General features: G+C 44.8%; 1 protein-coding gene across 1 annotated transcript; it reads left to right on the top strand.

Annotated features, from left to right (window-relative positions):
• Nucleotides 1-1,882: 1,882 nt before the first annotated feature.
• Nucleotides 1,883-52,646, top strand: LOC308435156 (uncharacterized protein C12orf56 homolog; the record flags this gene model as incomplete). The annotated part of the gene is made up of 13 exons (XM_080935779.1): nucleotides 1,883-2,134; nucleotides 11,152-11,311; nucleotides 16,684-16,759; nucleotides 27,250-27,649; nucleotides 31,542-31,615; nucleotides 33,223-33,367; nucleotides 36,687-36,793; nucleotides 37,739-37,828; nucleotides 44,985-45,108; nucleotides 46,584-46,658; nucleotides 46,874-46,948; nucleotides 50,213-50,391; nucleotides 52,520-52,646. The coding sequence occupies 13 exons, from the start codon at nucleotides 1,883-1,885 to the stop codon at nucleotides 52,644-52,646; spliced, it is 1,884 nt and encodes a 627-aa protein (XP_080791905.1).
• Between the last annotated feature and the right edge of the window lie 8,302 nt (nucleotides 52,647-60,948).

The following is a 60,948-nucleotide window of genomic DNA, read 5'->3' as shown; positions in this document are numbered from 1 at the left end:
GCCTTAGGCTCAGAAAGGTTAAGCACTTTTTCCCCCCTAAAAAATCTCACAGATAGTGAATAATGGCATCAGCACTAATCCAATCCTCCTGCCTCCAAATCCAGTATTTTTCCTTTACAGTTAATCCCGTCCCTGCCAAGTGAACTTTGATGTTTCCTTGGCAACGGAGTGGAACTTGGAGTACCTGGAAACCATAATACTGCCTTCTCAGTGAGTCCTCAGGCTTAAATGAGGTCATCAGTACCTTTGTCTTGTGCTTCATCTTAAGGTTTATTTAAGGTTGATGTTTTGGTTACCAAAAGCTGATTGTTTCTTAATGGGTGATTTAAGCATTTCCATTTCTGGACATGCTTTGGACTTTCTGCTTGTCTTGGTTCCAGGAAGTGGGTATAAAACCAGAAACCCAGAGACAGAACAGTGGTCTGAAACTGAGGCTTCGCCCTTGGTCTTCACTTTCTACCTTTGATGTGACAGTTACTTTGTCACTGAGCTGCTGTGATAGTAACTAGCAGGCAGAGTTGAGGGTCCTTGGTATCCAAGGCCCTTTATCAATGAAGTTTGTCACCTATGGCGAGAACCATTTTATCCATTGTCTGAGGAATCAGAGCAAAAACTCTGGGGACACTGAGTGCTAGGCCATTTGAGATTCTGCCAGCAGGTGGCACTTCTTCCCCACCCCTAGCAACTATAGACTAAAAAAGAAACAATGTGTTTTATTTACCTATTACCGCTTTCTGTTTAACTAGGCCTAAGCACTTTTTCCCTACTGTAGTGAGTGGGTTGTTCACAATATCTGGTTATATACGGAAATACATTTATACTCTTCCCCCACAATGAATTTGGAATTGTTTACAATAGTAAACTATGAAAAGGGAGAATATAAACCACAGTAAGGAACATCAGATTTTATTGAGGTCTGTTAGTAAATAGAGGAATAATATAGTTTCATTGTATCTCTTCCATGAATTTACTTTTGAGACAGTTTTGCTGTGCAGCCCAGACCTCTCTAGATCAATAAAGATAGACCTCCTGCTTATGGTTCGTCCTCAGGCCTGTCTCTGAAATGCTGGGTCTGTAAATGTGGGCCAGCTTCATCCTCAGGTCTTTAGATGATGAGTGGGAAGTGGGGGAAAGATGGCTTTTCCGGGATTGGAAATAAAAACGAAGTGCGCACCTAAGGCAAGTTTCCGTCCTGTTTCTCATCTCGCTAACCTAACATACCGTGTTACCCCTGTCCAGCTCGCAAACACCTCTACGCCTCTGTTGCTCAGCATCTCTAAGGCTACATAATCCACATCCTTCAACCCCTCAGCTTCCGTTTCCAGAGGGACCTTCAGCCTGCCATTTATTTTCTGCTTTGTTCTAGGCATCGGGAACACAGGCGCATGGCTTGAATGGCCCGAGTTATGGAAACAATTCATAAGGGTCCTTGGAGACTCCTCCATCTAAGACAAAGCTGAAAAATCGCAGCAGACAGTGTTATGGTAATTATAGAATTCTCAACTCAGTAAAATCCCATGTTTCAAATTCCTCTTGAACAGGAAGTCAGATTAAAACTGGCCTCCGTTATTAATGGAGTTTGTATGGGACCATGTGGCTCAGTAGCTGAAAAGGGACCCTAACTATTTCTTCCAGACCCTTGAGTATTTCTCGGTGTTAATTAGTTTTGCTCCGCCCCTCGCTGTGTGGGTGAGGGCAAAGATTAGGGGCGGGACCGGGCGGGGCAGGGGGCTCGGGAAACCTGACTCCAGAACCCGCTCCCCGAGCCCGCAGGCAGTGGTGGCGGAGGCAGCAGGCGTGCGGCTTTGTGTCGCGCGCGGGTTCCACTGGGTGTCGCGGAGTCGCAGCCAACCAGGGTACTCTGCCTGGTCGGGGGTGTCGCATGGCCAGCCCCGCGCGATCCGGCTTCCCGGCGCGCACCAACAGCCGTCTGGACGCGTTCCTGCGGCGGCACCTGCCTCCCGAGGTGTACGACGCGGTGCGCGCCTACGAGCCGTGCATCGTGGTGTCGGACGCGGAGAAGCACACGTTCAAGTACGTGGTGCTCAGCGACCGGCTCATCTACCTGACCGAGAACCCGCCCAAGTCCATCCGGCGGGTCGTGGCTCTGCGGGACGTCGTGGCCATTGACTTGGTGAGGATCGCAAGCGGTTAGGCTCCTTCCTAAGCTCTCGCTTCCCCCTCCGGCGCCGGGAAAAGGAGGAACACCTTCCCCATCCCGCCCCAGGCTTCCCCATCGCTTATGTCAGTGAAAGCAGCTGCGCGGAAAAGCTGGCGCTTGATGTAGAATTTCAAATAAACGCGTTCTCACGGTCTCCTCCTGTTTACCTTCTGCTCCCAGTATTGGGCAGCATAGTCAGCCTCTTGTTCATTAAGCACCTACTCTGTGCAGGTACCGCGCTGCACCTCTTGTGCAGCTTGAACGGGAGACCACACTTGTGCGAGCAAACGCTGCTACGCTTTGTTTACTTTCTTGCAGCTCAGGTTTAGCCAACATGTGGCTGGTCCAGAATAAGTGAGTGAACGAATGAATTTACGTGATGTGCACGGGATATGCGCATCTTTCAGGCTGACCTCTAAATCCAAACTGAGTGCGGGCGCTTCCTGAAAGGAGTGTCATCAGGTCTGAGTGTCAAGAGATACAGTCTTGCTCCGGGTTTTAGAGTGTAGCCTTTGTACCCACCCCCTCCTCTGGGAATAGATTGACTTTAAGCAGCAGCTGCTTCTGCCTCCTCTCCTGTTTCTCCTCTCCTTGACTGCCTCCAGGTCTCTTTGTGTGAGCTGCTTTCCAGGTGTTCCTTGCTCCTTTGGGACTTGCGTCTAGCCTTTACTCTCGCTTGCTTAAGTCTGTGTCCCCATGGGAGAAGTTGGCTAAGCTGTTGATGAAGCTGTTTTGCCCACAGACTGTACCTTGGTTTTAGCACATTTAGTAGAAAATAATAAAATTAAATGAAGTTTCTTCTCTTTCTTTCGTTTTTTCCCCTCTGTCTTTACCTTCCTTCCTCTTTCCTTCCCTCCTTCCTTCCTTCCTTTCTTCCTTCCTTTTTTTCTTTTCTTTCTTTCTCTTTTTCTTCCTTTCTAAATTCTACTCAGATTTCCCTCGTCAGCTGTGGCCTTCAACACTTTTACTACACTTTTTATGTTGTGTGCACATGCATATATTTGTGAGTGTGCCCGTGTCGTGGTGAGAATGTGGAGGTCTGAGGGCAGCTTGTGTAAGTCCGTTCTCTCAGCTTGGCCGTCGTGTTAAGGCTTGGCATTAAGTAAGCAGAACCCTTAGCTGCTGAGCCATCTGGCCAGCTCTCTTTACCTTTTCCTTTCCTCCCTTTTCTTTTCCCTTTGAGTAAAAGAAGTAAATGCTTACCATTATTTCCACTCATTTGAACTAATTAAAAATAAATAAATTGCCATCTTTGTGTGTGTGTGTGTGTGTGTGTGTGTGTGTATCCAAGATTCTTGTGCTAGACCAAATGTGTTAGAAAACTTTTTGCACCCAGCATTTTTAGCATCTTCAGTGTAAATATTTGCTGTTTTGATAAAAATGTGATGATTTTTCTTATATTGCTATTCTTCCCCAGAGACACAGTCTCTTTGGTAGTGGTTGTAGATTCTACTTTGGAGTGTCAGAAACAGAGCAGCATAGTGACATTCCTTAGGGTCCAGAAACCCAGAATCAACCTAAAAGAAATGCTATACCTGATAATGCTTTACGGACAGCTTCACCTTCCAGGAATTCAGGAGAGTTTTGTTGTTGAAGGTACTCTGGTCAGTCTGAGTGTGGTGGGCATGACTCTGGCAGGCTTTGCTCTTCTCCCCATTCCCCCTGCCTTACTAAAACACTGTTAGATCATATTCCTAAAGTTAGCCCCCAAGGTCTATTTTCGTATTTGGCCAATTTCTCCTTCTGAGTTTGACCACCACGGTCCAGCACATACTATCTGCTGAAGGCAAAATCACGCCCCTGCTAGAGCTCGAGACAAATCACAGTCAGCTGCTCTGAAGAATCTGAAGCAGCCCCATACCCCACTCCTGTGATTAAATCGAAAACACGTTCTTAATATTTCCATGTTTTAAAAAGAAAATAAAGTTCCAAAATTGTCACTACAGGGTCTCATTAATTAGTGCTGGAACTTGCTGTGTAGGATTTGCTAATGTAGACTGGCCTTCAATTCCAGAGACCTGCCTGCCTCGGTCTCCTAAGCACACACAGGTGTGCACCACCACACCAGGTTGGAGTTTTCTAATTTGTAAGGATTTAATATTATTATCAATTTTTGAGAATTTCATGCTCCCCAGTTCCTTGTTTTATGTGTAGTCACCCTCTGACTTATGTCATGGTTGTCCCTGACATTATCTCACCTCGGGGCAGCTTGGAACCAGCCTTCCCTTTCATGAAGGCTAAACGAATCCCCTTTCCTACCAGAGTTCTGTCCTCCTTCTGGGGTTATTTGTTTACTATCTTTTACACTGTCTACAGACTTCTCTTCCTACGAGCTTGTCTTCTGGTTAGGGAACTTTCACTTGTCTCCGGTTCCCTTTCTGCCTTTGTTCTTGTTCACTGGACTTCTGTAAGCCGCAGAGCAAACTAGTCTCAGTGCTTCTGGGTGGCAGCTCTCCATGTTCATTGTGTGGGTAGGCTTATGTTAATCTAAGACAACAGTTACCAACCTGTGAGTCTGTTCACCTGTCATTCTCGACCCCTTGGGGGTTAAACAACCCTTTCCCAGGGGTTCCATATCAGATATCCTGTGTATCAAATGTTTACATTATGATTTATGACAGTAGCAATACAGCTATGAAATAGCAATGAAATAATTTTATATTTGGATATCACTATATTCCTCAGGAAGCCTGAGAAACCATAGTAAAGGGTTGCAGCATTAGGAAGGTTGAGAACCACTGATCAAGGCATGGTTACACTTCAGGAAAACAGCCAACACCCCCTGCCCCCCCAAATCCCAACAAAACAAGAGAAAACAAGACAGCAGAAACAAGCCTGTAAGCAAGTTGATGAAATCTAATTTTCTCTTCTAAAGGAAAAAAGGGTGGTCAGGGGGTCAAGTGGCAGCCATGAAAAAACTAGATCAGAAATCTGCGTGCTTTGCAAAAGGTATAAATTTGCAAAGGGTGACATTTCCCTTTTAGAAAAAAAAACAAAAAACATTGAAGTGCAACTGAGCTCTTTACAGGTGTTTGATAAGGTCCATCTCAAAGTTTCCTGGAAAGCTTGGGCCTCTCCAAAGTGCTGATGCTTCAGCAAAAGCTACTTTGGAGGCATTTTCTGGAGTTCTGTTCTTATATACACAACACTACAATTCATTAGAGTCTCACTAAGGCGAGACACAGTTTTTCTTTACATTTGTTTTTTATTTTATTTGTATGGGACCCTGGAAGGCCAGTAGGAGGGTGTCAGAGTCTCTGGAGCTGGAGTTACAGGCCAGCTTCCTATTTGGGTGCAGGGGGCCAAACTTTGGTCTTCTGTTAAGAGCCTTAGATACTCTTAAGCCATCTCCATAGCCCCTAGATACAAAAAATAAAACAGAAACAAACAAACCCGACCAAAACAAAAACCCTGATACAAAAAAGTATTACTTAAATACAAATAAGTGTGTGTGTGTGCATGTGTGTGTGCATTTGTCTGTATCTGTGCTAGTGTGTATGCACGTGTATAGAGTGCATGGACCTGCATGTGCACAGGGAAGCCAGAAGGAAGCATTGGGGTCCTTCCTCTATCACTTTCTGTCGCCCCTCTGAGATAAGGTCTCTTCTGGAATGTGGAGCTCACAGTCTGCAGCTCTGGAGACGCTGCTGTGCTAGGCACAGTTTCATTCTTTTTCACAGCTATTAGAAAGGACTCCTGACCCCATCACCCTTTGCCTCTCCTGTCTTTTCACTCTCCCTGTGTCTCTATGCCTTCCAGAGGTCCTAGACTCCAGGAATAAGAGTCGAGGGGAAATGCCTTGTACATGTGAAGTTGCCATAATGAAGCACATTATTTTATATGCTAGCTTAAAAATAAGAAGACTAAAATACTTTTTAGTTCAAAAATAAGGGGATAAACGAGGGGCCAGAGGGAGGGCTCAGTGGGCAAGAGGGGCTGGAGAAGTGGCTCAGTGACTAGAGGGGCTGGAAGGGTGGCTTAGTGGCTAGGATCACTTGCTGCTCTTGCAGAGAACCCAAGTTTGGTTCTCAGCACCCATGTTGGGTGTTCACACCTACTTGTAACTGCAGCTTCAGGGGATCCAGTGCTTCTTTCTGACCTCTGCTGGCACCTGTAGTCACGTGCTCATACACAACCACCCCAACACAAGTACACATACTTAAAACAAATCTTTTGTAAGTTAAAAGTTTGTTTTGTTTGGAGAAATAAAAAGTACTTAGTTTGCAGTAACTTATCAGGAAGGTAGTTTTCTTAGAGCAAAGTTTATGCATTCCACTCAGGACATGCTGGCTCCTATGAGTTCCCAAAACTCGGGAGACTTAGTGCTATAATCTGTGATATTGGGCTGGGGTGGTATGAATGAAAATGCCCAATAGGTGTTCAGGAAGTGGCACTATTAAGAGGCATGGCCCTGTTGGAGGAAGTGTGTCACTGGGAATGGGCTTTGAGGTTTCATATGCTCAAGCCAGGCCCAGTGTTTCCCTTTCTTCCTGCTGCCTGCCAATCCAGATGTGGAACTCTCTGCTACCTCTCCAGCACTACCTTCATGCCACCACGCTTCCTGCTGCTGCTGATTATAAACTAAACTTATGAACTGTAAGCCAGCTCCAATTAAATAGTTTCCTTTAGGGTTGGAGAGATGGCTCAGTGGTTAAGAGCACTGACTGCTCTTCCAGAGGTCCTGAGTTCAAATCCTAGCAACCACACGGTGGCTCACAACCATCTGTAATGACATCTGATGCCCTCTTCTGGTGTGTCTGAAGACAGCTACAGTGTACTTATATATAATAGATAACTAAGCCTAAAAAAATATTTTTCTTTATAAGAGTTGCAGTGGTCATGGTATCTCTTCATAGCAATAGGAACCTTTACTAAGTTAGGGGGACTGCATGCACACTTTTTCATGAACAATAAGTAAATAAATAAGATTTTAAATTGGGTCAAACTCAGGCAAGGTAGCACATGTCTATAATCCCAGTACTTGGGAATGAAGTCAGGAAGGCTGACATGACCTCAAGGCCCGTGTAAGTACAGGGCCAGCCTGGGCTAGACAGCAAGACACTGTTTCAAACACAAAACAACAAACATGTAAAATAAGTATGTGGCTTAAGGTTATATTTAATAGTAGCAGGAGAATGGTGGGAAGGACAGACACTAAGAGTGGTTGTTGTCTCAGGGCAGAGAATGTGAGGCCTCGGCAAAAGGAGTAAAAAGCGAAAGGAAACTGTAGCAATCTGGGCTGCTCATTCACCTCCTGGTAACTTTCTTTCTCTTTCTTTTGTTTACTTATTTACCATGGCCTACTCATTTCTGGACAGCCTGTGTCTCTTGGTAACCATTCCCCTCACTTTCTTTGGCTTCCTTCACTCTCTTGGGTAGAAGTTCAGCATATTTTATTTTATGCCCTCTCCTTGTTGTCTCTTCAGAGTGTTATATTGGTGTTTGTGCTGCAGGATGTGGGGTGAATCTTCTTTAGAGAGACTGAAAAAATTGGATTCTGCTAGTTCTCTCGGACTCTGACCTCCAAGACATAGTGGTATCTGTCTCAGGAATCATTCAGTCTCTCTCTCTCTTCTTCTTAGTTAAATTAATATTTAATATATGTGATTTTATATAATTATACATAATGAATAGATAGAATTATTATAATTTATTTTGTTGTTTCAGGACAGGGTTTCCCTGTGTAGTTCTGGCTGTTTGAGAACTCATTCTGTAGACTAGACTGGCCTTGAACTCACAGAGATCTGCCTGCCTCTGCTTGGATTATGGCTCATGGGTTAAGAACACTGACTGCTCTTCCAGATGTCTTGTGTTCAATTCCCAGCAACCACATGGTGGCTCACAACCATCTGTAATGGGATCTGATGCTCTCTTCTGGTGTGTCTGAAGATAGCAACAGTGTGCTCATATACATAAAAATAAATAAATCTTTAAAAAACTAAGACAAAGTTATGAAGCCATTATGAAGGAATCAGGTCATTATGGGTTGACTTGTTCATAATAGGAATATGTTCTCCTTTCATTTTGAAGGCAGCACCTTAATACTAATAAGACAAATCAACAGCAGTTGTCAATATAAATAAGATAAAATGATATAAATGCATAGATTCTTAATAGTTTAGTCAGTGAACCGAGCAGTACTGTAAGATAAATACTATTTCTTCATACTATATCATATTAACTTGAAACAGAAACAAATGGGTACCCTGTTCTCTTCCAAGTGTCCCTTGCTGCCATCATCAGAGACAAATGTGCTGGGTAAAGCAGGATATGGCTCAGAATTTTATTGTAATGGTTTTCGTGAGTAGTCAGTGGTCATCAAGGATGACAAGTGTCAGTTGGGCAAGGTAGTATACGAAAGGCAGTGTCATATGTCTCTTCAGATGAGAGGGAGGGTGAGAGGGGTCATATGTATGGGTCATGCATATACACAACTGAGTTGGAATTTGTTAGCACGAATCTGCTGACCTCTGCACCAGCCTCTAACCACTGAGGATTCAGCCGAGACAATCTCTCTACAAGTGTGTGTGGTGTCTTTAGAAGGCTTGGGGGCTTGCAATAGGAAAGACATAATTACCTAGATAAGCAAATTATGTGGTTTCTGGACATGGGTTGCCAAAGTGGGAGGGGGTGAAGTTGGTGGCTGAGTCCCAAGGCTGGGTTCCTTTGAAAATAGAATCCCACTTTACATTTTATCTGTCTCTACTGGGGATTCGTGTGTGTGTGTGTGTGTGTGTGTGGTGTGCATGTGTGTTGTGGTGTGCGTTTGATGAATTATATGAATTGGAAAATTGCTATTAGTCCTGTTGGCTGCATAACAAGGTGCAGTATCTCATTAAAAAACCCAAACTGCCAAGAAGCAATAAAAGCTCCTTTTAAAGGCTTTGGTCTTCAGAGCCCGAGACAGGCCTCTTGCCGTTGATGACGGCCAAGGACATGCTTAGTCTGAAGACTCTGGGTGAGAAGCTGCATCCTTTACACAGGACCAAGACTTGATCCCCCCCTCACTTTTTCTTAGCTGTGGTTCTTGGCTGTGTGGCAATGATTTGAAATAGTCCGAGGGGGTCATCCCTATTTCAATGGGTACAGCCCCATTCACAAAACTAGACATTCTTTTTGGAGGATGTGAGTGGATCAGTTCCTGCTAGTGATTTTCAGAGATTTCAAAAATAGCTTCCCTAGGGACTGCTACTCTGAAGGCCAAGTCGAGTATAATGAGAGAAAAACACATGGTAGGATACAGTGAGCTTATTAATTACACTCTGAACAGATTTTTAACTTAACAAGTTCTAAACTTAAAAATAGCTTCTACTTTGGGCTGAGCTCTGGATGGCACGTGATGTACATAATGGCTGCCATAAGCCATTTTGGAGGAAATCTACTTAGAATGTCTCCACAGTGTGGACATTTTATCAATGTCTCCCATTCTTTGGTATTGTGGTTTTCTCCATCTTTTATGTTCCCTCAGAAATACTTTTGAGTAGCCGTTTAATTAAGCTGTAATGAACTGATTGCTTTCTTTCCTTGTTGCAGGCGGGTTAAAGTTTACCGTGCACAGAGGATGTTAAATCCTGAAAGGAAGTTTACATATGTTGAATGTCTTCAGTCTTTCTGAGCCTTACTTCTACTACCTAATGTCACAGTAGATAGATGGATCCTCTAATGTGGCCCTGTTCATCTACAATCCTCTACCACATAGACTTCTATTAATTGGGTGGTACATTTTGTATGGGTTTTCCACTAATATTTTGACATTTCAGGAAGTCAAATGAGACCTGTTTTTTTTAATTATCTCATTAATTTCAAAGTAGAAACAAGCAGTTAAGAAAAAGTTAAAACCAAATATTTGAAATGAAATGTGAAAAACTACTGAACAGAATTTATTCTACAAATATTAAATGAAAATGATATAAAAAACCCGAAAATTTTAGGAGCTCTGAGACTTTTTCCAAAACATCTTATTCTTAGAATGTGAGACCCTAAAGACACAGAAATGGTTAGTCACACTCAGAGACTTTCCAGTCATCCCAAGGCTATGAGATCCCGCCTGTGCCTGACAAATAAAAACAGTGGCCCAGAGTGATTCTCAGAAAAAACACAGAATATACTGACTGATAGCTACCTGGCCTCTAGAAAGCCCTAGACAGGATCCTGACATGTCATAAATTAGCTCATGCTCTAATCACCCAACTTTGAGAAACAAAACAAGGACAAAACCCCTCAAAGTTTTGAAATACATAAACAAGGGTCTGAAAATGTAAAAACAAAGTTTTAGTGGACAGGTCAAGCTATACTGACCAAACTGAGTCAGGACTGAATCCCAAGGAGAATGCAAATTGTCAACAACCTTACTGCCAAAGTTTCTCCCCCCTTTCCTCCCTCTTTCCCTCCTCTTTCTGAAAATTATACTGCTGACCAATGGTAAAATAGTAGTTTACCCCCTTCACAAAAAAGTATAAAAGATGTATGCCTTTTGAGTTCAGGGTTGACTCTCCCTGTAAGAATGAGCAACCCCATGTATATGGAATAAAAACCTCTGTTATTACAGCGGTCTATCATCTAATTGTGTTCTGTGGGTCACATTCCTGAGCTAAGACTCCTCGGGTCTTACAAAATCTAAATAGAATGTTATAGGAGCCCAGGAGAGGGAGTGGAATTCTGTCTAATAATGATGATGATGATGATGATGATGATGATGATGATGATGATAATAATAATAATAATAATAATAATAATAATAATAATAATGATAATGCCATGGGTACCTCCACTGAGGAAGTGAAAAGTTAGTCTGAGAGAATGAAGTGACTTTTTAAAAGCATAATAAAAGGGGGCGTGTATTCCAAAGGAGAGACTGGGAAACAAGAAGAGGAAAGGTATCCCTCGGAGAAAAGGTATAAACCACTCAGGGCAAGCTTGTCCTTAGTTGTGTGGGAATTATCTCAAAATGAGTGATTGTTGTATCCAACAAGATCAGTTTTCTTTTTCAGATTGACGATTACCCAGAATTTCTGAGTTCTCCAGACAGAGAGATCAACCAGCACATCCGGATTGTCTATTCTTCAACCGTCTTGAAAAAGGAGCGCGGAAAATCCAAAGGTGTCGGGAAATCCCTATTCCCAGTTCAGCACAGCGGTGCTTACAAGAAAGGTATGTAGTACATACACTGCATACATCTTATTTTTAGTTTTTGAGACAAGGTTTCTCTTCCCTTTGAGACCTGTAGCTTTAAAAAACAACAATTCTGGTGAAGAAGTACTAAAGCTAAATAGAAGGTTGATGAACCTGGGTCTGGACTACCCACTGGCCAACCTTTGAGCCTGGGGCGTCCCACTAAGAAAAGGTGGTCATTTAACAGCGTTTGTTCATCAGGAATACATTTTGAACAGCGTGCTGGCACACACCTGTAACCTCAGCACCTGGACTGACTGCTGAGGCAGGAGAATTGCCAGTTCAAGACAAGCACCCGTCTTAAAGAAGAAATAGAAAAACAAAGTAGCAGTACTGCTGATGGCCTGTCCCTGGCAGGATCTTTGAAACAGGCTCCACAGAATCTAGAACTGGGGTTAATTCTGGCGGTAGCAGGCAGGTAGGATCGGCAGCCAAGGAGCAGGATTGGTTCACTGGACAGAAGACTACTCGGAGGGAAGAATGAAGTCATGGGCGTTCAGGCTAATTTTGACCAAACAGGATTCTTGCTGAAGGCAGGCCAGGGAAGTCAGATGTTACCTGGGGACGTGAGGAAGGTGAGGAATCAAATCAGACACATGAAGTAACCACATAGAGAACACGGAGCATCCTGGGCTTCTTCGTCTGCTTTGAGATAGTGTTTGCTACACAGCTCAGGTTTGTGGTTGAAAATACTGCTGGGCTTTCAGACGACCTGGGTTCAGTTCTCAGCCCCCATAGGTGGCCCATAGCCACCTGTCACTCCAGACCCAGCACCCTCTTCTGATCTCCGTGGGCACCAGGCACAGAGGACATGTGGTGCACACACATACATGTAGGCAGAAACACTCATACACATCAAATAGAGGCTCGCATCCTTAGTGTTGCAGGGAAGGTGAGAAATAAAGGCCCATGGAGAAGCCCTTCTTCAGACACCCAAGGAGAGGAGTCACTCACTGTCCACTGGTCTTCACTCCCAGCCACAGTGAGAGCCTTCCAGAGTGTCAGAAAGCTACACAGAAGAAGGAAGGTGTGTGATGTTTTTCCCTTCAATGGACCAGCTGCCCTGCTCAGTACGGAAACTGTTTGTACCAGGCATCATTAGCAGGGTTATGCAATCCCTGGCTGCTCACTGCTCTCTTGTGACACTAATTAGGATCTCTAACTGGTACTGGTTGCCCTCAAATGCATTCTCAACCCACCCGCACGCATCGTTTTCCTGGCTCTTTTTTTTTTTTTTCAACAGGGACAGGCACGTGAAAACAGATAGAAAGAATACAGAGCAAAGCATTTGAATCTAATGGACTCGGGATTTCTAGAAACTTTGCAAACGATACTGAACGGTGGAGAATTTATGCTGTGTGCCTCTGTGTGGCTCGTCACAGAACCTCTTCTGTCATCCGTTCTTTGCTTTCAGATAATTCACAGCTATCGTGGGAGATGTGTTTCTGCAAGCTGGCCTTGAACTCACCGAGATTCTCCTGCCTCTGCCTCCAGAGTGCTGGAGTTAGAGATGTGCACCTCCATGCCTGCCCACCACATCTGACATCCTCGTGCAGTGGTCCTTTGAAGTAGAATCTTTCTCTTAACACAGGAAGAGATAGTGCACATTACGAGATAAAAGCTGTTTACCCTTCATATCATGATAACAGTGACACACTCTGTGTTTCTGTGGAGGTAAACGATTTGGGTCGGGCTTTCCTTTATACATTGAACACTGTGGTTTACCTCTTAGATGCTCTGTACTGTGGTCTTAAAGTAAGGGTTCATACCTGTCCGACCAGCTGCTTCAAAAGAGTCAGTAGCAAAATCTTTAATGTTAATGATAATGTCACGTCTAGAGACGAAACAGACATGAACTACTGAGACCTTAAATAAAGGTAATTATTAGGACTGACTTCAAACCTCTCGGGAGAAAGCCCAGGGAATATTTTTATTATGTGGCAAAGTTGTCCACTCTCTAGTCAACGTGATCGTCCTAATGAGGGAAACTCAACATGCAGATAATTTGTGGTTAAAAACACTTGCTTTAAATCGTCACACACGAGTATTAGACCCAGCAGCTTTTCCAGAGATACAGAGAAAAAGTAGTTTTTCCCTGTGGACATATATGCGTCCTTCTGTGGGCCCCAGTCAGCATTTTGGATTTTAGATGCAGTGGGGTTATTCAGTGTGGTGTCAGCTTTGCTTCATGCACAGTGCCTGAGATCGATGAATGCAGAGGGTTAGCTCGGCTCACACAGCTGTCCAAGGCTGCTTGATCTCGTGGTTTTGGGCCTTGGCACAGCAGCATGGGATGGAAGGGAGCGTGACAGAGCAATGTTCTGGGTTCCCCAATGAAAGACACATACGTAGCCTTTATAGTTTGATATGCCTTAAACAGCTCAATGGTTGGGCCACTTCCTAATGTCCACATGGCTAATCCACCTCCCTCCGATGCTCCCAAGTTATTTACTAAACCCTATCTTCCATCTTGGCTGCCCTGGACCTAGACATGCAGCCCTCTTCGGCTGCTATCCCCCGTTCCTACATGACCGCTATTCCTGCACCTCATTAGGTTAGAGCCTTTCCTCTCCTCCTTCTCCCAGCAAGGCGGATCTCCTTGTCCTTCTTCCTTGATCCCTCCTTGAGAATCCTAAAAGTCCAACCTCTCTCTGCTCTGTCCAGCCATTAGCTGCCGACAACTTGTTTTGTTTTTTTTTTTAACCAATCAGAACCAACTGGGGCGGGGTCCCTCAGTGTCTTAGGTGCAGACTTTAACTAAATAACTAAATACGAACAGTCACTGCAAGGTGTTTTGCCCTAGGCCAGTTCAGAAGTGAAGAGAAAGATAGGAAGGGCTTCTGATCCAGATATCCACTCCACGGCATGCTTTCGTTTACTTCTTCCTGACCCCTATCCTGTGGGAGTTGTACCACCTTTCAGGAGCAATGCGGGATTGGGAGTAAGCCCCTGGGAGACATCGAAGCACAAACTATAGCAAGCTACAAGAACAAGACCAGTGCCAACAGTGGCTACGAGAAACTTCCGAAGCTCTGGACGAGATTGGACCAAGAATTACTTAGTTTTAGGTTCATTCTAGATAGAACATTGTCCGTATGAAAACTTACTTCAGTCTCAGATGTATTTTATAACTGATTGGATTATGGCCAACACTGACACATTTAGCCGCTGGGTAACTGAATTTCAGTTTGGCTTAAACAGCTTCATGGGGCTAGTGGATACTGTCATGTCCTAGTGCCAGAACCACAGAGATGTAAAGAAAAACAGACTAGTCCCCAAAGCAGAATGATATATAATGTACTAACATGGAATGGAAGCAGGTGTGGTGGTGCATGCTTGCCATCCCACCACCCGGGAGGTAGAGGCAGGGGGAGCAGGAATTAAAGATTATCATCCTCTACATGGTGAGTTTGAGGTAGACTTAGCTACAGGAAACCCTCAAAAAACAAAAGCAGACAAAACAATACAAAAACAAAACCGGAAGTCCACACAGTCCCAGCATGTAGGAGGCAGAGACGGGGTGATCAGTACAAGTTCAAGGTCAGCCTGCTCTACATAGCGGGTTCCAGGCCAGCAAGGCTGTGCAGGGAAACAACAGAAGAAATAGTAACGGAACCAGAATTTTGTATGTGTCTGTGTCTTATGGTTTTATTGCCATGAAGAGACACCATGACCAAGGCAACTCTTATAGAGGATCATATTTAATTGGGGCTGGCTTATAGGTTCAGATGTTCAGTCCTTTATCATCATGGTGTGAAGCATGGCACTGTGCAGGCAGACTTGGTGCTGGAGAAGCCAAGAGTTTTACATCTTGATCCGAAGGCAGCCAGAACATTCTATCTGCAATGGATGGAGCTTAAGCCTCAAAGCCCACCCCCACAGTGACACGGTTCCTCCAATAAGGTCACACCTATTCCAACATTGCCACACCTCCTAATAATGCCGCTCCCCGAGCCAAGCATATTCAAACCACCACAATCAGTATTTGTACACAGATGCACACACACACTTACCATATATGTGTATGTAAGCTAAAATCTAGAACATTTCCTAAAGCTAATGATGAGGAAATCTAAAAGTAAAGGCATCAGGAGCCTCTCGGGTTTAATGGGAAGTGTTTATGTAATTCAACTTGAACATCTTCACAGGAAGAGAATTTTTTTTTCAGTATAAAATCTCTTGCAATAGCAAATTTGTTCTGCAGTCTGGTTTCATTTCTGTTTCTGTGATAATATGCAATGACAGAAAAACAGCTTAGGGGGAAAAGGGCTTATTGTCTTAGTTTCAGGTTACAAGCCCATCATGGTGGGAAAGTGAAGGCAGAAACTTGCTTATAGTCATATCGGTGGACAAAGGCAGAGAGAAGATAAATGCACGAGTGCCTACACCTGGATTACTTTTCCCCCCTTTTAAGTTCAGGACCTAAATTTAGGGAACAACCTGCCAACAATGGGAGCATTTTCCTACTTCAACTGACCTATCAAGACAGTTTCCCACAGACATTGTCACAGGCTAGCTTGGTCTAGAAAGCCCCTCATTCAGACTTTTTTCCAGATGACCTAATACTGTGTTGACAGTCAAATCTAGTCATCACATTGTGTCTTCTAAAAAAAGTGTTCCCCCCCCCCCACCCCGCTGTGTGTGTGAGACATTTTTGTACAAGTCTGTATATGTGTTATATGTACATGTTTCTGTGGGTGTATGCATGTGTACTTGTACATGTTGAAGCCAGAGATCTATTTATATGTCTTCCTTGGCTGCTCTCACATGACATTTTGAGACATGATCTCTCTCGGAACCTGGAGCCCATGGTGATCGTCCTCCTAGCTCCTTCCCCAGTGCTAGGGTCATAAACACATGCATAAACACATGCCACTACCCCCAGCTCTTACATGGATGCTGGGGGTCCGCTCCTAGGTTCTTGTGTGTTGGGCACTGGACCGCCTAAGCCATCTCCCAGCCTGCTGACGTGTCTTCAGCTAGGTAGCATTATAAACATCCCATCTGAAACCCACTGGGCTAGCTGACCAAAGACTTCATGTCTAAGCCATTTGCCCTAGAGAATGGAGTCCCTTCCAGCTTTATCCACGTTCTTGTCTTTACCCACAGACTCCAGTACTGGCTGCCTAGGAGATCAGGTATTCTCCCAACTATAGAAGCAGGCTGAGCCCTACTGATGCCTGGGGAAGAGGTACAGATTTTCCTTGTCCCCTTATAAATGAAGACTTTGGGCCAACATAGAGTGACATTGGCACTAGGGTTTTTGTGTCACTATCCCTTATGAACATTAGGTCCTCATAGACTCAAATTACATAAAATGAATGACCACAAGATTTTTGTTTGTTTTGAAGTCAAGCAAGAGAAGAACAGTGGCCCTCCCTTTTGGAGAAGAAAAGTCTCTAGGAGTCTGAATGAATCTTCTCTCAGGTAAGATAATTTTGACTTGCTGATCAAACTCATTTTATGTTGCAGTTTTTAAAACTATATTTATATACATTGTGTGGGTGGTGTGTGCAACAGTGTAACACTGTGTACATGGAGGTTAGAGATCCTTTGCAAGAGTAGGTTCTCACCTACCTCGTGGGTTCTGGGGATCAAAGTTAGGTCATCAGCCTTGGTGGTCAGTACCTTTACCTGCTAAGCCGTCTCTCTAGCCCTCATTCTTTTTTCGATAAACTTTTCTACTATTTGCTTTAGATTTGTTATGTGCATCTCTTATATACAACGAAAAAAAGTATTTTGAAAAAAATTTTCCCAAATTAAAATCCAGTTAGCTAAAGTAACACAATGTGATTTATTTTTTTTTATGAAATTTTAATTTTTTATGGAATAATTCAATGATACAATGTAAATGAATAATTGGTTAAAATTGAACCAAAATTAATTACTGGCTGGGTGATGGTAGCACATGCCTTTAATTGTAGTACTCAGGAGGCAGAGGCAATCGGATCTCTGTGAGTTTGGGGCCAGCCTCGTCTACAAAAAGAGTTCCAGGACAGGCAGGGCTACACAAACTCACAGACTGTGAACTTTGTGTAGAGCAAAATGTTGGGACTTTTAACATTTTTTATTTGGTTGGTTTTTCTTTTTGGAATGTGGATAGACCTCTAACTCACTGTGTAGCTAAGAATGGCCTTGAACTCCCGATTCCCCCATCTTCACTCACTAGTGTGTAACTTACAGCTCCAAGCCACCGCATACTTTTTAAAAATGCCAAGGTACTTATAATCAAACTCAAGGCTTTGAGCATTTGAGGCAAGGCCTCTTCTAAATGGACTAGTCCTGAGTCTCATCATGATACAGAGGTGAATGAGGCATCATTCTTGTCCTTGAGGAGCCTAACAAGGCTACATGATATTTGCCTGGACTTATATAATGATAAATATGCTAGGTGCCTGACATGAGTTGAAGCAATTTGTTTAAGAGGTATTTTGGGTTTTCTTTTGTTGTTGTTGTTTTTTGTTTTGTTTGCTTTTGTTTTTTTGAGACAGGATTTCCTTGTGTAGCCCTGACTGTCTGGAACTCCCTCTGTAGACCAGGCTGACTTCGAACTCACAGAGATCTTTCTGCCTCTGCCTCTCAGTACTAGGACTAAAGGTGTATGCTACCTCTGCCCAGCTCTGAGAGATTTAAAGTGTATGTGTGTGATAGGTGGTGGTGGGGAATTAAATTCACTTGTGGGAGAGATCAAGATTCCAGGTGGCAGTTGGTAAGAGCCAGTTCCCAAGGAGATGGGGCCATCAAGGAGACCGGAATGTGAAAACTGAGGTAGGTGACATATGGAACATATATGAGGGCTGTGTGTGGCTCACCTGACATACCTGGAGTCTTAGTTAGGGTTTTACTGCTGTGAACAGACACCATGACCAAGGCAACTCTCATAAGGACCACATTTCATTGGGGCTGGTTTACAGGTTAGAGGGTCATTCCATCATCATCAAGCTGGGAAGCATGGCAGTGCCTAGGCAGGCATGGAGAAGGTGTTGAGAGTTCCACATCTTGATTGTAAGGAATCCAGGAGAAGACTGTTTCCAGGTAGCTAGGAGGAGGGTCTCCAAACCCACACTCACAATGACACACTTCCTCCAACAAGGCCACACCCACTCCAACAAGGCCACACCCACTCCAACAAGTCCACACCTACTTGAACAAGGCCTCATCTACTCCAACAAGGCCATACTTCCTAGTAGTGCCACTCCCTTGATCAAGCATATTGAAACCACCACACCATGGAAGAAAACTTCAACTCAAGAATTGCCTCCATTTAACTAGCCTGTTGGTATGTCTGTAAAGGCAGTTTCTTGTTTGCTAGTCCATGTGGGAGACCCCGTACCACTGTGAATAGTACTCTCCCTAGGCATGTAGGCAGGCCTGGGCTGTGTAGAAAAACCAGCTGAACAAGTCAGGTGAAGATATTCAGTACGAAGCAATTCCTCCATGGTTTCTGTTTTAGGTTTCTGCCTAAGTTCCTGCTCACACTTTACAGTTATGGGCTTTGTTGTAATTAGAATTTCATTGCTGTGAAGAGATACCATGACCAAGACAGCTCTCATAAAAGAAAACATTCAGTTAGGCCTGGTTTACGGTTTCATCATGGTGGGAAGCATGGAAGAATGCAGGCAGACATAGTCCTGGAGAAGGGGCCAAGAGTTCTACCTCTAGATCTACAGCCAGCAGATAGAGACTGTGTGTCACAGGAGGCATATCGTGAGCATAAGAGACCTCAAAGCCCACCCCCACAGTGACACACTTCCTGCAGCAGGGCCACACCTCCTCCAACAAAGCCACACCCCCTCCAGCAGGGCCACACCTTCTAATAGCACTACTCACCACGGACTAAGCATTCAAACACATGAGTCTGTGGGAGCCATTCTTACTCACACCACTACAGGCTTGTGACCTTGAATATGAGCCAAATAAGTCCTTTTCTTCTCCTTAATCGCTGTGGTCATAATATTTATCACAGCAACAGAGAAGAAAACTACTATAGGATATAAGCAGTTCTGTGTGGCCTCAAAATAGAACATGAAAGTAAAGTTGGGCTCATTCTTTGAAAAGCTTTTTAAAAAGTTTTATTATTATTTACTTTGTGTGTGTGTGTGTGTTCATGGAGGCCAGAAGAGGACATCAGCTCTCTTGGAGTGGGAGTGACAGTCCTGGTTGTGAACTGCCTTGTGGGTATTAGGAACTTTATTCTGGTCCTCAGCAAGCACAGCAAGTGCTCTTAACTCCAGGACCACTTTGGAGGCTCTTAAAAGACTAAATGAAGATTGGACGTTTAATTTCATAGGATTTGAGAAAAATATTCAAAGCTTGGGTCAGGACAATGATACCAAAGACATTATTATTACAAAAATGTGACAATAGGCAGCCATCTGTGCCTAGAAGGGAAGCAAACTGAAGAAAGAACAAGTCTAATGAGCTGCAGTGAGACTCTGACTCGAGGGAAAGCGAATGGAAATAAAGGAAGGAGGTGGATGGAAAATAGACGAGACAGACTCCAAAGGCAGGACCTACAACCCTGACAAAGAGTTAGGAATGGGAAGCCGCTGGGGTATGGTGGAGCACACCTTCAATCTGAGCCTGTATGAAGGAGGAGCAGGTGGATCTCTACAAGCCAGCTGCTCTATACAGTGGCTCTCAACACCCAGGACACCATATTGAGAGTCTCTAAAACAGGCATGCACATAGGCACGAAGTCACGCAGGCATGCTCAAACGCACGCTGAAGAATAATATCCCAGATTCAATAAGAATGTAAACCCAAAGAGTGTTTTATTCTGCAGAATGTCCAGCATGCTGGCATTACCCCGTTACCAGAATACAGAGACACCCAAGTGAGCTTGAAGGCCTGATTTAAAGCACACTAGGGAATTCTGAAGTAGGTGACCTCTATGTTAACCGGTTGGGTCAGTCTCTATAAACATTCCATTACCAGGCAGTGGGGGCTGGAAACTGTTGCTGAGGAAGTAGCTGAGGAAATCTGGAAACTGCTGCTGACCCATTGTCCTTGCTTTAGGCCAGGTGGCAGGGCAGCTCCTGAGGCCTGGACTTATCTAGAATTGTCCAGTTCTTGGAAACAGAGATTTAGGCCTCCTCCTCCTCCTCCTTCTTCTAAAAGACTTATCTATTATATATATATATATTATATAAATATATATATATTATATATATAAAAAGTGCACTCTCAGAAGCTGCAGGTCAGAAGGAGGAGGCTGCTGTCTTGGGACATCAGATGCATAAGTGAGATTACTTTTCAGGATAATGATAAACAACAGGCGTGAGCACCCGAGGGACAGAAAACAGACTCGCGGTCTCTCATGATGATGAGAGTAGGACTCAGGTTTCTCTAGGGTGACTTCATTAGTGGACAGGTCCGTGTATTCATAGAGCTTACCGGAGAAAACACAGGAAGGCATGTCACTGTCCACACCTCACTGGCATGTACGAGTGAGCATGTCTTTATGGGGAGGGGTATGCCCTGGATTCATGGAGCCAGAGGATGCTGTCAGATATGCTGTCCTTTTCTATCTCACTCCTCTGAGGCAGGGTCTCTCACTTAACCGGGAGCTTGGCTGGTGACCAGCAAGCTTCGGGGATGCTCCTGTGTCTGTCCTCTGTCTCCTAAGGTCTGGGGAGCCTCCTGTCTTTGCCCTCAACCTTCTGACCCTCTGGAGATCCTCACGTCTCTGCCCCCCACCTCCTGACCCTCTGGGAGTCCTCCTGTCTTTACTCTCCACCTTGTTAGCATTTTGTCTAAGCTCCTCCCTGCAGTTGCCTGGCAACAGCCAGGTGTGCCCCACTCACTATAAAAGGGGCTGCTTGCCCCCTCTGCTCTTTCTTGCTTTTGCCTTCTTGCTCCTGCTCTGTCCTCTTGCCCCTCCCCTTCTCTCTCTCTCTCCATCCTCATGGTGGCTTCTCTACTCTCTCTCTCTCTCTCTCTCTCTCTCTCTCTCTCTCTCTCTCTCTCTGCCTTTCTCTGCCTCTACTACCCTCTCAACTCCTCTCCTGATGCCCTGAATAAACTCTATTCTCTACTATACTATGCTGTCATGTGTCTGGTCCCTCAGGGGAAGGGATGCCAGAGTATGGGCCCCCAGAGGTATCCCCTTCCCCGACACCTGACTGCACATCCACCAAAACGTTCCTTCTCTCCTTCTCTTTATTATAAACACAAAACACCTCCTGACATCCTGAGAGGTTAAACTCGGGTCCCATGCTTGTGCGTCAGGCATTCTTGCTTCTGAGCCACCTCCTCAGACTTAGGAAAAGTATCTTCTGATCTAGTTAAGAGTCAGGGGGTTGGAAACCAAACTCTCCTATCATTCGTTAATGGAATCTGGGCTGGTTTAGGACAGTGGCATCTCACTTTAGAGCCACCGCCCTCCTAGATGCTGTTTCTAGGGCTACCACTTGAACAAGTGTGTATGTCTGCAAGCTGAAGTCATGGGAGTTGCATCATAGGCTTCACATGTTTAAAGGCAAGACCGCCCCATATACTCTAAATCTGGAAAGTATGAAGTGTGACACATGACGTCATGATGTCACAAATGATGTCATGATGTGACACATGACGTCATGTGTCACAGAAGCACTGATGGAGACTGTGGTGTCTTACAGACTCAGTGCATCTTGCCGTCACAACCCCACAGAGGAACTTGAACTTCCAGAGCACAAACCCCAGAAGCTTGGAGTTTTGCCTTCTTTTTAAAAAAGATTTATTTATTTTATGTATACAAGCACACCGTCGCTGTCTTCAGACACCAGAAGAGAGCATCAGATCCCATTACAGATGGTTGTGAGCCACCATGTGGTTGCTGGGAATTGAACTCAGGACCTCTGGAAGAGCAGTCAGTGCTCTTAACCACTGAGCCATCTCTCCAGCCCCAATATTCAACCTTCTTGTTACTATAACCATACTTGCTTCTTTTCCAAGGCTCCATGAAGAGCAAATTCTCTTTTAATAAGACAAACATTCCTGCAAGAAAGGAGGAAAACGTACAGAAATCACTGAAATAAGTAATGATAGAGGGGCTGGAGAAGTGGCTTGGTGGGTGTACTGGCTGGTTTTGTGTCAACTTGATACAAGCTGGAGTTACCACAGAGAAAGGAGCCTCAGCTGAGGAAATGCCTCCATGAGATCCAGCTGTAAGGCATTTTCTCAACTAGTGATCAAGGGGGAGGGCCCAGCCCATTGTGGGTGGAGCCATCCTTGGGCTGGTAGACCTGGGTTCTATAAGAAAGCAGGCTGAGCAAGCCAGGGGAAGCAAGCCAGTAAGTGACATCCCTCCATGGCCTCTGCATCAGCTCCTGCTTCCTGACCTGCTTCAAGTTTCAGGCCTGACTTCCTTTGGTGATGAACAGCAATGTGGAAGTGTAAGCTGAATAAACCCTTTCCTCCCCAACTGGCTTCTTGGTCATGACATTTTGTGCAGGAATAGAAACCTTGACTAAGACAGTGGGTAAGGAGGTTTGCTGCTCTCGCAGAGAAGCAGAATTCAGCTCCCAGCATCAGTGTTGGGTGACCCCCAACTGCCTGTGGCTCCAGCTCCTTTGGTTCTTGTACCACCTTAGGGCATACATACATAGGTACTCACACATATGCACATATACATGCATTAATAAAAATAGACCTTTTGGGGCTGGGCAGGCCAGAAGGAGGAGCTGGGCAGGCTGGTGGGTGGCCGGGCAGTGGCATGGTGGAGCCGAGTGGGGCTGAGACAAGGCCCCAGATTCTGGTCACTGTCAAGACCCCAAGGACAAGGAGGAGAACGTGATCTGCGTTCAAGCCTTGGTCAAGAGTTCAAGGAGGAAATCTCCCAGAGGTTTAAGGCTCAGCAGGATCAGCTGGTCCTGATCGTCACAGGCAAGATCCTCAAAGATGGAGACACACTGAACCAGCACGGGATCAAGGATGGGCTCACAGTTCATCTACTCATCAAAACCGCTCAGAAGACTCAAGATCCAGTGGCCGCTACTGCCCCCCCCAACTCCTGACTGCCTCTGTACCCTCCTCCACACCTGCCTCACCCACCTCCCCTGTTTAGCCCTGCAGCTCTGGCAGTACCTCGGTTATGGCAGTGGAGGGGCCTCAAGTGCCACCGCTTTGGTTCTTTCTGGCTTTGGGGGCAGCCAGGGTCTGGGCTCCACCAACTTTATGGAGCTACAGCAACAGATGCAGAGACAGCTCCTGTCCAGTCCTGAGAGGCTGTAGCAGATCATAGAGAACCAGGATATGATATCAAACCCTGACCTGATCCACCACACGATCATGGCTAACCCCCAGATGCAACAGCTGATGAAGAGGAACCCCGAGATCAGCCACATGCTCAACAACCTGGAGCTCATGAGGCAGACAATGGAGCTGACTTGTAACCCAGCCATGATGCAAAAAATGCTACAGAACCAGGACCTGGCCCTCAGCAACCTAGAAAGTGTCCCGAAGGGCATAATGCCCTCCGCCGCATATACACGGACATCCAGGAACCCATATTTATTGCTGCCCAGGGAACAGTTTGGCAACAATCCTTTCTCTTCTCTGTCTGGAAATGGAAACTCATGGGTGCGGATGCTAGAAGTGAGATTTTAACAGCAGCTGGAACAACTCAACTCCACAGGCTTTGTCAACTACGAGGCCAACCTACAGGCCCTGAGTGCCACAGGAGGGACATCAATATGGCTATTGAGAGACTCCTGGGCTCCCAGCTCTCCTGACCCCTTGGCCTGCGCCTCCTGCCTTCCCCACCTCTCAGCGCCAGCCTTTGGCTCCTCTGTCAAGCTCTACCTTCTATAGCCTGTCTTCTTTGACCCCTACGAACAGCAGGGTGACTTCCGAGGTGTGTGCCCAACCCATAGCTCTGTCCATGGATTTTGATTTGTTTGCTGTCTCATGAAATCTCTCCTGGTTCTCTTGGAGCACATCTATCTAGTGTGCACAGTGTCAGTTGGCCACACCTCCTTTCCCACAAGTACTTTGGCAGCAGGACTGAGAGAAGGACCTTGTCTGGCTAACCGGAAGTCTTCCACCGGAAGTCTTCCATCGGTACAACTAGAGTTTAGCTTGCCTTACATTTACTCCTACTCTCCTCTCCCGCCCTCACCTGTGTTTGAACTTAACCCTTTGGCTAGAAGCTGGTGAAACTGTTCTTCTTTCTCTACCCCTACACTGGTTTGTCCAGCACTTTTTCATGGGCTCTTTTGGGACTCTGAGGCAGGGAAAAAAGACACCACCTCTCCTTCTGTCCAAGGGGAGCAGTGAGTCGGCACTCTGGGTAGGATTATCAAGATCAAACAAGATCAGTGGGGACTGGTGCTCAAGAGCAACAGCTGAACTGGGGAGACAGCCAGAGCAGGAGGCTTGGAAGCTGGAGTGGACAAAGTCTAGAGACACCAGTAGATTTCATAGTGGAGAAGCCAGGCTCGGGTCTGACAGAAGAAGAGAGACTAATACACTTTGACTTGAAGAAAGGAGCTCAACAAAGCTGAACAGTGTGACCCATGAGGAATCAGACTGGCTCCATTGTTTCCAGATATACATGCACTCACATACACATTTCCATGAACCCAGGCTTTAGGCTGGGCTCCGTTCTCCATATCTGATGGGGTTTCTTGGCATTGTAGATTATCTGTATATGTGCATACATGCAAGCTGGGGAGGTGTGTGTTCTTTGTTGATTTCTGGTTCACAGCTTTGTCAATGGAGATGATTAGGTACAAGGGCCAATCTAGTAGAAGAATATAGCATTGAGGAGCTGGGTCCATGGGTACTGGGTAACCAGGAGGCATATTGAGTAACTCTCCTAGCAAAGATGGCTCTGACTGGTACCCTGGCCATCATTGCTTCCTTAGTGGAAGAATAGTGAGGTATCTCGTCCAGAGCTCCTGCCTTTCCATTCACTCCTGGTTCCCTCTAGGCCAGAAAGTTCTATCTGAGGAGAGGTGGGAAGGCAGAGCCTTTGGTATGGAATTGGGCTTTGCCCAACTGGAGTACCGAGGAAGCTCTCGCCACATTCTCTCCGCTGTGTGGTCCAGGTACTTGGAGGACCCTTGCTGAAAGATGGAGGTAAGAAAAGGCATCCTGTTCCAGGTGGGGAAGAGTCCCAAGCAATTCAGACATGCCTTCCCCTCTCCTCTTCCTCCCAACACTCCCCCCCACCCCCGGCCTTTGTAAATAAATGATGCGATTTTTGTTGTGAGATTAAAAAATAGATCATTTAAAACAGAAATTGTGCCATGAAAAGCATTAATACCACTTTCTTCTTGATGATCATAACTCCTTTTTCTTTATTCTGAGTCTTCCCAGTAAGGGCAAGCATCTTGGAGAAGGATAGGTTTAGTTTTTTTCCTTCCCTTTGATTTATACTGAGTTTCCATAGAATCGTGGTAGTCTGTATGCTGAGTGCCTAAAATCAGAAGGCAAAGACTCAGCAATCATTGGAACCCAGTCACTATGTGAATGCCAAGCATTTGGGGACAAAGGCAGTGTTTGCTCTTCTCAGAGTGTGTTCTCTGCAGCCGCTTAAACTCTGAAACCCAATGCCTTGTACACAGCCGTGAGTGTTTACAGTGGCCTGGAGACTGCAGTGGTGCAGGAGGAAGTGTTTTGTGACCGGTCCATAACTTTCATAAGGATGTTCCTATCAAGTTAACATGGTCGCCGCCTCGATTTTAAACAAGTAGCATTTTAGTTGTAGCCATTGACTTTAAGGTGGGGGCAAGGAGCTGGTGATTGGAATTGAGAACAGTCAATAGTACTATACTGATAAGAATGTGTTTTGTTTGTTTACAGTTAACTTCAGAAATGGACTAGAGACATGGCTCAGCAGTTGAGAACAGTGACTGTTCTTGCGGAGGACCAAGGTTCCATTCCCAGCACCTACTGGTGGCTCAGAACTGCCTGGAACTCCAGTTCTAAAATATCTGATGCCCCCTTCTGTCTTACACTAGGCACATATGTGTTGCACAGATGGGCAGGCAAAACACTTATGCACATATATATTAAAATAAAATATTAAAAAAACCAAACTAGCCAGGCTAGCACTAGGTGAAATACACCTTTAACCCCAGGATTAAACTCAGGAGGCAGAGGCAGGTAAATCTCCGAGTTTGAGGCCAGCCTGATCTAAAGAGTGAGTTTCAGGATAGCCAGGCCTGCACAGAGAAACTCCATCTTGAAAACCAAAACCAAACAAGCCAAGTCCTTTCAATGGAAGTATTGGTACTCCAAGAAGGCTCAAAGTGTCCATCATAAACAAACGCAGAGACTTGTGGATCTCTCTTGAGTTCAAGGCCAGCCTGGTCTACATAGTGAGACCCTGTCACAAAATCCAAAACAATGACAAAAACCCAAATCTAAAACAGTGATTCTCTGTATGGCATTAGTAGGGTTTTATCTTTGAAAGAAGGACATGTCCTTGCTGAGAGATAGTCACACCCATAATAGTAAGTGTATTAGTTACCTTTTATACTGCCAAGACAACACACTTGGCAGACACGACCCGAGGAAGGGAGCATTTTATTGTGGCTCAGAGTTTCAGAAGTTTTGGCTAACCACAGAGGGAAAGGCACGGCAAAATGGCTCAGGCTTTGGTGGTGGTGATACATTTTGGTGGCTGTCCACACTGTGGTAGACCAGGAAACATAAAGGAAGCCAGACTGGGGCCAGGTATGGCTTTCAAAGACCTACCTCTGTTACCTATGTCTATCATCCAGGCCCCATGGCCCAAAGGCTCTATAACCTTCAAAATAGTACATAGCATTTACCAGAACAGAACGTGAGATCTGGTCACCCCGTTCTCAGGATTAGCCTTCTATTTACATGCAGTTGGTTGCTTTCACAAGTTTCTGAAACTGGTGGCTAGATTCTCTTGGCACCTCACTGTTAAATTCTCAACAGCATATACTCATTTCTACCCACAGGTCCCACCAGGAGAGCAGCACTCCGTTCAAGGAGCCAACTCTCCAGTCGTCAGACCTCAAGCAACTGTCACTTGCAGGCCACCGTACCTCTCGGCCTTTGCCTATCCTCTCTAGGAGCTGCCAGTCTACTGCAGCCGCTGGCATGCCTGCCTGCCCCCCATCTCTTGCAGCAAACTCAAAAGAACCCCAGGAGCTTCCAGATCCCAGAGACTCCCCAAGAGAAGGTTCTTTCAGGTTTGACGGGAACAAAAGTGAGTTTGCCTTAGGAAATTCTGTCCCAACTTCTCCTTTGTACAAGCACTCCAGCCCAGAGAAGGAGTCGGAACTTCATCTGTATATTATTTCCACAACCTCGTCGATATTCCTGCACCTAAAGAGTTCCTGGAACAACTACATTATTGTAAGTGACGGAGGGCGCTAGCCTTGACTTCATCGAGTTTGCTTGAGGTTTATTGTTTTGTTTTGTTTTTTAGGGCAAATGTGCTTTCCTGTTCTCTCTCCATTTCGAGGACTGAGCCTTGGAATTTAGTGATTGTTGTGAGAGACAGGGATGCACCAGGCAATTAAAGCTATATTTTATTCAGGTGCTTGCAAGGAGGAGCAATGCCTTTGAGTGAAGTGTGGGGGGCTGGAGAGTCAGCTGGGCAGTCTAGACCACTGCTGTTGTTGCAGAGGGCCTGGGTTTGGTTCCCAGCACTCACGAGGCATCTTATAACCATCTTAGTTCCAGGGCATCTAATGTCCTTTTCTGGTCTCCTTGGAAACCAGGCATGTATGTGGTACACGTACATACATACAGGCAAGACACTCACATCTATAAGCGAAAGAAAAAAGAAAGAAGAAAAGTGTTAGGGAAAAGAAGCAAGGAAGCAAGGACGATCGTGATGAAGTCTGTCCAGGGCCATCTGCAGTTACCTGGGGAACACAGAACTCAGAATTCCACAGCACCACTGAGGCTTTGTATTCCCTTTTAAGAACGTTTTATTGTGGTGTGCTTACGTGCGTGTGCCACAGTGTGCACGTGGGCAGCGAATCGTTGAGCAGATGGCGCTCATGTTGGTGCCGGTGTTGACTCAGTGTGCACATCTGTGACTTTGTGACAATGTCAGGCTCCGAGGTCCGCTTGGCTGGCTTGGGCTAGTGTTGGTGTTGCCTTTCCTCAGCTTTTAGAAATGGAAAAAAAAAAATCCTCTGAATAACTCAGGCTTGTTCCAAGCAGCTGGTGGACGCAAGGACGTCCTATGTGGTTTACCGTGCGGCTACAGGGAAAGTTTCTAAGCAGGTGAATCGTATATGTTAATTCTCTCTAGACTTCCCTATAATGGATGTGAGCCATCAGATAAGATTTAAAAAAGAGATTCATCCTAATTCTAAGGGTTTCCATAGGGTTGAGCTCCTTCGGTTGCTCCCTGTATCTGTAACTTTCACTGATAACGCTGACTTCTGTGTTGTTGGTCATCTCAGATTCTCCAAAGAAGACGGATGCTGATGCTCCGTCTCTTATATCCCCGTCAAGATCACAAAATTGCAGAAGCATATCCCAAATCAAAATTCTAGACTCTGGGGGCTGCAGAGGTGGCTCCATGGGCTGTTCTTGACGATCTGGATTTGACCCCTGCCATCCAATTGTGGCTCAGAACTGTTTCTAACTCCTGTTCTGGGAGGTCCAGTGCCCTCTGCTGGCCTCTGCAGACCCCAGTTATGCATGCGGTATGCAGACACGCATGTAGGGAAAACACTCATGCAAATGAAGTAATTTTTTTAATTCTAGATTTTGCTTAAGGATGTCACTCAGTTGGTGGAGTGTTTATGCAGTATGCACCGAGCCCCAGAACCACATAAACCAGGGAGGTAGTGCTTACCTGTAATCCCCGCACTCAGGAGGTGGAGTCAGAAAGATCAGAAGTTCAAGGCCATCCTTAGCTCTATGGAGTTGGAGGCTAGCCTGGGGTATGGGAGAGCTTGTCTTAACAAAGCAAAAGAACAATGAAGATATCTAGATTTAAGACAGATGTTTGAAGAGTAGGGACTTAAAAACAACACAGAAGGGATGAGATACTAAGAAAAAGCACCGAGTTTTTCTTAGTTTTTCTTGTACTATACAATAGCTGCCTTGCCAAAAGAATAGGGTAACTCGGGACAGGAGACCAGTCAATAACAACTCAGAAATTCCTTCTGTTTATGAAGATGTAAAACAATTAAAGAGGGGGCAGGAGAGATGGCTCAGCAACTCAGAGGACTAGCTGTTCCTTCGGAAGACCTCAGTCTGACATCTAGCACCTACGTGGTGCTCACAACTGTGACTCCACTTCCAGGGGACCTGACACTCTCTTCTGGTCTCAGTATCCACCAGGCAGGCATGAAGTGCAAACACATATATACAAGCAAAATATCCATCGTTAACAAAACAAACAAACATTAAAAACACAAAGAAAAAACCCACATGAGTAAATGATTATCCAGGGAACTTTCTGCGTATTGTTTACTTGTTTCTTAAAGTTTAAAAATGTTTCATGCACTCAAGCATTTTTGTGTGTATGTATGCATGTATGTGTATTATGCATGCACATGTATGTATATGTATCATGTACATGCACGATACACATGTGTATCATGCATGTATGTGTGTATCATGTAGGTGCATGCATGCACGTGTATCATATGTGCATGTATGTATGTGTATCATGTATGTGCATGTATGTATTATATCATGTGTGTATATGTGTGTATCATGTGTGCATTGCTTTTGAAGGCCAAAATAGGGTGTTGGGTCTCCTGGAACTAGAGTTACAAATGGCTGTGAATTGCTGTGTGGGCGGGAAGTAAACGCTGGATGTCTGGAGGAGCACTGAGCCATCTCTCCTGATCCCAGTACTATCTGTCTTAAGGACGATGTGGGAGGAGCTGAAGGATGGCTCAGTGGATAAGACCATTGGTTGTTCTTCCAGAGCACCTAGGTTCAATTCCTAGCACACACATGGTGGCTCACAATTTCCTGTTACTCCAGTTTTAGGGGATCTACCACCCTCTGCTGGCCTCACCTGGCACCAGGCATGCACACTAGAAACAGATGTATGTAATAGACAAAACATCCAGACATGTTGAACAGCAGCAGAATAAGTGGAAAATGTTTACACTAAAGATTAAAAGAAAAATTAACCCCATTAATAAGGGAATAGTTAACAAAGGATTGTAGGAGGTTGGAGAGATGGCTCAATGGTTAAGAGCACTGACTGCTCTTCCAGAGGTCCTGAGTTCAGTTCTTAGCAACCACATGGTGGCTCACAACCATCTGTAATGGGATCTGATGCCCTGTTCTGGTGTGTCTGAAGACAACTAAAGTGTACTTATATACATAAAATAAATAAATCTTTAAAAAATTATAAGAGGCACTGGGACTATAAAAATTAGCTTAAAACAAAACCAGAATAATGTGCATATGTGCTATGAATACTAAATTATCCTTGAAAAAAATTATAGTAAGACTATATACACAAAATTAACCCAGTATATTGTAAATTAAAATGTCAACTTTTAGATTAATATATGTTGTATGATTTAAATAGTATTAAATCTATATTATAATAAACATCCCAATATGCAAACCCTGTAAGTATATGTGTTATATAATTAATGATTATATTGTCTAGAAGGAAAAATCCAAAATGCTAATGGCTGCTATGACTGTTGTGTAGACAGGGAAGGGGAACAGGCTGTCTGTGCTTCACTTTATGCATCCAAATACTCTCCAAACTTAATAAACCATTCTAAAAATACAGGATTTAGCTAGGCTTTGTAGCATGTGCCTTTAATCCCAGCATTTGGGAGGCCTAGGCAGGTCGATCTTTGGGAGATTTAAGTCCAGCCTGGTCTACATTGGGAGGCCTAGGCAGGTCGATCTTTGGAAGGTTTGGGCCCAGCCTGGTCTACATAGCCAGTTCTGAGCCAGAGCTACAAAGTAAAACCTTGTCTCAGAACAACAATAATGACAAAAACCAGAATTTCCACATCCTCCTGGAACAAAGGCCATGACAGTTGGTATATTGTTCCAATCTGAGTGTGTGTGCAGGAAAATCAAACACAAATACATTTTTTTTTACAGTGAAAGACCATTGTATTTAAAACTTATGAAGACAAAATTGTGAAAAAAATTCCCTATGAAGTTATCAAATTCTAGTTTGACTTATGAAAGTAAAGTGCAAGGGAGAGACCATGGGGTTCAAGCGTGGACATGTGACATTGAGCAGAAACAGAGACAAACATGCTGATAGCGTCCCCCTCTCCTCTTTCAGAGAGCCACTCTTTCACAAGGTCCCCTCTGCGCCAGTGAGCAAAGTCATGTCATCGGGACTCCAAAGCCATACAGGTCAGGCTTGATGTGTGAGGTGCTCACTAGAGATTCTCTCTGCACTTCTAGGTCCGGGTAGTGTGTGTGGTGGGTGCTTTACTCATACGGCTACCTCAGCGTCTGCCGTCAGTCTTAGATCTGCAAACACAAGTGTTCACGGAGACACGTTGAGAGCCAGAGGAAATAAGGATTGAGTCACCTAAGCACGGTGAATAGATGTATGAGGGTGCCCGGTAGAGGGCACTCCTCACCCCTCCCCCACTGAAATCATCACAGTGAACTTCAGAAGGACTTCGGCACTAGCCCTGTCTTAGTTAGGGTTTCATTGTTGTGAAGAGACACCATGACCAAGGCAACTTTTACTAAGGACATTTAATTGGGGGTGGCCTACAGTTTTAGAGGGTCAGTCCATTAGCATCTAGGTGGGAAGCATGACAGCATCCAGGCAGGTAGACATGATGCTACGTCTTGATAGGAAGTCAACCAGGAAGAGACGGCCTTCAAGGCAGCTAGGAGGAGAGTCACAAAGCCCCTTCACACTTCCTTCAACAAGGCCATACTTCCTAATAGTGCCACTCCCTGGGCCAAGTATATTCAAACCACCACAGTAAGTAACAAGTCTCTGAAAAGCCCCCAGTCTGGAGCTTGCCATAGCCAGCAAGCGCCCTTTCTAGTGCAAATTTCAGTTTCTGAGCACAGTGCCAGGTGAAGATTTCATTTGGTGTGTGTGTGTGTGTGTGTGTGTGTGTGTGTGTGTGTGTGTGTAAAAACTGTAGTGGGAGGGGGTCCTGGAGAGATAGATTAGGGTTCAGAGTGTGTATGTACTGTTCTTACAGAAGATTCTAGCTTGGATTTGAACTCAGGGGATCTGGTTGATGCCTCTGGCCTCCAAGTGCTCTATCACTCAGGTACACACACACACACACACACACACACACACACACACACACGATAGAAGAGCAGTTCTTTCTGGGAAGTATGCTTGCAACAGGAAGCACATGTTAGCTTGGTGCTCTGCCCTTTGTACTGAGCACTCGCCCCCCCAAAAAAGCATGGACAGTCTGTCAGAACATGTTTAGCCTTCACAAGGCATTTGCAGCTGTCAGCCACTTGTGAAGCTGCTTTTCCTGTCGAGTAATACACAGGAATTTCTGTGTAATACACTTATTTCAGCAAAGGAGTTAATAGAAAAAAACCAGTAAACAGATATTACCTGGGGCTTCTGGACTGTGTTAATGGGACAAAGGAGCCCATGAACAAGTTTACTGGGGACAGCAAGAGCAGGAGAGCTGGTCAACGGCAGGGTGAACAGTGAGTCAGAGAGTGATTGACAGGTCATTTTTTTGGGGTGCAGAGCCTTACTGCTTGTCAATGCCTGGTCTACAGAGTGAGTTTCAGGACACCCAGAGCTACACAGGGAAACCATGTCTCAAACAACCAAACCCAATCCAACCCAAACACAAACCCAAACCCCAAATAAAACCCCAAACAAAAGCAAAATCCAAACCACCAAGGAGAGAAAAAGATTCCACCAGTCATAAAATTTTATAGACTTGTCAATAATTACGATATTTGTAAACTGCAGCTTCTTATACTTTACCTACTTTTTGTGTGTGTTTCTGTAGATCTGAGGAGAAAATTAAGCACTTCTGTCAGCTGAAGTCTGAACTTTTTCTTAAAGACAATACTCTGAGGAAGATACTGTGTTTAATTACGGAACTGAGAGTGGCAGCCCAGAGAAACTTCATCCTGAAAAGACTTTTCTGGAAAGTAAGCATTTTGTGCTTAATCTTTAAGACGTGTTTTGTCTGGTTGTCAAATTTAACCATAAATTAAATAGAAATAGAAGGTTGTATTTTGATACTGTATCTTTAAATGGTGATTATGTTTAATGTAGTCTTGTTTTTGTAAAAGTAACTTTTATTGGCCAGATGTAATTGTCATCGTGAAGCTTACTGATGAATAAGCTCACCCTTTCTAGCTCTTTCTGAACTCTGGCTGGCTGGTTCAACTCAGATGTTCTGGCTCAAACTCCTCTCCAAACTGACTGATTCAAATTCACGTCTTACCTTCTGGTTCCTCTGGCTTGTTCAGTCTTTACATGTAACCTGTCTCTGTAAAACTGTTCCTGTAAAATTACCCCCTCCCCTATCTCTCAGTGGTATTCTCTTAAGTAGCCTCTCTTTCCTTTTTGTTCCCATGTGAGTTGTCATATCCTGTCTCTGACTCATTCTGTTGAATCTTTCTCTGACTCATCATTTTGTTTGCCCCTCAATTAGACGTCACTTTCAAACATGGCTGCTTCCTTCAACAAACTTCACTTTCATTGTCTGGGATTAAAGGTGTATACCAGGGTGTGTCTGTATTCCAGCCAGAGGGGTTAAAGGTGTGTCATTCCAGCTGGATCACACACACACCTAGGTCTTTGGATGTGATCACTGGCCAGAGGAGCCATATTGCTAGATGAAAATTCCCCTACATGTTTTAGTATTTGAAATTTCATAAGATAATCAATAGTACATATGTGTATACCGGAAAGAGAAAGAAATGGGAGCCATGGTACAAAGTAACTGTAACAAGTTGAGTTGATGTTGTACAAGGATTGATGTTAGAGGAACTATTCTTGGCCTATGAGGTGGGGGATTTTAAACAAGTTTTTCTTTTCTTTTCTTTTCTTTTTTCTTTTTCTTTTAAAGATTTTATTTATTTATTTCATGTATATGAGTACCCTGTTGCTGTCTTCAGACACACCAGAAAAGGGCATCAGATCCTATTACAGATGGTTGTGAGCCACCACGTGGTTGCTGGGAATTGAACTCAGGACCTCTGGAAGAGCAGTCAGTGCTCTTAACTGCTGAGCCATCTCTCCAGCCCCCAAGGTAGAGGAATTTTAACTTTAATCAGTTTAAACAGCCCCTGTGGCCAGTGACTGCCGTTCCGGGCAATGTTTTTCAACATTACCCATATCATTTTGACCACTTGGCAAACGCTTACTACATTCCTAATCATTTTGAGGCATGTTCACAGGTATTAGGCATGGAAGTGTGATTAAGACAGTTTCCACCCTCAAGTATCAGCAGGTTACTCTAACCGTTGGCTCAGGCCCCATACAATGCATGCGCAGGTCCTGGAAACAATATTTGTTTGATTGAAATCTTATTCTCTTGTGAAGAATCAAGCTATTCTGAAGTGTAGGCTTCATACTTAAAACTACCAGGCATTTCAGCCTCATGTCATTATCTGGACTAAACGGGGTCTTTGGACTCAGTTTGTGGCACAGGAAAGGAAGAGGCCACAGGGTTATGTGTCTACGTTAAGTATTTCCATGCCTTCATTGGCTCCCTGTGTTCCTGACCAAATCACGGAGACCTGGGGTTTGCCTTCACTCTGTCTTTGCTACAGTCCGACCTGTTCGCTGTGACTGAGGAAGACAACAGTCTCAAATTCTTTTGGGATATTTATTTATCTATTTTTATTTAAAAGATTATCTCATGGCCAGTCCTGGTGTTTGAGTGATTCCCAGGGCCCAGCAAAAAGGGACCAAGTTTCCAGAGCCCTGAAGACAAGAGGTTACACACCAAAATATGGCCTCCTTTGTCATCCCACCTTCATTGGCCGAGCAGTTGCAAAGAACAAAGGCCGTATCTCCGACACCTAGCAAACAAATGCAGTAATGCCTCAAGAATTGACTGCTTCTGCGACACGGCTCAGTGGTTAAGGATACTAACTAATCTTCAAGAGTTCATCTTCCTGAGTTCAATCCCCAGCAATCACATGGTGACTTGCAACCATGTGTGATGGGATCTGATGGCCTCTTCTGGTGTGTAGGAACATAGCTACAGTGTACGCATATAAATGAAACCAAAGGATTTAAAAAATAAATAATGGTTACAGCCTAAAACCCAGGCCCTCCAAGGGAGCTTGCTTGAGCTCTGGCAGAGGACTGAAGTTCATATCTCCGAGTTCACACGGGGCAGCCTGCATCTTCAGCTTCAGGGGGATCTGCTGCCCTTTTCTGAGCTTCCCCGGAACCCCCATACCACATACGTCTACTTACTAAAAGCACCAGTTGCCACTAGTCTTCGGAGGTCCAGGGAAATCGCAGCAGAAGGCCGGAAAGGAGAAGCATTGCAAACTTGTATTGACTTCCCTGACTGTGTGGGTGGTGCTTACACGCTTAGCTTGTCAGCTTGAATGGGAACACAGAAATGTTAGTTGCTCAAACGGAGTGTCTGTAGATAGAAATGACAATCTTTATTTCAAATCTACCTTAAGGCAAGTTTGTGTGTACGTTGCTTTTGGTTACACATAGCTTTTGCTACCCCACCAAACCTCTAGACACACTGAGCTACCAGCCCCCCGCCCAGAGGATATTGGATCCAGGAATGAAAAACACAGACATACATCTTCTCAAACTTAACTCACTTTATTGGCTCGACTGCTGGGCACCTCCAATCTACCTCGGCTAGCATGCCCTTCCCAGAACTCCCAGCTCAGCATCCCAAATCTGCACCCAATTTCAGTTGCTCTGCCACCTTCAGTCCCAGCTCAACCTTCTGCCTGTGGTCACTCTGTCCAAGATCTCACACGGCTATGTGGTTGTTTCCCCTCTGAAGCATGGTAAACATTCCTTTTCCTCTCTCTTGTGTCTGCCAGCTTCCTGCAGGGACCAGAAGTCCCGCCTATTCCACCCATCAATCAGCCCATGGTCTCCTTACTGATAGATCAAGAACTAATTGGGGAACAGGACCTTAGAACCACCCTTACAGATTTTTATTGCTATTATTACATGACTACCACACTGTACATTTGGCTTACTGTCAGTCAATACTTTTCAGGTCTTTACAATGGCCTTACATGTTCTTCTGAATGGTCTTCATCAGTGCCTGACCTTTATGACATCCCTTGGCTCTTGACATCTCACCCGGATGGCAGGGGGTAAAAAAGCACCCCCACCTCTGCTAGTTTTAAAGATACTGTTATAAATAGCTTCTTAAGGTGAAGAGATAGTTTCTTTGTTCCTCTTTGTGTGGTTAAGAGTTTTAACAACCGCTACCCTCATCTTTTCCTTTCCCGCTTGCTTTTGCAGACCAGTGAGCTTTTCTACTTCCTAGTGAACAAACTCCAAGAGTATTTGCCAGAGTCTAGGGATAAGCGTGCACTTCAAAACAAAAGCCAGAGGGCTGATGAGTTGATGTAAGTACTAACTAGATCTTCAGATACTGTCCCTCGAAGGCAGCGGTTCTCAACCTGTAGGTTTCGTGCAACCACCTTGGGGTCACATATCAGACAGTTACATCATGGTCCCTAACAGTAGCAAAATTACAGCTGTGAAGTAGCAATGAAATTATTTTATGGCTGGGGGTCACCACATCGCAAGGAACTGCATTAAAGTGTTGCAGCATTAGGAAGATTAAGAGCCGCCACTCTAAGGGGTTAAAGAGGAATGGGTGATACTAGATAAAATATATATGATATTAATATACATTAATAACTATATATGATATTAATGATTATTGGAGCTGTAACTTTGGCTTTGCATAGATTTTTTTTTACATTTTAAAGATTATTTGTTGTTATTTAATCTTTTGAAGTAGAGCCGTTCCTGCTCTTACCCAAGTTTGGTTCTCAGCTCTCACTACTGGTGACTCACTACTCCCTGTAACTCCAGCCCCAAGGGGGCCTCTGTGGACACCTGCACTCCCATGCACAAACACACACACTCTCACACACATACTCATACACTCACACACACACACACTCACACACACACACACACACTTGAAAATAAATCTTAAAAATGAAAATTGTTGCAGATCATTTTAAACTAGTGATTCTCCTATTTTTTTTTTTTTTTTTAGAAAAAGAATATGAATTCCAAAATGCTTAAGCTTGTGACTTGACCCTGACACGCTGCTGTCAGGAAGCCCATTTTGAGTGCCTCCCACAGAGCAGTCTCAGCTTGGGCATTCAGCCAGGGTTTGCGATTTGTTGAGCAGAATTTGACGGACTCTTTGCTAGATGACCATCTGAAAGCCGTTCTCTCAAGACTTATGGCTTTCACGGGATTCTGACTTCGGGGAGCCATGCACACATTTGTGCGCACGCTTGCCATGTTTCATTCTCTTTCTTATTTCCTAGGGCATGTATTGAAATTATACAAACCCTAGGACTGATGTTCAGAGAAACAGAAATTGAATCGTCACGATTGAACACACTGGCAGCTAAGAAGTAAGGTCTTTGTGTGAGGGTGCATGTGTGAGGGTGTGTGTGTATGTGTGTAAGAGTGTGTGAATGTGTGTGAGAGTGTGTGAGTAAGTGTATGTGTGAGTGTGTGAGAGTGTGTGAGTGAGTGTGTGTGTATATGTGAGTGTGTGTGTGTGAGTGTATGAGTATGTGTGTGTGTATGTGTAAGTGTGTGTGTGAGTGTATGAGTATGTGTGTGAGAGTGTGTGTGTGAGTGTGTGTATGTGTGTGAGAGTGTGTGTGTATGTGTGAGTGTATATGTGTGAGTGTATGAGTATGTGTGTGTGTGTGTGTGTGTGTATGTGTAAGTGTGTGTGTGAGTGTATGAGTATGTTTGTGTGAGTGTGTGTGTGCATGCACTTTTCTGTTGTTTTGTCTTTTAAGAAGACATTGGACCACATAGTCTCTGTCATCGTCCTTCTTGTCCTCTGTCCACTGCTCTAGTTGGTGGCTTAGACCTGGGAGTGCGAGGTCCCAGAATGAGGTGGACTAAAGTCTTACACAATAGCCAATCTTATTCAAAGCATCAGAAAATGTATATTCTGAGGGTGTTCTCTGGGTTTTGCAAGGTCAAATGAGCAGAACTCACCTGAATTTGGGCTGTATACAGTCACAAGGACCACCTGTGTCCAAAGGAATGGAGAGAGGTTAACTTTCTCACAGAGCTGGCAGGGCTACCCAGGTCCTGCCTGCCTTCTTTTTTGTTACTCTGCCATGTTAAAAATATTTTATTTATGTATTCATATACAATTGATCAAATCCATCCTTAGACCCTCCCAACTCCACATAACCCCACCCCTATCTCCCTCAGTATTTCATGTACTCTTTCTTTTAAACACTGAGTCTGACTGGTGCTAATGGTATGTATATGCATGGGTATAGGGCATCCGCTGGAGCACGGGATGCCTGTCATGGCCACAGCCTTGGAGAAAACTAAGGCCCCTCCCCCCATCACTGCTAAGAATGCTTCACCTGAGGTGGAGTTTTGTGAGCTCTTCACACCCGTGTTGGAATTTTCTTTTCTTTTCCCCGTTCTTTCCTTTCATTTCCTTTTTTCTTTTCTTTCCTTTCCTTTCTTCTTTTTTGAGGCAGGATTTCTCTTCGTAGTTCTAGCTGTCCTGGAGCTCACTCTGTGGACCAGGCTAGCCTCGAACTTGGAGGTCCTCCTGCCTATGCCTCCCGGGTGCTGTGTCGAAGGCATGCGCCACCATGGCTCACCATGTTGGAGTTTTGATTGGCTTGTTCTTACGCAGGCCTTGTGCATGCAACCGCAGTGCTGTGAGTTCAAGTCTGCAGTGGGGCTGTCATGTCTTGCAAAAATTTTGAAGCATCTCTTCGCTGCATTCACCTCTTTCTGCCTCCTCTTCTGCAGTGGTCCTAGAACCATGGAGGAGGGGCTGTGATGGAGATGTCCCACTGAGGGCTGAACCCTCCACAGCTGTGGGGCTTGGTATTAACTGGCATCTCCTGTGAAGAGAAGCCTCTCTGATGGAAAGGGAGAGGCACTAACCGGCTGGTTGAGGGAAGTCACATCACAGAAGAGCTCACCACCCACGGGATGCGCCTGAGTGGGACTTCTCTGGCAGAGCTTACCATGTGTTTCTCTGGCTTTTAAAGATTTAGTTATTATTTTGTATTTATGCATGTGAGCATTGTGAGTTTATGTGTACCCTGTGCGTACAGTAGCGCACTAAGCTAGACAGGGCATCTGATCTCCATGAACTGGAGTTACAGATGGTTGTGATCTGCCAGACATGGGTGCTGAGAACTGAACCCAGGCCCTCTACGAGAGCAGTAAGAATTCTTGACTACTGAGCCATCTCTGTGGCTGTGACCTGCCATTTTCTTTTCATGCAGTCTTTGTCCTGATGATTGAAGCAGGATGACTGTCTTAGTCAGGGTTTTACTGCTGTGAGCAGACACCATGACCAAGGCAACTCTTATAAGGACATTGAGTTGGGGTTGGCTCACAGGTTCAGTCCATTATCATCAAGGTGGGAGCATGGCAGAATCTAGGCAGGCACAGTGCAGGAGGAGCTGAGAGTTCTACATCTGAAGGCTGCTAGTGGAAGATTTTTGACTCCCAGGCAGCTAGAACTAGGGTCTTAGCACCCACACCCACAAAGTCACACATACTCCAACAAGACCACACCGCCCAACAGTGCCACTCCCTGACCCTAGAATAAATAGACCGCAACAACGACTTTCATGGGAAGTACAAGGTCTAAAGGGCAAGAAAATGTTGTTCTTAAGCAAGGCATGTAACATTTCTGCTCAACTTCTATTGGTGTCTACTCTTCTCCATCCGAAAAAGGAAAACACTCCCTACCTTGGCTGTAAAGTGTGGTCTTTGATTGTTCTAATTCGGTTTAGCCCTATCAGCTTCATCAAACCTTTCTTTGGACAAGACTAATCATTTCCTAGCTTTCGGTCTGAGCTCTTAGTAGCTACGATAGAGTACAGTGTTAGTATTAATTTTTAGGCACCTTTGGTATGTATAGGATTGTCATGAGGACAACAAAGGTGTAGTATTAATCTGTTGCCCCCGTGACAAATTACATAAGCTTAGTGAGTTAAGTAAACAGTTATTATCTCAGGTCTCCGTGGATCAGTTCTCTGGGCAGAGTTGGTTGGGGCCTCTGCTCCTGATCTCAAACACTTTAACTGCAGGGTTGATGGGATTTCTGTTCCCTCCTAAGCTCATGCGATGCTTCAGAGAGCAACTATAGAAATATATATAGAAACAATTGCAGGGTGGCTATTTCTTGGCAGATTCTATCTGTGAGTTCCAGACGGTACCCTTTTGCCAAGTTCATTTGATCAGAGCATTCACCGCCCCCCTCCCCCCAACTCCCAGGATCATTTCCTCTGGACTGGCTAAAACTTCACTAATGATGGGCCTAGTTGTATGTAAAGAGCCCTTTATTTCCCACCTAATGTAGCACAATTATGAATAGCTGTCACTTGCAGTCATAGGTCCTGCTCACACATAGGAGAGGGGCGTGTCATATGGGATCTGTGTACCTTTGGGGTAGGAATATTGGAAGCCATGTTAGAATGTCACCTTTCACAGCATTAGGGACTATTTTACCTCCAACCTCTGTAGTCTAAAATAGAGTGTAATATATTTAAATTCCATACATTACAAATAATGCCAATCCAAATAATAAAACTATTCTATCATTGGGACAATTTTTAAGTCTGGATATTAGTTCTTTAAGTCTCTGTTTTCTGGATGAAACTACAATTTGACTAAAATTGTTGACCCAGAGAGTTTTAAATGAAGTCACTTGGTGAAAGGGTGGGTTTTAAATTAAATTCCATTTGAGGAAATAAAGAAACAGTAATTCATTTAGCATTTCCTCTTATTATTTCCCAAAGTGGAAATTTTGCTAGTTGAACCACCTTGCTGTATTTTCTCAATGTGCCACGTTCCTCTTTTATATTTTGGTACTGTTACAGTTGAATTCCTATATTATCACAGTAAGCGACCAAGAACTTTAGAGTTCCTTCTCCTAGATTTGAAAAGAAATTGTTACTGAAAATAAAGGACTATAATTAAATAGAGCAGAGAACAGAATGTCAATTCATACTTCATGTAGAGAAAAGCTTCAAAAAGAAGTGTTCTGGGTACTGAGAAGCTGGCTCAGTTGATGAGAGAGCTTGCGGAAAAACTTTGAGAACATGAGTTCAAATCCCCAGAAGTGATGTAAAGCCTGATGTAGTTGTGTTTGCCCGAAACTCCAGTACTGAGGGGTGGGGCAGGGCAGAGAGAGGCACATTGCTAGTCAGTCCAGTTCAAATTCAGTGAGAGACCATGTTTGAAGGCAATAAAGACAGAACAGACACACAACCAGAAAAGCTGGGGTAGGTGGACTGTGCTTACTCTGATGGAGGGTACCTTCTATGCACAACAACTCAGGACCTCATAAAGTTTATTATGCATGGCAAAGGGGGAGAAGTTATCTAGTCACTTGTAGGGGTCTCTGTAAACAGAGCAGTCTCAAGCTGTAACCATCCTAGAGGACTGTCTTAGTTAAGGTTTCTATTCCTGTACAAACATCATAACCAAGAAGCAAGTTGGGGAGGAAAGGGTTTATTCAGCTTACACTTCCACATTGCTGTTCATCACTGGAACCCAAGCAGGTCAGGAAGCAGGAGCTGATGCAGAGGCCATGGAGGGATGTCACTTACTGGCTTGCTTCCCCTGGCTTGCTCAGCCTGCTTTCTTATAGAACCAGGTCTACCAGCCCAGGGATGGCTCCACCCACAATGGGCTGGGCCAGGGATGGCTCCACCCACAATGGGCGGGGCCAGGGATGGCTCCACCCACAATGGGCTGGGCCAGGGATGGCTCCACCTACAATGGGCTGGGCCATCCCCCCTTGATCACTAGTTAAGAAAATACTTTACAGCTGAAGGCATAAGGCATTTCCTCAACTGAGGCTCCTTCCTCTGTGATAGCTCCAGCTTGTGTCAAGTTGACACAAAACCAGCCAGTATAAAGAGGAAGCTGTGGTTGCTAGCTTGTGCAAGCACTACCAACATTTCCACTTAGATCGGGGAACTGGGATGCCTTTGCCATCCCTCTGAGGGTCAGTGAGTAGGGGAGGTTCTACCAGTTTCCCACAGATCTGAGGCAATGGTTCTTGACGTGGCCACGCCCACAGTACACAAGCACTTGGGACTTCATCTACTTATTACACATTCGCTCAAAGCTTCCCCAGCTCCGCCCAGCTCCTCCCGGCTCCGCCCACCTCCTCCCAGCTCGGGGAAGAAAGTGTTCCCCATTTAGGCATGGGGACCTGATTCTGAGCCCCAGAGGTTATGTAAAAGCCACACATTGTAGCGTGTGCTTGTCACACTAACAATAGGGAGATTGTGATAGGCTGAAGGTTGCTGGCCAGCCACAATAAACAGCCTTACTGGTGAGCCCAGAGCTCAGTGAGAGAGACTGTCTCAGAAACTAAAATGGATGGTTTTGGAGGAACAGTACCCAGGGCTGACCTCTGGCCTAACAGACACACATAGGCACATGTCTGCTATAAAATATGTATGAGGCAGTGCGTAGCTGAATTTTCAAAACACATCAAAATATATAAATTTCTCATTTTTGTTAGTTTAAAAAGAACTACTATGCAGCACTGTCTCCTTGTCCCAGAGATGCATGTGACACGTTGGTATAGTGACGCTTCACAGAAGTCTTGTGGTGAAGATATCCAATAATCAGTACTTTCAAATAATTGTGTGTGTGTGTGTGTGAGTGTGTGTGTGTGTGTGTGTGTGAGAGTGTATGTGTGTGTGTGAGAGTGTGTGTGTGTGAGTGTGTGTGAGTGTGTGTGAGTGTGTGAGAGAGAGTGTGAGTGTGTGTGAGTGTGAGTGTGTGTATGTGTGTGTGTGAGTGTGTGTGTGAGAGTGTGTGTGAGTGTGTGTGTGAGTGTGTGTGAGTGTGTGTGTATGTGAGAGTGTGTGTGAGTGTGTGTGTGTGAGAGAGAGTGTGTGTGTGAGTGTGTGTGTGAGAGTGTGTGTGTGTGAGAGTGTGTGAGTGTGTGTGAGTGTGAGTGTGTGTATGTGTGTGTGTGAGTGTGTGTGTGAGAGTGTGTGTGAGTGTGTGTGTGTGAGTGTGTGTGTGAGTGTGTGTGAGTGTGTGTGTATGTGAGAGTGTGTGTGAGTGTGTGTGTGTGAGAGAGAGTGTGTGTGTGAGTGTGTGTGTGAGAGTGTGTGTGTGTGAGTGTGAGTGTGAGAGTGTGTGTGTGTGAGAGAGTGTGAGTGTGTGTGAGTGTGTGTGTGTGAGTGTGTGTGTGTGTGTGTGTGTGTGTGTGTGTGTGAGTTTAGGTGTCCCAGGAGGTCAGAAGAGAGCATTACAACCCCGGGAACTGGAGTCACAGATGGTTGTGAGCCATCATATGGGTGCTGGGAATCAAAGCCGAGACTCTCCAAGAGCAGTAAGCACTATGTGCTCTTAACTACTGAGCTGCCCCCCCACCCCCGGTCTCAGTAATCAGCACTTCAAGATTGTAAAAGATTTCTAACTGTGTATGATGTGTGTGTCATAAATAAGACTGTGTAAGATGCAGAGAAATGCCATAGACAACAGCTAGCATCTTATCCTGTCTCTGAGAAGCCACACCTACTCCATTTGGGACCAGCCTCCATCTTAAGAAACTTGACCTATAGCAGGACCCAAGCTACACCCAAGAACCCGGAAGGACCCCATGGCTTGTCCTTGGCCCCTACTCAAGAGTTACTCCCTAGCAACAGCCAATCAAAGATCAGTCTGATTGTTTCGGATTGTCTGTACTTTCAGGCTGTTTGTGATTGTTCATGGTTTTGCTTGGAACACCCACCTGTCGGCTTACGATAGTCGTTCAGTTAGATAAATGCTTGCCAGGCTGAACACCCCCTTGTTTACTCCCATTTCCTATAAAACCCTGTCCCGCTGAGGGTTTGGGACGCCTTCACCAAACCACCCTGTTGTGTCAGAGTCAGCGGTGGCTAAGCCCAAGCTTGAGCTTGTAATAAAGAGACCCTAGTGTGGTTGCACCGGCTCCTGGGTGGCCTTTGTGACTCGAGAAGGTGACACAACATCTCCATTTTCCTCTTTTTTCACTTTCTCTATCTGTTGTTGGCTGTCTTCATTCCTTGGCGTCTGTGACACTGTTTACTCTCCGTCCTCCCCCATTTCTCTCAGGTGCTCCCTGTCTCCCCTCTCCATCCTCATGTCTTCCCTGATCTGTTCCCGTATTTATGCTTCGAATGAGCTTAGCCTGACCACTCACTTCCTCCGACTATAGAATCTATTTTGACTACCCGGTTGCTTAGAATTAATACTCTGTAAGCACACTGTGGAAACACAGCTTTACTCGGAATCGCTATGGCCTTCCTTAAATCCTTCTCTGCTGAGCTTTCTGGGCTAGTGAACGCTGAAGCTACACTTCCCCTCAGCTAAAAAAAAAATAAAAATAAAAATAAAAAAAATTGCATTTTCATTAAAATTAAAAAAAAGAACCTCCACAATAAACTTGTCATTTCAAGGTATTCACCTGTTTGTCTAAGGGTCAGTTAAGTGTTAGAAGTTTGACTCCACCTGTTCCTGTCTAGGAGATTTTTCCCCATGGATGGCTTTTTGTTTATTTTTCAGGGGGATGCTGTTCAATCTCTTAGTGATTCTCATTAGCAAGCCTAAGGTTCCAAAGTCCTGTCCCGTATCTGATGCCCAGCCCGGGGCTGATCCAACCTCGGCTGAAGCATCCTTCGATAGTCAGGTGAGTTGAGAACCCGGGGTGGGAGGTGCCTGAACAAAACATATGTGGGCTCTTGTTTCTTCTCTTCCAGTGAGGAACACGATGCTGTAGAGTTCAGAAATATGTTCACGTTAAGGAGGACATGCCTTGTTATTAACCTAAAGACTTAGCTATTTCAGAATATTTAAGGAATTTGAGCTGGGACTTGATATTTAGATAGTGCAGACACTAGAAGACAACTTTTGGAATCTGGCCTAAGAGTCAGATGATGAGCCACGGCAAGAAGACTGGGCTCGAAGGGGGTTTTGGGTTTTAAATCTGGATTATTCCTAGCATTTTCCCCATGAAAACATCTAGCAGACAAAAAGGGTGGATGCAGGTTTCATGTCTGCAGGGCGTTCGGATCTTCTTCAATGGGCAGTCTGTGTGGCCATCGGGAGACAATACAGTGTTTGCCCATTGGGTGTAAAAGGAAGGGAGAGATGAGTAGGGTTCATCCTGTGCACTATGAGAGGAGCAGGAGCTAGGCCTGGGGCTCGCCCAGGTGACTTGTAGCCACTGTCAATAGCCTGAAGATCTCACGGGCAGTCAGAGGTCCCTGAACCCCATATTTACCCAGACCACAGAAGGAATAGACCTTCAAGGTAGGCACATGCCTAAAGTCCCCAGATGACCTCCCGACTCAATTTCAGGAAGCATATTTACCCCCTTATGCTTTGTTTTTGAGACAGGGTTTCTCTGTGTGGCCTTGGCTGTTCTAGAGCCCCCTCTGTAGACCAGGCTGGCCTTGAACTCAGAGATCCACCTGCATCTGTCTCCTGAGTGCTGAGATAAAAGGTATGAGCAGCCGCCACCAACACCACCAAGTGGCCATGTTTTCACCTTTTCTTTTAAAGATTTATTTATTTATTTATTTTATGTATGTGAGTGCATTGTTGCTGCCTTCAGACACACCAGAAGAGGGCACCGGATCCCATTACAGATGGTTGTGAGCCACCACGTGGTTGTTGGGAACTGAACTCAGTCAGTGCTCTTAACTGCTGAGCCATCGCTCCAGCCCAGTTTCCACCTTCTTGAAGTAAGGTTGTTGATCTGACTGCCGATGATGCTCCGTCTTACTCGTTGCTAAACGTGTTGCCTTTTCCCAGAACAGCCTTGCTCTGGGTGGGACTGAGGACCGAACACATCCAAGGAACGCACTCTACCACTAAACTACATTCCCGGGAGTGGAGGGCTCTCGTTGTGCTTTTTGTTTTCAGTTGCCTGAACAGGCCTTGAACTTGGGATCTCCCTGCCTCAGGCTCTTTAGTGTCTAGAGTTGCAAGCCTGAGCCAAGGAGCCCAGCATGCCAGCAGCCTCCCTGGGAATGGCTGGGCCAAGTGGGTCAGGAGAGAGGGCATCACAAAGTAAATCGGAAATCCTTGGACAGGTGTCTAAGGGGAAATGGCTTCCCAGGCTCAGCCCATGCGAGTGTATTAACTTATCGAAACTTCCAGTTGCAGAAGCTCATCTTGGACTACACAGACACCGCCACAGCGCTGGTCTATGAGATTCTGCTTGTCTTTCAGCAGGTACAAGGCGTTTGTTTATTATTATTATTATTATTATTATTATTATTATTATTATTATAGTTCTGATTTGGTTATGCTGTGGTTTTATTGGGGATCTTCTCTAAAACAGGCCGACTTCAGTGATATTACAGGCTATTTTACAGATGCCGGCCTTAAAGATTTGATTGGTCAGGGTAAGAACCTCACGAATATAACTGGTTTCCTTGAATTTCTAGGGAAATCTTGGATTGGGATCCACCAGGTTCGCACTTAGCTGGATGATGTCCCTTCTACAAAGCTGTCCTCCCATTGTGAGTACTGAAAAGAAAAATGGCCCAGCTGAATGGATAGTTTGTGCTTAATTAACGAGACATAGGCGTCGTGCCGCGATCGAGTCCACAGAGCAGAAGCACAGTATAAACGTGATGGTCTTATTGTTTAATCCAAATCAATTTTTTCATACTCAGGACCTGAATTCAAGGTATTAAGATTACGGCCTGAGATCAGCTTTAATTTAGTAAAGATATAACAGCTTTGAAGGTAAATGTAGCAAACAAAGACGTTAAGTTATTGGCTTGTAACTTGAGTAAAAATATTGAGATTTCCCATAAGTAGAAAAATGAAGAGAACATTTGGAATTGGCTGAGTGCTCTGTTCCTGGCAGCCATGGTCCCAACTCTGATGATGTCACCTTGTGAAGAGTCCGTTCCTTCCCAAAGGGTCCACGCCTGTCATTCTACTAGATTACAGCCAGAGGGAACCATTTAAAACAAAACCATGATTGCCATTCCTTGCTATAAGCTTGATCTCTCAGCAGCTTTTCTCTTTGTGTGGTGGCTGACCTCTGACCTCTGACCTCTGACTTCCATAGGCCTGCAGGACTGGTCATCTTATAACTTTGCTGTCTCACCTACCCCCTGACTCCACTGCAGGATGTCTTCCTCTGTGTTGGTCTTAGTCTGAGTGCCATTGACTAAGGGTGCTTTGCGCTCACGTTTCAGAGGCTGGTTGGTCCAAGGTGGAAGAATTGTATCTCGTGAGGGTCTTGCTGTGTCCTTCCGTGAGTGAAGGCTAAAGGATGGGAGAGCACATGTGGGCTGTGAGACCAGCGTCATTTTAACATTTTAGTATGTCTGAAGTGTCTTGCTCTGTCGCTCAGGCTGGCATCCAGCTCATGATCCTCCTGCCTCAGTCTGGTTGGGTTTTGTTGTTTGTTTAGCTGAATTCACTTTTATGACAAACTTGGTTGTGGAATAACAGAGTCTCTCCACAAGATATCCATGAGCATAACTATTCTGTGATCTTGTCACTATTCTGTTACCTTATATTCTCGAGGGCGACAGCCCATGCTTTAATAATCATATATATATTGTCATATGTATAATCATATATATCATATATAATCATATAATAATCATATATGTATACATATGTATGTGCATCTATATATCTATCTATATCTATATATCCCTATCTATCTATCTATCTATCTATCTATCTATCTATCTATCTATAACAATCTCTTATAGATCCTCACCTGCTAACACTTCCCTTTGGGGACTAAGTTTCTGACAAATGAAAACAGACTGTAGCCAGCTGGGTCCGAAACCCTCCTCCCTCCTTTCCAGCTCAGCTAACCCCCACTCATCTGTGAGGCCTCGGTGCCCGTTCCTGGAGAGGAAGCCAGAAGGTGATTCCCTGACCTTCTAACTGGGTCACACCCCACCAACACAATCACACAGTACCCTATACAGTGTCATCTTCTTCCTTCCCTTGAGCCTGTCACTGTTGCTGTTTGCCTTGGCTTCTGTTGTCACATGGTTCAGTCCGGTGGTGGCTGTTGGACTGTGTGTTCCAACACATGTTCTGCGAGGCACCTGGTAGAATTGGACATCTCTCTCCACTTGATTACTTTGGTCTCAGTTGCATGCTTCCCTGGGCTCACAGATCTTTCTATGACATGCTATTTAGAGTGTTTCCCATGATGACTGTCCCACCTACTGGTGCTCCTGAGAGATAATGGACAGGCCCCTACTGTTAAGGGTTGTGAAGAGGGAACAAATGATGGGGCTTTTCTGTCCTGTAGAGGGCACTGGTTGTTTGGGGTTTGTGCAAATCTAGTCTATTGAGACCCAGAGGATAGCTTTCTCTCCGTACAGACTGCAACACAGCAGAACAGAGGTCTGGTGTGCTCCGTGTTCTCGAGAGCTAATGAACTAAGTTTCATAAAGTCTTTGTCTCCATCTCTTGCCCAAGCATGGTTTCCCTCTATCCATCCGTGCATTCAATTAATCAACATTCGTTTTACTAGAAATCTCTTCAAAAGATAGTATGTGGGGCCGGTGAAAAGGCCCGGTGGGCAAAGTGACTGTTGACAAGCCAATGGACCCGAGTTTGTTTCCTGGACCCAATATGGTGGAAGAGAATAACTTCTACAAGTTGTCTTCTGAATTCTACATGCGGGTCATGGACTGAAAACCTGTGTACACATATGTGCACATGCATATTCCCACACACACTCACACAGAGGCACATACGTAGTAGATAAGACACACACACAGATAAGGCAATGAGTACGGTATTTGGCATGAGGTAATGTAGTCTCTTCCCACATGAGTGCATGCCCCGCTGACCATCTCAGTTCCCGGCTGAGTCTCTTCTCCAGAACGACGACGTGGACCCTGTCCTGAAGAGTCTGCATCCTCTTGTCAGATTCCCACAACACATTTATGGAAAGCGGAGTACCTGCTGCCCAACAGAGATAAAGCCCAGGGTGTTGTCTTCCGTGGTGCACAGAGCCCAACCAGGCTCAGATTCGCTCTAGGAGTGCCTTACTTTTTACTTGTCCATATTTGTGTGCGTAAATTGGAGTCTCCTCTGTGTTTTATGTAGTGTGGTCTTAGGCTCTATCATCTGGGAGAAAACCTAAGGTCCTAAGGATCCCAGACAGTGGGGACTCCCTTATTCTGTCTTTAAAGTAGTAGTTCTCAACCTGTGGGGTTGCAAACCCCTAGTGTCAACTGACCCTTTTGCAGGGGCCACCTAAGACCACACTCTGTATGAGAGAAAGATGCAAAAAAGAGAAACGGTTGGGGGTTGTGATCATTGAATGTACCTGCTTGTCAGCCAGTCCTGATTACTGTACCTAATAAAAAACCGTACTCAGCAGTGCTGAGTCTGGGGGATGGCTCAGCAGGTAATGACCTCTTCTTGCCAAGCCTGAGAACTGGAGTTCAAGCCCAGGAGCTTTATATGACTTAAGCAGGCTGTCTGCTGGCTGTCATACATACAGCATGGCATACATCCATAACACGCCACCCCCAAATGATTAAGAAAATGTAACCTTAAAAAAGAAAACAACAGCACCACAACAGTGCTAAAGAAAGTAAAATTAAAATGGCCAGTTGGTTTGTGATCTGGTACTGAGTAGCATTTCAGAGACACATAGCCCGCAGGCGTTGGAATAAGGGCGGCAGAGGCATCAGGTTGGATTTGTGGACGAGGCTAGTGGCTAAATCGGGGCGCGTGTGGGTGGCACCCGTCTGTGTGTGCGTGACGGCGTTTCCCTTTTCTAGATGGCGTTTGTGGCCCGCACGGTGGAAGGAGTGGTGACAGGGCTCTCAGCTTCGCTCCAGCTGCTGACCCCCTGCCAGGCAGTCCTGTTGTACCAGCGGTTTTACATCCTGAGGAGCTGTCTGCAGCACAGCCAGGCTCTCGCGGAGTATATCAGGAATGACCACTGTGAGGAGTTCAGGTAAGGAAAGGCGAAAGGTCAAAGGTCATATCGAAGTTTTGACCCATTGCTCATTTTTGCGGGGGCCCTGATGACAGGATCTGATGACAGAACATAAATGGGGATGGGAAAATTCTACATTCGTCTTTGGTAATACTTTATTTAGTCACAGGTAAGGTGAGATCTGGGACAGTTCTAAGAACCACCGCCCTTTGTGGTGTGGTGTGCCCCCAGCCCAGAAGCTTCCTGTCTCGAGTTTCTTCCTTGTGAACAGCCCACGTCCTACGTGTGATGGTTTATTTTGGAGTAGCAAACCATATTGAAGGGGTGACAAATCAGGAACTATGAGTTCAAGTCAGTCACTGCAGGGGCGTTTTGCAGGGATCAGTCGTTAAGGGGGACACACTGGGAACACAGACACACGGGGGGTTGGCTGTCCATTATCTTCATTTACCTCCCCCTTGTCACTAGCAGAACAGTAAGAGGTGGCAGCAGCCAGGGTTGGTTTCCTCAGGCAGCCTGCTTCCCTGCCCCTCAGAGGCTGCACTTCTTTCAAAAGGCCACCAAAGCACTCAGCAGTACGGCCTGAACTAACGCGCTAAAGAAAAGCCGAGGTGGTTTTTGCCTTAAATGAGAAGGGTGCATTGGTTGGGAGAGAGGCCTCAAAGGATGTGCATATGTTACAGTTTCATATCGGCTTCAAAACGAAGAAAATTCAGCCCTCTATGTGGACTCTGTTTTTCCTGCATGTGGCATTACATCAGAGGGTCCATTCTAGATACCGTAAAAGGGATTTATTTGGCTCCAAGTTGATCCCACAAATCAGTCCCAGCACCCCTTCATTCCTGCCCCCTAGCGTCCTTTGAGAATTTCATTAGGAAAAACTGACATAGCGTGAAATGTACCCCTCTAGGGCGTATAATTAGGCAGCTCTGAATACACTTCATGATGTTTTGTAACCATAATTATGGAACCACAGAACACTATCATTATTTAAGAAACCCAGTACCGGCTAAGCACACACAGCCCATCCTCCTTCTCCTTAGCTCTTGGTTCTAACCTCTCATCAACCCTGCCTTCTAGACAATCAGCCAATGAATGACCTTTCCCCCAAGTCTTTCATTTAGCATAGTCCCAAGATTTAGCATGTTGTAATATGTATAGCATGACCCAACCCTAAACACACACACACACACACACACACACACACACAATCACATACACACCTGTTTTTCCAGTTTGTAGCCCAGGCTGGTCTGGAACTCACCAAGTAGCTTAAGTTGGGTTTGAACTCACAGTAGTTACAGGCATTTACCATCACGCTCACCCTCATTATAAAAGACCAAGTTATAAACTTTATAAACAATCAGGAAGCTGGCCCAAATAGTTAGCAGTGGTGGCCTGGAGCTCCCAGCAGGATCCTGTCAGGGAGATTGTTTGCCTTTTGGCTGCCATCCCCCCTGCTCTCTCCTCCCAGCCCCCCTGGTTTATGTTTTTTGTGGAATTCAGGTTTGTCTTTTTTTTTTTTTAAACCAGTGGTTTTTAACTTACTTTGCATTAGAATTGTCTACAAAGTTATTAATAACACTAACCCAGGTGTGGTCCTTCTGCCTTGGTTTGCCTGGGGCATGATGTGGGAATGACAGTTTTTAGAAGCTAACCCAAGTGATTCCTCATTCAGGGCTAAGAGCCATTCTTTGATTCTACCTAAGGAGGTGGTTGAAGGCTGCCGTATCTTATGGAAGATAAATGCTGCTCTTTCTTCTTGCCCGGTCTGGATGGGTTATCTCAGCTTGGTCCCCTACTCCTTGCTGCTCACTGTCTGAGGACCTGCTCACCGAGGAACCCACGGTGAACCTTAGCATAGGCTTCGGTGAAGACAGACCCATCCTGTCCTGGTTACCACCCGGCGGGTCCATTATTGACACTTCCATTCTCAAATAAAGAGAAATGCTCAAATGCATACGCGGTAAAGATTTTCTAAGTCCTGAGCTGAGGAGGTTGGAGGTCTGGAAATACTGTCTTGTGGCTAGGCGTCCCTACCCCCAGCCCCTCCCCTCCAACACTGCCACGAATGTGAACGTGCTGGATGAGCCAATGTGAAGATTCTCATTTTTCATGGCGTTTTGCTTCTCTCTATGACTTGCAGGTACTTTGTTCACATGACAGCTTTGGAAAAGAGGCTCCCAGGGTGTTACCCCATTACAGAGACCACCACTCAGCTCTGTCATGAAGTTCTACAGTTGATTGAACAGAAACAGTGTGCAAAATGTTAGAGGAGATAAGTATATTTACTGAAGTCACTATGAAAAACAGCCTTTTGACTTATTTAATATTTAGCTCTCTCCTTTTAATGATTCCAGTTAAATGTTCATTAGCACCTCTTTAAGAGGTCTAATTTTTTTTTTTGTGCTTCTCTGTGTAGCCCTGACTGTCCTAGAACTCACTCTGTAGATCTTGAACTCACAGAGATCTGCCTGCCTCTGCCCCTCCTCCCAAGCACTAAGAGTAAAGGCGTACATCCCCCTGCCCAGCTCTGGAGTAACCATGCCTGGGCTGAGAGCATGCCAAGCAGAGGTAGAGTCTTTGCCTAGCATTTGTCAAGAACTGTGTTCAATCTCTACCGAAGGAAAAACAAGCAAGCAAACAAAACAAAACCCCAAACAAACAACAACAATAACAAAAAACAAAAAAACAAACAAACAAACAAACAAAAAACAACCCAGCACCAAGCAATACAAGTGCTGTCTACATCTTTCTCCGCATATGGAAAGTGGCCTACCTCTCCAGAAGCAAAGCTTTCTTAAAGCCTGGAGAACAGTGCTGGGCGCGGGGGCGTAGAGCCTGGGAGAGCAGAGCTGCTCTCGTGGGGCCCCTTGGGGCGATAAGTGGCTGAAGCCACTGGAACACCTGCTGCAAGATTGTTGTAGGAAGTTCAAACTACACAGCCTTAGAGAGGCGCTGGGTAATGGTGTGGCACCTTCTCCCCTACCCGGAAATAGTCTAATATCAAAAGTGTGCCTGCAGCCGTGGGCAGGAGAGTAGTCACGGCTGCGCAGAATGCTGAAGGAAACCAGGCGGGACTTCCTGTGGGGATGCTCTGCAGATCCTCAGTGTGTTATTCTGTTTTACTGGGTGGGCCAGTCTGATCCGGCCTGTGGAGCCCTGAGGAAGAGGGACTTCACCTTGAGCTCTGAAGTTTCGCTGTCATTTACAAAAGGCCACACTGAGTGGCCATAAGTTAACTTAGACCCAAAATGCTCTCTGGAGCTGTTACGTTTGACTTTCTGTTTAACTTACTACAGCGTGAGGAAGTAGCAGGGGGAAAAAAGCGTGTCCTAGGCATCTTTGCTTGTGGTGGTCATTGGAGCCACAGCTAGGACTTTGTTGAAAAGACTTAAGTTCTTGCCATAAATTTGTTCAGCAATATTTAAATCATTTTACAATGATCGTTTTAATATACTGTTTATATGGCCTTGACTGATCAAGATACTTTTTAGATTTAATACTTCTATAGCTTTGTAAATATCCTATGTAAAAATAGACCTGTTCTAGCTGGGGGTGTATCGCAAATAAATGACTGTGTACTTTCCTAGCATGTAGGAGACCTTAGGTTCAAAAATAAAAAAGTAAAATGAAAATGGGCCTCTAACTATGAGACTTCGTGTTAAAAAGGTACACCGAGAGACACTTTTAGCTTCTCAAATTGCTACTCTGAGAGGCTCTTGGTTGGCTAAGGAGGGAACCCCCATGTCCCAGATACGTGTACCCGCCCTTGGTGGCAGCGTCCTCCTCGCCCTGCTGGGCTCCCACACACCATCCTTAGGGCTCCAGTAATGACTTGATTTGCTGGTGTTCCAGGTTTCTGTCATTCACAAATTCTTATAGGCTGGTTTCATTGTCAGTGCGGCGTTTAATAGAGTCATTGTGAGATTAAAACACAAACCAACCAAACAAAAAAAACAAAACAACAAAACCAAGCAAACAAAAAATCCCCATAAAAGTGGTACTGAGTTTTTAACTTGAAAAACCTGGTATACTGTGGCTTTCAAAATGATGTTTTGACACATCAATAAAACTAGTTTTGTTTGCAGATTATAAATTATCAGTCTTACTTGTTTCTGTTGCTGTGAATGTTAAAAAGATCCACCAACCCTCACTCTGGCTGGCATCGTTAGAGCCATACGGCATCAGTGGGCTTATATGATCGTGGTATCATGCCACGCTGCCCCCACGTACTCTCTGACTCCAGCGGTCTCTACCAAGTTAGTTCCCATACCGCGGGCCATATAGAACTAACATACGTTCATCTCATCGGCGTCTGCCCTCTGGTTAGTCTCTCTCTCCCTCCTGCCTCTCTGCTAGCCTTGAACTCTGCTCACATTCCCTGCTGCCACCCTCTGGTCCCAGTGGTGGCCACTCTCTCACACTTCCCTTGGTGGGTCGCTGCCACATCAGCCCCACACATCCCGATTCCGTGGCAGGCTTGGTGCGTCCTGCCACTGTACATTTCTCTTGAACTCAGTGGCTCAGCTGGTTCACCTAGTGAAGATAAGCACCACACAGTAAACTTGGATCCAATCGATATGATATAATTTACCCACCTAGAAAAGACAAATCATCCCGTAGAAGACAAATCCATCCCTTATAAAGCGTCCATATCTACCTGTAGCTATGCAGAGCCATGCAGAGATGGCTCATCTATGTCCTCCATCTTGCTTAGCTCTCTCCTGCTTCCCTCCCCCTTTCTAAAACTCTATTCCCACCTACTCTTCCTTCTCGTCCACTGACAGGCCTCATTTTGTTTTGTGCCCACCTTCACCTGCATAAAGACAACAACCTACAGTTTCCATGAGGTTTTTGATGTTGTTGTTTAGTATGACTTTTAAAGAGTCTTGGGTATTGTACTTTTGAAAAGAAAAAAAAAAGTATAAAAAAATCAGGCCTTCACTCAGGGATCTCGTTTCCAGTTCTGACTCAGGCGTTGATTTACGTCAAGCCAATATGTCCTCTTTCTAGGCCTTGCCTGTTTCTTTCTGTTCCCTCACGGTGTAAGCAGCACTTGTGTTACTGAAACAGGGTCTCACAGAGCCCAGGCAGGCTATGACTGCTCAATATGGCCAAGAATGACTTTGAACTCCTTTGCCTCTGGCTTTCATCTCCCCAGTGCTGGTATTCCGAGTGTGAGCCAGCACACCTTTGTACTCAGCACTCTTTGTCTCCTTCTACTGTTTTATGTGCGGCTATGTAGAGGCAGCACTGGCTCCCTCAGAGCTGGAGCCACAGGAGGTTGTGAGGTACCCGGTATAAGAGCTGGAAACTGAACTCTGGGAGAACAGCAAGTGCATTTAACCACTGAGCCGTCCCTCCTGCCCCTGGATGTACCCGAGACCTAAAACTTTGAACTGGGGCAGTGTGTTCCTTTTGACAGGTTGTCTGAGTAGATTCCAAGTAAGTGCACAGGTTTGTGTCATCACCACAACCACACAGTCTCCAAGCCTTCTCTACCATCTCCACACGGTCTCCGAAGTTGAGGGACCCAAGTTCCTGGACCTAGATGTAAATGAACAGAGGTAGCTGATAGAGTCTGAGGTACACACACACACACACACACACACACACACACACACACACACACACACACTCCTAGTTGTCCAGAGTGGAGTAGAGATGTGATTATTTACTATGCATCTACTTGGCCTCTCTCCCTTCAGCAGCCTCCAAGAAGTCTGTATGTAAGTCTTTCATTCCTACTTAGGGGGCAGAGAGGGGGCAGTGAGTGTCCTACCCCAGTAGATGAAGAGTCATCTCTGAGATGCTGAATGAGAAGAGTGTGAAGAGACTGTGGAACGTGTAACCCTGCTTCAAACTCGGCAGTCCTATACAGTGACTGGAGATCACAGCTTCGGCCACAACTCACAACGAGGAGAGCAGCTCTGCTTCTCCCTTTGCTCTAGCCCAATGGATCCCAACCTTCCTGATGTTCCTCATGTTGTGGTGACTCCCAACCACAATTTTATTTTCATTGCTACTTCATAACTATAATTTTGCTACTGTTAAGAATCATAACGTGTAGATTTATGTTTAGGCGATACATGATTGGACAGGAGAGAGGTAGGCGGGGCAAGGTGGTGGAGCGAAAGTAGAGGCAGGAGGCAGAAGAGAGATTGAGAGGAGAATCAAAATGGGGTTCAAGAAAGAGGATCTGGATCCAGGTGGACTTAATTGGCGATAGGTAGATATGAAAAAATTTAAGGGTTTCTGTAGGTCATTTTATCTCATATAGAAGGGCAGTTGTATCTTTGTCCATTGGATATAATCTTATTGTGTGTGGTTTGTGGATTGAGAATTTAATATGTGAACCTGCTTAAAAAGCTAGTCATGTTTTGGCTTTGGAGTCATGTTTGTGCCAGGCAGTGGAGGAAAGAAACATGGTGTGGTCGTATCCACCCAGGACAGAAGCCACAGGGTCAGTGGAGTGAACCACACTTGAGTTCTTAGAGGCGGCCTGGAGCGCCAAGTGGTGGTGGGGGGACCTCATGTGTGCTCAACTCCACCAAGGAGCTGTGTCCGCGGAGTGAGACCTCGGGGACCCATAAAGGCCGAGCCATTTGTTAAATATTTACTGAAACAATAATGCAAATATCTGTGCTTTCTGTTGTTCTTAGCTGACCCCTGTGATAGGGTCATTTGACCTCCAAAGGGATTGCCACCCACAGATTAAAAACCTTACTGCTCTGGTCAATGCCCTGATTCGGAACGGGTAGTGCAGGTTCTGATGATGGCTTGGGACCCCCCAACCCCAACCCCATATGCTTTCCTGTTCACCTTATGCACTAAAATCATAGTTTTGGAATTTGTAGGAGCAAAAGCCTAATGTTAGAATGTACCAGAATCTCCCCCACATTGGTCTAGGTAATGGCTCTTTAAAAAGCTAAGGCTGATTGTTTTATCTTGTTGAACTCAGATTTTTTCATTTGCAGTCTGTGGAGTATAGAACCAGAAATCAGTTAGAAAGGTTATCTTTCTTTTGTTCTTTCATGCTCTGTATATTTTATTTGCACAGTTTCCAAAGGCAAGAAAATCTCTGAAGAATCTGTCTCTGTTAGTTGCCAGACATAGTTGACACTGTTAACTACACATTGATCTTAAGTGAAAGAAATCATTGATTTTCAAGTAAGACAATTGCAGAAAAAACTTGACCATAAAAATTATATAGATTCCCCTCTCCCAGCCCACGACCAGCCATCCTTTTGGGACTCAGCCTCAGGGTCACCCGGGCTTTTCTTGTCACTCCCCTCATCCATTTCTCCTAGCCTATTCCTTTGTGACTATCCTTTGGCATGCACAACTGCTCAACTGGGGACTCCTCAGAGCTGCCACACTTGTCTGGAACTCAGGTAAGTTGTCACCGCTCTCCTTCTCCTCTGCTCTTCTCTCTCTGGAGTACTCCAGTCCCTCCCAGCTGTGTGTGTACTTGCCCCCCCCCCTTCCCAGCCTATATCAATTCTCTTTGGACTCACTGCCTTCTGTGGTATCCCTGGTTGGCCTCTACTTCCCTTTGTAGAGGTGGACCCCCAAGTTTTCTACTTAAGAGACTGTAGAGTCAGTGTTTTCCCCATTGCTACCTTACAATCCACCCCACCACTACACAGGCTTGGGACATAACCCAGAGTTCTAAACCAGAGCAACTGATCTGAGCCTATTCTAAGGCTGAACTTTTAAAATCCAGAGTAACCAAAGAGAAGGGAATGTGTCTTAGTCAGGGTTTCATTACTGTAAACAGGCACCATGACCAAGGCAAGTCTTATAAGGGACAACATTTAATTGGGGCTAACTTACAGGTCAGAGGTTCAGTCCATTATAATCATGGTGGGAAATATGGCAGCATCCAGGCAGGCATGGTGTAGGAGAAGGAGATGAGAGTTCTATACCCAGATCTAAAGGCAGCAAGGAAGAACTATCTTCCACAGGTAGCCAGGGGGAGGCTTTCTTCCACACTGGGTGTCGCTTGAGCATTAGGAGACCCCAAAGCCTGCCTACATAGTGACACACTTTCTCCAACAAGGCCACACCTATTTCAACAAGGCCACACCTTTGAATAGTGCCACTTCCCATGGGTCAAGCATATTCAAACCACCACAGACCCCAACAGTGAAAACTGAGCATTATTTTTCTGATCCACAACCTATCAGATTAGGGTAACAGCAATCAAAGAACCAAACACACCTGTCCAACAAAGAAGAGATCAGATATTCACACCAGGAAACACCACAAACATCATAACTCCAAATGCCTAGACCCTTAAAAAGATACAAATATAAACAACTGAGACGCTATGACACCTCATATTGTAGAAGAAAAAAATACGTAAGCAAACAAACTAGCTCTCCTATTGTAATATAACCTGAGAAAAGCAATTTATCTAAAGTGCAGGGGGACAAGAACTTTAAAATATCAATTATTAATACATCCAAGAACTTCAAATAGGATTTGAATAAATGCCTCTATGGAGACTGAAAACAAATTCGCAGGGGAATGAAACAGCAAAAATAACTGGAGATATGAAAGTAGAATTTACAAAAGAAATGGAATTGTTAAACAAAAGCCAAACTGAACTAGAACTGGAGATGAAAAGCCCGGGGTGGGGGGAGGGCTTGCTGGCAGATTGGAAGCAGTCAAAGAGAGAATTTTTGGTCTTGGAGACAAGTAGTAGAAATGGTTGGCTCAAAGAAAAAAGTTAAATCTAAAAGAACCAGGCATAAAACATTGGGGAAATATGGGACACTATGAAAAGACCAAACTTGAGAACAAATATAGAAGGAGAAGAAACCTTGGTCAAAGGAACAGAAAAGGTTTGGTAACAACAACAAATCAGAATATTTTCTCAAACTAAAGGAAGAGATTCTCTTACAGATACAAGCGGCATATAGAATACACAAGAGACTGGATAAGAAAAACTCCTTTTATATAATGAAAGTATATTTTATTTAGTAGTATATAATAATCAAAACACGAACACTTGGAATAAAGGAAGAATGTTAAAAGCTGAAAGGGAAAAAGAACAAGTCATATAGAAAGACCCTACAGAATAGCAATATTTTCAATGGTGACTCTGAAATCCAAAAAGATCCAGGTAGATGTTCTACAGAGTCAAATAGATCACACATGCCAGGGCAGACTACAGTAACCAACAAAACTATCAATGCAACTGAAGGAGAAAGAAAAATTCACACTATAAATAAGTAATTATTGTCCATCAGTCCAGTTCTACAGGAGGCAACAGAACAAGGATTGTCAACCTTCCCAACGCTGTAACCCTTTAATTGTTACTCAGATTGTGGTGATCCTCAATTATAAACTATTTTGTTGCTTTTTCATAACTGAATTTTGCCATTGTTATGACTTGTAAATATCTGATATGCAAACCCCAAAGGGGCCGTGATCTATGAGTTGAGAACCACTGCGCTAAAAGGAAAACTGCAGTCTGAAGAGAAGATTAAATATACCCAAGAGAACATAAGGAATAAATAGTTCCCCATCAGCTCATCAGAGGGGCAGAGGAAAAACACCACCACACAAAATAACAGAAATTAATAAATACTGTTAAATAATTCAGTATTAGTGGTCTCAATTCCCCAATAAAAAGACACAGACTCACAGATAAGAAAGCAGGATGCATCTTTCTGTTGCCTCCAGGGAACAAAACATCATCAAGGACAGAAAACATTTTAGGGTAACAGGATGGAAAAGGGTATTCCAAAGGGAACCAGGAAGTAAGCAGGAATAACTATTTTAATATCTGACAAGTAGACTTCAGACTAAGACTAATCAAAAGAGAAAAAACAGGCTACATGCTCACTAAAGGAAAAAATCCCATCAAGAGAATATTCCATAAGCATATGCTAGGGTAATAGTGGCACAAATGTTATGGGTGCAACCAACCCTTTTTGCTTGGATTTAGGGTCCATTCGAGAAATGGAACCCATATCTGATCATGGGCCATAGGGGAAAACCTACTACTATTATTTTGGTAAAGGGACACAGCAGTAAAATGATTTCTACTGACATATTTTTAATATATCCATAGATCAGTGAATCCTCATGGTAGATGGTAATTAACACAGAGACTCCAACTGGACAGTGTGCAGACAGTGAGAAACCTTTGAGATCTCAGCCCTAGGTGGGATGGATGTCTTTGTCAAATTCCTCCCATCAAGGCTCAGAGATCCATCTATGCAGAAGAGGAAGCAGAAAGATTTGTAGGAGTGGGGAGGCAACGAATGACGCTGATGAAATGTCATCTTCCAGGCACAACAGGGCTGATGCACACAAGGGCATTACAGATGGACACAGCACGTACGAGATCTGCACAAACAAGCCAGGTGAATTCCCGGCATGGATAAAGGGAAGAGGACACAGCATTCTACATATAACTGAGAAGCTATTTGCAATCGATACTTGCTGGGAGATGGAACACCATGCAACATACCTGTAGGGTGTATTTTGAGATACTCACCTCCACTCCTCCCAGATACACCCTACCTCCACAACTTGGTGTTTTCTACAACCCACTGA

This window comes from Micromys minutus, assembly GCF_963924665.1.
Source record: "Micromys minutus genome assembly, chromosome: 22".
In the NCBI taxonomy this organism is placed as follows: domain Eukaryota; kingdom Metazoa; phylum Chordata; class Mammalia; order Rodentia; family Muridae; genus Micromys; species Micromys minutus.
Note: the sequence above shows the minus strand (reverse complement) of the source record. Positions and strands in the feature narration are given on the sequence as shown.